Below are 72,089 nucleotides of genomic sequence, written 5' to 3' on the forward strand. Positions count from 1 at the left end.
AATAGATGCTATTTGGTAGAAATCTGAAGAAGATCACAGACTTGCTTCATGGTTAGTATACAGACAAAAGGAAGCTCTATATGAGGTCACAGCCAAATCCCAGTAGCACACAGAAAGCTTTCCATTTCTCTCTACTCTGAACATTTGAACATTTGTCACAGTATAGAAGGGGTGGGTTCTGATGGCATTCATAGGTGGAAGGAATATTTATGTGTGCTTCATTTGGCTATAAATATAATTTCTCTATTTGAATATGAACTAAAACTCAAGCTCCCTTTCCTTTTCTTAACTTGACCACTGAGCAAAATCATAAAACTCTTGATATTTCTTTGGTAATACCATAGAACAAAGAACATGGAACATGCATTATTTTGTAGCAATCAAAAGTAGTTATTGTCGACTCTGTCATAGCTGTTTGTTGACTGCCAGCTCTGGAATCAACTTTTATAATTCCCTTTGTATCTCTTGGGCTGAAGCCCGCAAACTACACTTTCCAGACTCTCTTGTCATCTGTCTTCTTCAGGTTTCCCCAATGGGCAATTGACAGGAGTTTGGAAACACAGAAGGAAAGGAGAAGCCAGTTACATTCTGTGTTTGGCAATATCTTCCTTCAATAGTGGCCCTTCCAGCACCTTCCAACACCTTTATAATCAATACCCTAAATTAAATTCCTCTGCTTGAAATATCTAGAGTGGTTTCTATTTTTTGACTGGATACTGAATATTCAGAGAGGGTAGAAGAGCACTTATTTATGAGGTTAATTCTGTCTTTCAAGAAGGCATTTGATCTATTAATGGACTTGATTTTTTTATAACATTATTGAAATTTCCAATTTTATGACCTCAAAGAAATCACTTAACTTTTCTGAGCTGTTGTTTCCTTAGGATATTTTCTTCTTTCCTTAGAAAAATGCAGAGCTTGAACTTCATAAACTTTATGGAAGTTTTTAACTTTAAATTTTAGGAATCCAAATAAAGTAGAACTATTGGATTCTCACTAATGCTTAAATTTTTCTTGTTTAAAGATCAGGCTCAGGGCTTCCCTGATGGCGCAGTGGTTGAACGTCCGCCTGCCGATGCAGGGGACATGGGTTCGTGCCCCGGTCCGGGAGGGTCCCACATGCCGCGGAGCGGCTTGGCCCGTGAGTCATGGCCGCTGAGCTTGTGTGTCCGGAGCCTGTGTTCCGCAACGGGAGAGGCCCCAACAGTGAGAGGCCCGCATACCGCAAAAAAAAAAAAAAAAAAAAAAAAAGATCAGGCTCAAAAAACAATGGTGGAAGGGTCAGATGGTGATGGACTTAAAGTATAATTATTTGGAGGATGCTTGATATTTTTAACCCCTGTGTCAACAAACAATTTATCATACCACGAGCAGTAGGGAATCCAGAAATGTACTATATTTTAAAGGAACATAAAGTGCTTTACAAATTAAATCATAAGGACTTGTCACACAAAATAAATTGTGAGCTGTGCATGTTTCCCTAAAAATCTAAAGCTAACAGAGTACAGTACTGACACTATATTCTAAGACATTCTTAAGGGGTAGCTAATCTTGCAATAAATAGAAAATGATTCATTTGACATAGTCAGTAACTGAAGTAACTGATAATCAAGACATGCATATATGTCTTTTCATAGAAAATAACTTGCTATGTGAATGTTAACAACTTGGATATTAATAACTCAAAAAATACTATTGCTGCCATTTAAAGACATAAAAAATGTAGCTTAAATCTGTGGCTTGTTTGAATACGTGTGTTACAGAGTCATAGAAGCTGCTGGGATCATGCTCGTGTCATATGTCTAATGAGAAATGTTTCTTAGCTTCATAACTACAAGGCTTCACCCTCATCAGCTATCTTTTGTCTAAACTGTAATCACACAAAATTACTGGGAGTGAGAGCTTTGGTTACTGGCAGTCACAGAGTAATTTATAATGTTGGGAAGGCTTTGCTATTTCCCTAATTGATGCTCTAAGTCAGGACTGCATTTGGATCTATCATTGTCACTTGGATGTCACACAGAGTCAGATGTAAGCTGTGCATTTTAAATACCATTGCTATATATGCTGTTTCTTCTGTTTCAGCAAAACAGCAAACACATGTCTGGCTTCATCACATGTCATAACAATGATTTCAAACCTTCAAATTTGTGTTCAGGATATGCGTGAATCACCTTGGAACTAAGCAAAACATTCGTAAGTAGAAGAAGTGATGTTACCTTAAAATAAATTGATCTTCAGTTTATTTTGGAAGTTAGCCATTAATCCATGCTAATTCTTTCTTAAACCATATGGTATGAATTTTGAAATTAAGACTGTTTATTAAATATGAGATTTATAATAGCTGTTTCCTCAAATATTATGCATTAAAAAACTTTTAGTAAATATAGATAAGATGGGATTATTCTAAAATAACATGCAGACTTCAGTTGTCATATATAATGACATTCTAAAATAAGACAAATTACATTAAAACATGAGCACGTGCATAAAAATAACACATGCTAAGCATGGAATTGCGTTATTTAAGCATCATAAACATCCATGTTTATCTTTCCATTTATTATAGATTCCATAAAATGATTTTATATAAACTATACTAAAGTATTCTGTTATCTCATATACCTTGCAGGCAAAATAAAGAAAAATTTATATCTCAGTGTATTAATTATCTATAATTACCTAACAAATTACCCCAAAATGTAATAGTTTAAAACAACAATTTTTGTGCATCAGTACTCCAGGCAAAGCTTACTTGGATATTTTACTGCAGGGTATTCACAGGCTATAGTCAAAATGTTTCTGGGCTATAATCATCTTATGTTTTGACTGGGGAAAGGTTCTCTTCCAAGTTCACATAGTTCTTGGCGGGACACAGTTCCTCATGGGTTGTTGGACAGAGAGCCTCAGTTCCTTGCATTCTGTTGACCAGAGACCATCCTCAGACTCTTGCCACATGAGGTTCTCCAAAATGATAGCTTTTTACATCAAAGAATTGAAGGAGGGAATAGAAAGATTCAGCTGGCAAGATGGAACGTACCATCTTTTGTAACGTAGTAACAGAAGTAACAATTTAATGTTGCTGTATTCTATTGGTTAGAAACAGTTCCTCAAGGGGAGGGGATTACACAAGGCCACAAATACCAGAAGGTGGACATTGATAGGGGCATCTTAGAGGCTGCCTGCCACAGATACCTTATATGTGAATCAGGATCAACATAACAATATAAAATCTAAAATTTTTTAACAATGCTCTCTTCTCCCTTCTGAAGGTCAGTCTTAAAAAGATGCTTTCCAGATATTAAGTTTCCCTGGATAACATTTTTCTACCCTTTATATCAGAACTTAACCCAGGAGGGCAATGCGAAAATTATCCCTCTTCCATTAGAAATGGAAGTATATTTAAAGGAAAACAATTTTATCACACACACTGAAGATAAAATAAGCCCCAGAAGAAGTAACCAAACATGTTCATGAGCAATGAATATACATTTTCACTGCATATATTTTGAATTATTATTCCTCATTCAATATAGTAGATAAGGAAAAACTGAACCTTAATTCCCAATATCCATGATTTAATTTCTGATAATAAAATTATGTATTTAAAGAGGTACATACTTTTTCAAGTCAATAGAACATTATTAGTACACTTCACTAAAGAAGTGAATTCCATATTCCAACTTCTTTTTAGTTTATATAAACAATTGATAAGAAATGGATCCGGGCTTCCCTGGTGGCGCAGTGGTTGAGAGTCCGCCTGCCGATGCAGGGGACACGGGTTCGTGCCCTGGTCTGGGAAGATCCCACATACTGCGGAGTGGCTAGGCCCGTGAGCCATGGCCACTGAGCCTGCGCTCCGCAACGAGAGAGGCCACAACAGTGAGAGGCCCATGCACCACAAAAAAAAAAAAAGAAATGGGTCCAGTTTAATGAGTTATCAAAAATGAATAAAACATTGAAGACAATGTGCACAAACTACACACAGTCAATATCTACTGAAATATTGTTTCCCAATATGCAAAATATCTGATAAAAACCTGCTTAATGTTAAGAAAAGAAACATAAGGCCTAAAAAAATTAGATAATATGTAACGAATATGCAAAATATATGATAAAACCTGCTTAATCTTAAAAAAAGAAACATAAGGCCTAAAAACATTAGATAATATGTAACGAGTCACTTGTTCATATGTGTTAGCACATATGGGTTAAAGCCACAATATTTTTTAAATTTTTATTGAAATATAGTTGATTTATAATATAGTGTTAGTTTCAAGTGTACAGCAAAGTGATTCTGTTATATACAATGTGTGTATATACACACACACACACACACACACACACATATATGTATACATACTTTTTTTACATTCTCTTCCATTATAGTTTATTACAAGATACTAAGTAGAGTTCCCTGTGCTATACAGGACCTATACAGTAGGTCCTTGTTAGTTATCTATTTTATATATACAGTACTGTGTATATTTTAATCCTAAACTCCTAATTTATCCCTCCCTCCTCCTCCCCTTTTGTAACCACAGGTTCGTTTTCTATGTCTGTGAGTCTATTTCTGTTCGGTAAATAAGTTCATTTTCATATGATATTGCTAATATGTGGAATCTAAAGCCACGATAATTTGAAGGAATTTTATAACGTGTTATAAAATGTGTATTTACTCTAGGGTCACAATCTACATTCAGATGCTGCCATTTCAAGAACAAGAAGAGCAGAAGGAAGCAGATGAAAGAGCATGAAAGGAAAAGCAAGAGTCAGAGAGGGTGGTCCTCCAGTGCTCATGTTCCTCCCACTGTATTTTTAAAGACATAAGTTTTCTCTGCACTCAGCCAAATGAGGTATGGAAGTATACAGATTAACAGACTCATTTGTAAAGTAACTGTTTTCTTCAACATAAACTAAAACATGCTCTGTTAACATATAAAGATATGCTGCTTCCTATTATAAAATTTATTTTTGTAACATGAGAAAGATATAAAATATTTTTGTGTTTCATTACAATATAAATGAAATTTTGTTTTTGCCTAAAAACTAAAGACTTTGCTGTTTAACTTTCAGTCTCTATTTATTCCCTCCGAGGCTTCTCCTTTTGAAGATTTAACATCAGCTTTCCTCCCAATATTTTATCTTTTAACTAGGAACTCTATTACATATTCTTTTTTTTCTTCAATTTTTATTGTTGATAACAGGCTCCAATAAAATGGGGCTTCTTTGTCATCCTGTTCTGCTGCCCCCTTCACTTTACCTTTGAGGAGAAAGATCGCTCCTTATCTGGCAGGTTCAAGGACATAGATTAGGGTTCGGAGCCTAGAGAATGATGGTTATGGTTTGACCTTCCTATTCCCTAGGGTGTGGAGACATAAACAGGGCTGCAGACGATTGCTACCTCATGAAAACACAATCTTCTCTCTGTGTCAGCTCACTTATTTCCTCCCTCTGTCACTGTCTCTCCCACGTATCTGGGGGCAGTCAGGTGGACAGCTGGACTGCACTCTGCTCAGGAAATGCCTAGGCAAGAATGCTTGGGCGAGAGGCTCTGGACACAGAGGAGCCCTTGCTGGTCTCCTGGGTCTCTTATGCTTTTGCTTCACTCTTCTCTGCAGACTTCTACTGCCTTTCTTTCCTACTAGAGCCAGAGGATCCATGTTATTTTAGGTTGCAAGCTTAGAGAGATAGCTAACATCAATCGAATTATTCAGCCTACTTTTGTTCTAAGCCCTAGCTTGTTTCTAACATGGATAAACAGAGTCCTCCATGTGGTCCAACTGACCTTACCACAAAGCTCTACAGTGCTTGTTTGTCTGGCACGTGGTTCTCCATGAGAATAGCTCTCTGACCACCAGGAAAGATACTTTTTAAAGGACAGATTGTAGTCTCCGATTTCTCTCTTTCTCCATCTCTCCCCCTCTGACTTATTATTACTCCATTTTATAAATATATATGGTATAGTTATACAAATATATACATTTTATAGATGATGCATTTTCATAAATAGTACATATTTATATATGGTATTTTTAAAATATATGTATATATAATATATACATATGTAATATATATATAAATATAAATTAGAGACATATAGCCCTTTTAAACAAATCTTACAAACATGCTCAAGAAATCTAAGAGTTTGAATAACAGGAAAGATTCATATTAATTGGCATCGTGATATTTAAACATCCAATGACCTAAAGGTAAAATGTCATGTCTGTTTTAATAAATGAAAAAATAAACAAAAAGAAGATTTCACAACCACAATTGTGTACTGGCCATACAAAAGTAGTCTGGGAGACAATCATTACCCTCAAGAAGAGGACCAAGTACTCTGGGGCTTACTAAACCTCACACAGAAACCGGTGATAAAGAAGGAGCCCTACTCAACAAATCTGACACTACTGCTTTCACCTCAGGGCTGGATGTGAATGCCGCACCATAACACTTTTCCTGATGCTCTGTCAGAAGAAATTAGAAACTCTCTTGACTTTGAAGCTTTCTTTTTGAACCACATTATAATTATTTGGTTTTTTTTTCATTTAGTAATCATCTTAGTAAATTCTTCTAGAGTAAGTATATCTTTGTCATTTCTTTCTCAGAAATAGTGTACAGATATCCACATGTTTGTTGCTTAAAAAATAATTTTCTTGGAAAGAATACCATCATATTCACACTTGCATGAAGGAATAGATTCATTTGTTCAAAGGTATTCATCAAATGTCTTCCATGTTGTGGAAGACCCTGTTCTATGCATTTGGGGTATATGACTGAATTAAATGTACAAGAATTCCTGCTTTCATAGAGCTTACATTTCAGTGGGAAACATAGGCAATAAATTATAATCATAATGAGTAAATAAAATTAGGTTAAAATGTAATGTGTAATGGAAGAAAAGACAAACCAGGGCAAGTTAAGGGCCACTGGGAGCAGTGGGGAAAGGAGAGACCGCTCAGGTAATGTCACTCGAGGTGATAATAACAAGAGGCAATGAGGAATTTTGCCATGTGTTGACAGCTGCCCAAATTTGGTGTATATTAAAATTCACAGATTTCGGTTAACTTAGAGCCCATGAAACTCATGGCTGAAACAATAGCTTCGAACTATTTAATTTAAATGTTTCTGAATTATAAAACTGAAGCAGGCTTTCAGAATATAAAGATTTTTTTTTCTATAAGAAAACTGTAGCAAGTGACTATTCTAAACTGTCCCTAAAATAGGAACCCAAGAACAGACTGCTATGCTATTTCTCTAAGAAAGCTGACTACTATTATAGCCACCAAATTCACATGCCAGCTGAGAAAATTTATGTTCATAGAAAAAAGCATTTCTTAGTGAATTTGGTGCTTAGCAAGCACCCATTGCTCAACCATTTTTGTTTTCTTTAAAAATGTCTTAATTAAAAGAAAAGACACAATGCAATTATGCAGAGGAAACTTTAGAATTAAATTTAAGGTTATTGCTCAAGACATCTTTTGAAGATGTCATTTAGTAGAGGCTAAACCAATTGCTTTTTACTGAAAGCCCTCTGATACAACTGAATGACTTTCCCTCTGCAGTGCAACCATCAACTGCTTAAATCAATATTGACGAAATCATTCTGTACAATACTACCTGGGTTACAGAGAATAATTTCCCAATTGTAGAACCATGTGTATTAGACACCATATAGAAAATGCACACCAAGTGCCAAACATATGTCAAGAAAATCTATCCCTGATAGGAGGACTAAACAGAGCAAAGAAATGAACTTCAACTCCACACTGAATTCTGAAGAGACACATAAGAACAAGTAAATAACAAAAAATTAAAGAGAACTTGACAGAAAAAAAAACTTTGTATCTCTACTAAGTAATGGAAAAGCAATAAATTTGAGCTACTGATGAGGTTGTGATTGGTGCATGATTTTGTGTGTAAATATGCCAAAAGATTGCTCAGCTTCCAAAAGGCCATATGTACCATCATGAAAGTATGTAAAAGATGTCCATCATATTGAAAATGCAATTTCATAGTCAGAAAAGAGTTCTGGATAAAACCCAAAATATCTAGGATAACTATCAATAAACTTCTGTCAACAAATAGTACAGTCTTGGATTGTACCTATTTTTGATTAGAGAATTCTTAATTCTTACTAGATTCCCTCTACAACCTCTTTGTCCTGTAAAATCTGAGTATATAATATAACTTTTATGTATGCATCTACAGAAAAAAGTACATATGCCAGTCAATCTTCTAGGTGATAAGCATAAAACATTATTAGGATATTGATAGACTCTGCCTTTCAAGGAGCTCAAAGTCAAGTAGAGAAATGCATATCTATTGTTATAATGGGATGCATTTTAAACACTGATTCTAAGATAAAATATGCATGGTATTACTTCTATCTGAAGTGTGCTCTGAATAGCACTGGATAACCAGAAGATCAGGAGAAGGAAAAAGAAACAAGCTTGAATGCTAAAATTTAATATTGTTGGATTTGCTTAAGACTTTAAATAAGCAAACAGCTCTTATTGATAAATAAATACAATTAATGAGATTAGATACATTTATTAAATGTGGTATTTTTTAATAATTTAACAGATGATACACTATTATTTACTGGTGTAAGAGATGTCCAAGCATTTGAGTGCTTTCTAATAACGATTATGCCTTCTGATCATAACACTAATTATAATATATACTGTTGATTTTAAAAAATGGAAAAAATTGAGGTGATCATTATTATATTTGCAGTGAATGAAAGAAAATAATTATGTGACAAAATAAGATCCTGCTGTTCTTTAATTTGTTAAATATAAGCAGAGGAAAAAATTTAGGATACAAAAATCTACATTTAGTTCATCCCACAATAATATTGGGCAAGTCTCCTGTGATCCAGGGGAACAGAATATTAGAGTATCTTGGCATTAATTTCTTCATAACTTTGATTCTATTTTCATGTGTGTAAGGTTAGGTAGGTAAGAGTGATTTTCTGTTTACATATAATAAGATCTCAGGAAAGAATAAGTAAGAATAAATATGAGAGAGCATAGGGAGTTTATGAATTTTCATTGAAATTGGCATAAGCCAAATTACCTTTGGAAAGTTACAACATGATAGCCCTAAAGCCATTCATTGATGCAGTAAAAGGGAATGAGAATTACAGACTAAGTTGGTAGTACATTACATTTAATTATTATTTTCTTTATAACTCAATTTTCTCCACATTTTATGTATATTTCAATAGGAAAATTTACTTTTAACATAAGTAATGTAAAAATTCCAAATACATGTTATGTTGATGAACAAATTCAAAAGGATTATATACAAATATGTGTATATGGATTCTCAAAATCTTAAAGCCAACATAAGCTACAAAATATATATATACATAATATTCAAGATGTATGTTCTTTTTTTTTAAATAACAGAGTAAAAGAGACTAACTAAAAGAAAATTATCTCACTACTACAATCAATCATGTTCATCGACCTGAGAATGATATCATCACTGAACTTCCAGAGCCATTACAAAGATTTAATTTATGTTCTGCAAAATGCTACCATTTGGAAAGTTCAGTCTAAGTGTTATTTACTGTACTGGAGCATTCAAAATCAACCAAGTCCTGAAATTCTCTAATAACTGACTGACATTTCATTTAACCTTTTTAGCTAAAATAGCATATAGTTTATTTTCTTGAATGCCAGGTGAGGCTAATCTTTACTTGATTCCACAACCCAGAGATAATAATGTGACATATCAGCTCTTTTATTAATGAAAATATTAGTTACTTCTAGGGGAATCTGAGGCCATAGCATTGTTTCAAATAGATTGTTCAATATTTGATTAAGTATTACTAAAAATGCATAACATGTTCATTTACTTAGCAAAAAAAGAGGAGTTCTTATAAAGTATTCTTAAGAAAATTTTTTAAATAGTCAGCTTAATCATTAGGATATCACTGTGATTATCTATAAAAGAAAGAATTCAATTACTAACACTATATTCAGAACACATAACTAAAATTGATATTCATGTATTAATCATGAGATTTGAGATTAAATGCATTCTTTTTCAGATGATCTTTACTTTGCCAAAGGAATAAAGGATTCAAGATTTCTGGTCCAGCTTTTTTAAGTAACAAAGAGATTCCTCAGTTTCCCAAGATCAAGTATTATATTGTATCAAGAAAAGATTCTGAAACTTCCCCTTTCGGCTTTGATATGCAACAGACCAAATTTCCCACCAAGTTAAAAAAAAAGGGGGGGATTTTGTGTGTGTGTGCGTGTGTGTGTGTGAGTGTGTGTGTTTGTAGGTATCAGCTACCAGTGCCAGGACTTGAGTGGCCAAGATTGTGATGACAAGGGAAACTTAATGAGATGATCATGACATCCTACACCATATTTTTCCTCAAGGCATTTGTCCCCCTTTTTATTTTTAATTGGAGGATAGTTGCTTTACAATGTTGTGTTAATTTTTGCTGTACAGCAAAGTGAATCAGCCACATGTATACATATATCCCCTTTTCATTGGATTTCCTTCCCATTTAGGTCACCACAGAGCACTGAGAAGAGTTCCCTGTGCCATACAGTCGGATCTCATTAGTCATCTATTTTATATATAACAGTGTATATATGTCAATCCCAGTCTCCCAATCCATCCCACTCCCCCTTCCCCCACTTGGTATCCATATGTTTGTTCTCTACGTCTGTGTCTCTATTTCTGCTTTGTGAATAAGTTCATCTATACCATTTTTCTAGATTCCACATACATACATTAATATACAGTATTTGTTTTTCTCTTTCTGACTTACTTCACTCTGTATGACAGTCTCTAGGTCCATCCACATCTCTGCCAATGGCACAATTTCGTTCCTTCCTAGGGCTGAGTAATATTCCATTGTATATATGTACCACATCTTTACCCATTCATCTGTCGATGGACTCTTAGGTTGTTTCCATGTCCTGCCTACTGTAAATAGTGCTGCAGTGAACACCGTGGCACATGACACTTTTTGAATAATGGTTTCCTCAGGGTATATGCCCAGTAGTGGGATTGTTGGATCATATGGTATTACTATTTTTAGTTTTTTAAGGAACCTCCATACTGTTCTCCATAGTGGCTGCATCAATTTACATTCCCACCAACAGTGTAAGAGGGTTCCCTTTTCTGAACACCCTCTCCAGCATTTAATGTTTGTAGATTTTTTGATGATGGCCATTCTGACTGCTGTATGGTGATACCAATGGAACAAGATAGAAAGACCAGAGATAAACCCATGCACCCATGGTCACCTAATCTTTGACAAAGGAGGCAAGAATATATAACGGAGAAAAACAGTCTCCTCAATAAGTGGTGCTGGGAAAACTGGACAGCTACATATAAAATAATGAAATTAGAACACTCCCTAATACCATCTACAGAAATAAACTCAAAATGGTTAAAGACCTAAATGTAAGGCCAGACACTATAAAGCTCTTAGAGGAAAACATAGGCAGGACACTCTTTGACATAAGTAGCAGCATGATCTTTTCTGACCCGACTCCTAGAGTAATGAAAATGAAAACAAAAATAAACAAATGGGACCTAATGAAACTTAAAAGCTTTTGCACAGCAAAGGAAACCATGAACGGGATGAAAAGACAACCCTCAGAATGGGAGAAAATATTTGCAAACGAAGCCACTGCCCAAGGATTAATCTCCAAACTATACGAACAGCTCATGCAGCTCAATATCAAAAAAAAAAAAACTGAATCAAAAAATGGGCAGAAGACCTAAATAGAAATTTCTCCAAAGAAGACATACAGATGGCCAACAAACACATGAAAAGATGCTCAACATCACTAATTATTAGAGAAATGTCTCCTTTTTAAAGCAGCATGGGACAAGAATAAGAAAGACCCCAAGAAGAATTCCCAAGGGAAAGTAGTAGCCAAGCAGAGGTTTTAGAAGTTTATAGGGCTTGAAAAACAATAATTGGATTTTAAGGTTATGAAAGCTGCCTGGACCGGAGGGGACAAGATCTTGGAGTAACAGGAACCCAAAGAAGTGAATGGACCTATTATAGTTCTCCACTTGAATTACCTGCCAATTTCCAAGAAGTACAAACTAAGCAGAGGGCAGCAACTGAGAAAGTGGCTGAGAAGCTAAGTGAACCTTGGCAGTCTCATGGTGTTAAGCAGACAAGTTCAGGTTCCACCAATGAAAAGGGCCCACGTATGCCCCTGGATCTCAATGGAATTCTATTTGTAGGGTAAAATCAAAGTTATACCAAGCCTCATGAAGAATGAAATCTGATCTTGAATCTATCCAATCCCTAATTGGATTAAGATGATATTCCCCTAATCTGCCTGCTAGTTAAAGAAAATAATATATACTTATTTGTATTATCTTAAAATATCTCCTATGTTGGAAGAAAATATCATTCAGGTATTCTACATTTTTTATTATAGAATGTCCAGGAATTGATCAAAAATTATTAAGCATAGAAAGAAATAGGACATAGGACACGGGTTAGCATACAAACATATTTCCTTCTTCTATCTGCTGAGTGGGCCTAGAAGCAACCACAACCCACTAGCAATCAGCAGGCCCAACATCCAGATTTTGCTTTTTCATAGCAATTAAAGAAACCAGGACTCCTTAGAGACATGACCAATTCCGGACTTTGTTATGAAATATACAAGAGGAGCTTGGAGCTTCCTATAATGTCAGAGTAAGGAAGTGCATAAAAGAAAGGAAAGAGGGGCTGGGGCATCTCAAAGGAACACAGGAGCGAACTGAAAGAGGGCCCAATGGCCAAATCTGGAACAATTTAGGCAATAAATAAATAGTAAAATAATGATTAACTTAATAAATAAACAAGGGAATAGACAAATCCCCTATGTAGAAGAATTCCAAATAATCTATGTAGATACTTTGTCCTTAAAGAGGTGGACTACAGTAATTCCCCAACCTTAAGGATGGACTGAACAAAGTGACTGCGTCCCAAAGAATACAGTACAGAAAGGGAGAAAAACATAACTTTACACTGGTGAAATTTGTCAATGACGTCTTCAGTAAGGTGATCAAGATTAACATCAACAGTGATAAGTCATGTTGGTGGCATATACACTTGATATGATGTAATGAGAATGGTACCTTACTGATGTGTTCTCTTCCCCCCAAAAAACTATAACTCCAGTGTAACCATGAGAAAACAACAGACAAATTCCAATACAGTAAAATTCTCAACATACCTGACCAGTATTCTTCAAAAGATCATCAAAAACAAGAACAGTTTGGCAAAAGGAGAAGCCTAAGGTGATCTGACAACTAAATATAAACTAAATGTATCCTGGAACAGAGAAAAAGAGGACACTAGTTAAAAACTAAAAAAATCTGAACAAAATATGTACTTTTATTAATAATAATGCATGAATATTGATCATTCTGTGTGACAAATGAACCATATTAATGTAAAATGTTAATAATAGGGGAAACTGGGTGTGGCGACAAATGGGAACTCTGTACTATCTTCACAACTTTTCTGTAAATCTAAAACTACTCTAACACAAAAAGAAAAGTTTATTTTAAAAAAGACATAGGAATAGTTAGGGAGTTTGGGATTGACATGTACACACTGCTATATTTAAAACAGATAACAAAGATCTACTGTATAGCACAGGGAACTCTGCTCAATATTATGTAACAACCTAAATGGGAAAAGAATTTGAAAAAGAATAGATACATGTATATGTATAACTGAATCACTTTGATGTACACCCGAAACTAACACAACATCGTTAATCAACTATACTCCAATATAAAATAAAAAGTTTAAAAGAAGACATAGGAACAAAATAAAAACTAAAGTTTTAAAAAAGATCTGCAAGTGTTCCAGAAGCTGGAGCTATCAGCCACAGACTTCAAAATAACTTGACTAATATTAGGAAAAATATGATAACATGCTGAATGTTATTATAATATTAGTGATGTCTACTTTAGATATAGAGTAACACTCCATCTAACATCCTCCAAGAGGAAGAGATCAGATTCATTCAGTAAAGGGTCTCTCTCCAAATAAATGTCTTTACCAATATCTCCCTTTTTTGCCCTTTTTGGTTTCTTGATATAATACAGAACTTCACAATTGTGAAATATGTTTTCCCTCTTCATTTGGAAATTCCCCCAAATTTGCGTGAAGTTTATATTTCCAATAAACTTTGGTATTTTAATATATATCATATCTCCACCTAATTCAAAATCAAGGAACCTGGTTATAACATCAAATCAGTAATAAAATTACTATCAGGCCCTTGTTCAAAGCCCTTCAAAACATGCCAAGTCACCATCACAGGCCATAACAGAAGAGATTATATTAGCCTAACTACTCCAATAAGAACAATCATAAAAGTAGAGGAATGAATGTAAATGTGAATGTAAATCAATTTTACTACTTTGGAAAAGCATTTGTCATTATCCACTGAAGTTAAATGTATATGCATTACATCCAGCAATTCTACTCATAGGAATATACACAACAGAAGTAAGCACATGTGTGCAAAGAAGATATTTACACAAATATTTGTAATAGCTGTATTCACAGTATACTAAAATTGTAAATAATTCAAATGCCCATCAAAAGAAGAGTGGATAAATAAATTATTATAGAGTTGTACAAGGGAATACTACATAGCAATGAGGAAAGAATGGAGTGGAGCACCACACGATAGGAATGAGTTTCACAGACGTCATGTTGAGCAAAAGAAGCTAGTCCCATAAGCATATTTCAATGAATGATGAACAATGTCACAGTCTAGAAAGAAAGCTAATATCAAAAAATATTATTATATTGAAAATAACAATAAAATCTAAATGTATGTAATTAATACATAAATTATTTAAAAATGAAAACAAATACTTTCCACATTTAAAATTCTACAGTCCTCCCTTTCGTCAAGTAAAAGAACATTGAGGGGCTTCCCTGGTGGCGCAGTGGTTGAGAGTACGCCTGCCGATGCAGGGGACACGGGTTCGTGCCCTGGTCTAGGAAGATCCCACATGCCGCGAAGCGGCTGGGCCCGTGAGCCATGGCCTCTGAGCCTGCGCGTCTGGAGCCTGTAATCCGCAACGGGAGAGGCCACAACAGGGGGAGGCCCGTGTACCACAAAAAAAAAAAAAAAAAAGAACATTGAAAATGTAACAAAACCTACTCTTCCTCTTTGGTGCTCCTGCTTATAATAGGCTATAGGACTTCAAACACACATAAAAACAAAAATAAAAAAAGATCATACTCAAAGTATGATAGTCAACAGTACCAGTGCCAGCTGTAGTATCCTTCATTCTGGTATATTTGCTATCTTTTTTGACAGTATATTAGATATCATCCTTTGTATACTCCATGGTTTTGCTTTCTCACAAACACAGAATGGCATTTATTTTTCTGTGCTGCAAAAGCCATGCTGAAGATGTAAATTACTCAACACTGTAACCAGAAGAGTCCATTAGTTCTCCAGTCCTCCTGCCAATGTTGCATTAGCCCCCATACAGATGTTATCATTGTGTACCACATATTGAGATTGATAATATAAATCCCTTCCTACCTCCTGTCTTTTGTAAGCATATAGGCCCATTTGAAGCATAGAAAGTTTTTTTTTTTTTCCAAATAAATTTATTTATATATTTTTGACTGCATTCAGTCTTCGTTGCTGCGCATGGGCTTTCTCTCATCGCAGTGAGTGGGGGTTGCTCATCGTTCTGGTGCACGGGCTTCTCACTGTGGTGGCTTCTCTTGCTGTGGAGCATGGGCTCTGCGCGTGTGGGCTCAACAGTTGTGGCACATGGGCTCAGTAGTTGTGGCTTGCGGGCTCTAGAGCACAGGCTCAGTAGTTGTGGTGCATGGGCTTAGTTGCTCCACAGCATGTGGGATTTTCCCGGGCCAGGGCTCAAACCCGTGTCCCCTGCACTGGCAGGTGGATTCTTAACCACTGCGCCACCAGGGAAGCCCAGAAGCATAGCAAGTTTTCATTGATTTAGATAATATTTCATTGATCCAAAGAGAAAAAAAACAATGATTCTGATTCTCCTTTATTTTGCCAGAAAAGAGGCAGCACCAATTACAGTAAAGGAAAAAAGACTGACGTTTCTCACTGTTACCAGGTGCAGGAGTCCTGCCACCTCCCACAGCAGACAGTGGGCCTGGTGACCTGGCATCCAGGAATTCAACATTCTCAAGTCAATAAGGTAGTCTCACCCTTTTTGAAGAAAAAGATCCCAAAGCCTGTCTTCAGGGTGCTTGAAAGTTAATAGCATTGATCAAGAAAAGAATAAGCAACTTATGCTGCAAACATTTGTGCCTGAGCCTATTATGTTCAAATTCTGTGCATTTGTAACACCGGTGAAGGAACTACCCCTTGGGGTCTTACTTAGGTATATGAGTGAACAATAGTCTGGAAAGTAAACGAACCCCAAGAGAAGGAGAATTGCTGTACATCCTTTTTAAAATACATGGAGGGATGATACCAAGTACAGCATTTTATTTTTCTCTCACGTATTTGATTCCTGCCTACTTGGCCTCTTGCTAAACTCAAACATCAAAACCTTTCATTCAAGTATCTTGAGTGAAAACCAAAAGATCGGAGGTAAAAAGTGTCAGCCAGATCAATATGAACACCTTCTGGCTGCAGCAGAAAACCCCCCTGCATGCAGTCCCCAGTGTCCTCGACACAGCACTGATGCCCATGGCAGACTTCAGACAGTATCTGGCAGGTACTGGTTGTGGAAGATCTGATGAGGAGGCAGGCACCTGCAGACACCCTGCTTTCAGGGAACAGCAGTGGCGCCGCAACAGGCATCAGCAGAAGGCCAGAGTAAAGAAGAGAAGAAATAGCAACTGCTACATGGTATCTAAGTACAAGTCTAAGGGCAGAACACTAGCTTCCCTGGGAATTTAAAAAACCGTTTGGAGGAATCTGAAGAGCGCTCGAATTCCAATGAAGCAAACATGGGTGAATTTAGGCAAATATTTCTATTACTGATTTTGAAAAGCAGTTCTATCATTCACTTGTATAATCTTGGAAAATGCAGCTCTCTGGGCTTCAGTTTATTCACTTCTAAAATATGAATGATAATAATAGCTACCTATTGCAGGATTGCTGAGGAGATCAAATGAGGCCTGGTAAAATATGGCCTAGTAAATCACAAACACTGTATAAATGTTAGCTGTTATTATTATTATGTTAACTAATTCTACCCCCCAGAATGCTGTGTCCTGGGGAGTACATTATACTACCAATATATATATATATATATATATATATATATATATATATATATATATATATATATATATATTTTACATCATGGCAGGTAGGGGAACCCATAATAGAGAAAGCTGAAACAATAGAAAGTGAACAAAAAAGTTGACAAGGCTAGCAATTGCTGTTCACTTTTAAATTCCAAGCAAATAATAAAAATGGACACGTAAGTGCACTGACTGACTGCTTATTTAAGACATACTTTAAAGCTAGTTCAGGTAGGCAGGTTTTGGAATGTGATAAATGAATTAAACTGTGTCGGTTTCAAACTGTCACCGCTAGAATCTAATTCAAATTTAAACAGCAATTCAAACAGTATAAAAGATTGCCCTCATCGGTCCTCCATAATCTTAACCTTTGGAGCTTTCCACAGAATAGATAGTAAATTGAATTAATTATTAGCCTTTCACCTTGGGGACCTAGGTGGAATCTGGCTGCTCAGAAGACAGCTAATGAGATTGGTAGCGTCATTTCAGCCCCCAGAGTACTCTAATCCTCAACACATATCCACCTGTCGTATTTTCCCACTGCTTCTTTTTAGTGAATAAAATTCTAAGAAGTCAGAGTTGGCTGACATTTAAAATCCTCTTTGTAAAACGACACAGTGTGTATACCAGTAAGGTCAGAACAATGTCATGTGTAGGAGAGCACAGGAAAAAAAAAAGAAAGAAGTTAAAAGTAGTGTCCACAACAGGATTGATTCTAATTTGTTCCTATTATTCCTGGAGTATATTTCTATTTCTAACACCAAAGTAAGCATCCCATTATATATTCATTTATTCACTCATTTTAAAATTTATTTATATATTCAACAAGCATTTATAAATGAGTACCATACACCAATCTGTGTGGGTCTTGGGTACTTATCATTGTGGAACTTATTGCCTAGTGGAACATAAAAACAAGTTAATAGGCAATTTAATTACCGTGTGATAAGAGATGTTAAAGGAGGAGTATGGAGTTGCATAAACTGGACTGGGAAGTAGGTTTCTCGGAGAAAATCACATCTAAGTTGAGCCACGAGGAATGAGCAGGTATTCATCAGCCTTGGAAAGGGAATGAGGGCCTAGGGAAGGATATCCCAGGAAGAAGAAATGGGATGTGCACAGTCCTGGAATATTAAGTACTTCAGCAGAGCTGCAACGTAAGTGTTAGAGGGGGGTGTTAATGTTAAGAGAGGACATTGAAGAGAAAAATAGACTCCATACATTGTAAGACATTTAAAGAAATGTGGATTATATCCTGACAGCAAGGGCAACTTATAAAGTATGTTCTGTAAGAGAGAGTGACCTTATAAGATTCGCATCTTAGAAAGACAATCCTGGTTGAATTTATAAAGAAAGCATGAGTGCTAAACAGGATTTGGGCCTGACCAACATGTAAGGTGGCTCTTGCAAGAAACCAAGTTATGGATCATAGTGAACTAACCAGGGCAATAACCATGGGAATAGAAAAAAAAGTGCACATCATTCAAAGATATTTGATCTTTGATGAATAAATGAGTGTGGAGAAAAAGATGTGGCAATCAAGTTAAAGGCTCAGCTTTCCTGTTTGATCCAACAAGTAGAGGGTGTTTTTGGTGTTTAAAAAAATGAAATCCTAGATATATATATTTTAGCACCCTACTGGATGCTGATTTTCCATGGGTCTCTCACATTTCTGCATGTCTTCTGTTCCAGACCACCTTTGCATGGATGTTTTTATAGCAAAGAGACTCAGAAAACATAGTGCCTGCCTCCTGGGCAGAGGGAAGATTTGTTAATAACGGTAAGTGTCTTCCTCCAGGGAAAAGGTTGGGCAAGTTTGCTAGTAGCCACATTTCGAAGAGTAAGGCTTCCTTAGTTTAGGTTTCCTCACCTATGACACAGCCCACTGTGTGTGCAGAATCTAACTGGGCCCTCTTCTGCATTGTCTGTTGGGAGGCAGAAATACTGAATAATATCCTCTGAACTGAGAAAGAACTTTGAGACCAAAAATGAAGTGGGCAACTCCATAAAGTGCAATTATGAAGCTTATTGTGCATAACTATATACAGGCAGGAAGGATCCAGCAGACGAAAGATCCAGAGGCATTTGCAGTTGCACCCAGTGCCTCCAAGAGGGGTACAGGGGAATTTAAAGGGGTCCAAACTAAATATAGAACCTGACAACCAGGAGGGATAAATTGGGAGTTTGGGATTAACAGTTACACACTACTATACATAAAATAGATAAACAACGAGGACCTACTTCTATAGCACAGGAAACTACATTCAATATCTTGTAATAACCTATAATGGAAAAGAATCACTTTACTGGACACCTGAAATGCTGTAAATCAACTATACTTCAATTAGAAAATAAATTAAAAAAAGAATCTGACTACCAAGGGAGAAGCACTTCCACACCAACTGGAACCATCCATCATTAACCATCTGCATCAGCAAAAGGCACTCTTCCAGGTTTCTTATCGGGTGAAGGCAACAGTAAAAGCAGATAGGAAAGTCATCTGTCTTGGGTGCATTCCTTGTAAGTTAGGCTAAATCTCAGTCATGGGGAAAAGGCAGGGGGTAGGACTGTGGCCCTAAGGTGGAGCTGACAAAATGGAGTCGGTGTGGTTCAGCCACACAATTTTGCCACGAGATTCGCCAGGCAAAGGTAACTTGCAGTTCCTGCTGTCTGCTGTTCAGTGAGTAGAAATGTCCTCTGTCTCGGACCCAGTAGTCTCTTGTCTTCTACTGACCTCCATGAAACCCCAGCAGCCTAACTTGTTATCGTGGAGTAAGCGTCACAATTTCACAGTTCTTGAACACCACTCCCTCCTACAACCTCTTCAATATCTCCAACATAAAAATTATTTCAGGTTGTGGGTTTGGACTTTTTGTGGCAGTTTATGTTATTATGTTGAGGGTAGAAATTGAAAAATATTGTGTTAAATGATTTTTTAAAATTTATTTTCAGAGTTTTATATCCCTATAAATACCAAGTCCTATGTTTTTGTATCTCTGCTTGGATTTATGCACCTCATTTTTAACAGGTCAGTAACTAACATATTACATTTGTATCTGAATACGAAAATTCTAAAATTAGGTTTGCAGAACTTCACTTTTCATATTTTGAACCTGAATTTTTTTTAAAAACTGTACGTAAAAGAAATTCAAATTTTAACATTAGAGAATGAAAACTGGCAAATTTATAGGAATTTTTGTTGATTCAATTAAAATTTCCTGTTTTACTGCTGGATTGCAATCAATAATTTAACAAATAAGGAAATTCTGACTTTTAGATTTTAAAAGCAATAGTACATTTTGTAATTGAAATAAAACATGCTTTGAACAAACAATTTTCAGCACATTCTAGAGGCTAGAGTTATGACAATGAATAAGGAATCATCCCTGTTTCTCAAAAAATGAATAATGTAAATAGAAACATTTGTAGAGAAATATTCTAAATGGAAAAAATATTCTTCTTAAACACATAGTTGAAAATTTAAGCCCACATTCTGCTGTTTACTATTTATTATTTAATTTAAACATATTGCTGTGGTTAAAATGTGGTCCCTTTGATTGTGTCAGTAACTCATTAGCTTTGGGATAAGCTACAAGGTCATCATCACTGTCTTGGGTATGTTCTTTACATAATGAAGGTAAACTTTAGTGGGGAAGGATTTTTGATTAACATTGAAATAAAAGCCTTTCTCTTTGTGATTGGATTTTGAGATACTAATTTTGTGGCTCTGGTTAAATAAATTTGAGAAATTTGTACATCCTATCATCTTCTCTTCCAAGTCCTCTTACTTTTTGTCCTGAGTGTGACAGTTCAAAAGAATGGTTTACTCATGGTCAATTAATTATAATTAACAATAACCCACCAAACATGCCTCCTAATTCTCACCTTTCTGATATTAATACCTTGGCTCTCCAAAGATTTGCCATGAAGGAAGCCTGGTGCTCTGCCATACTTCTACTTATTTCTAATAAGCAATCAAAAGAATAAGGAGAGCTGAAAATACAGCCCTACAGTCAGCTATAAAGACCAGTAAAACCTATGCCTACTTACTAAATTCTGCAGCTGTTCTTCTAACACGAGGGTATGCTTAGCCTTTGGCATCCACCATAGTGCCAAGTACATCTAAAACCGTTAAGTTCAGCATGCAGCATCTTCCAAAAAAATAAATTTTCCTTGAAGATTTGGAAAACAAATGCATTGAATTGTGGCACTCTTGAAAGTGTTAAAGTGAAATCAACAGTTTACTGTTTTTCCTTCACTAGCCCATTCTCATGGTTTTGTATAGTAATAAATTTTGTATTAGACAATACAGTGGTATTAGTATTCTCACAACTGAAATAGCATGTTTTTGTCAAGAAAATAATTTATGCTAATATCATGGGTCTTCAGAGAGGATTAGCACAAATCCACCAGCAAGGGCGAGCTGGAATGTGGCATTCCATAATGAGTGCAAAACACCCGCACAACCATAATTTTTCTTAAAAATTAGGTTGACACCTCATGAATTAAAATTCCTTTGGTAATTTGTACCTGATAAAATGTTTTGTGTGTTGTTTTGTATCATTTCTCTACATATACTTTACCTATCCAATAATGTGTTCTGGAAAAGTGCTTCATGAATTTTGTTTGGGAAGTATGATGTCAGCTGACTTGGTCCATTATAAAGATTTTTTTTAAAAAATCTAGATTATTGACCTTGTCTCTTATTTTACTGTCACCATATCTCTTCATTTCATAGTTCTGTATATGAACCCAAAATTTGTGCTCCTATTGTAGACTGACTGACTGATTCTAGGTCAGCTTTCTAGTGCAAATCAAAGTAAGCTGGCACTTTTTTCTACAGATTTATGATGGTATCTTGAAAATGTCAGTGATTGTTAGTATAACAAAGCTAGTATTAAATTCTGGTTCTTCCATTTACTAATGCATGTGAAGTCATCTGAGTATTATTTTCCTCAGCTTTTAAAAATTTTCTTGTTCAAAGGGTCATTCTTAATATTAAGAGAGGTAAAGTAGATAAAAAGAGTGAGTTTTTTTTTATTATTTCAGAGAAACTCCTCTATTAATATTATTTTGATTTTAGAGTCTTGTTTGAAACACTTTCAACTTGTCAATGACCTCTTTAAAATGTTGAACCCAGAAATGAAAAGTATATTTCAATTATATTCTGTGATCTGTATAGATATTCATAGGTTATATCACATTTAAAATCAATTAAAGAAAAAAAGATTATGAAGTATATACTGTAATCCTTAAAAGAAACCTCTTAATCAAATTAAATAACCTAGCCTATAATAAAGCAACCTGCTAATACTATCAGATTTTAGAGTTCCTAGTTGTGTTGTAAGATTTCTAATTGCAGTTATATAACTTTGTGTTTATGATATGTTTTAAGGAAGGCAAGCTTGTTTACATAAATATAGAAATACCTTCCTGAGTCTGTAGTGGAAGTCAGAGATAGATTGTAGAAAAGAGAGAAGAGGCAATGCCAGAGGGAAGGAGAACCGCAAGTGAAGAACTGAACACTTGTCTTTGCATCCGTCACTTCAGAGCCAGTGCCAACAATAAGGAGAACCTGAAACAAACTACCTCATACTTCCCATAATTCCCTGGAGGAGTCGATACTCAACACACATTTGTTTGTACTGCAGGGCCTGAGTAAAACTTATATGAGCCTCTTTAATGTTTGGGGGCATTAGTGACTTATACGAAAGTGGACGCATTTCATAATTCACGTAAATCTTTTTTTCAGGAGAAAATAACTAAGTGTAAGAATTTCACTTAAAAAGTACCAAGGCATAAAAATAAAACGGGAAAACCTCAACAGATTGACTAGAAATTGGATCCAAGCATATTTGGAAACATCTGAATGAGTGACTAATAAAATAACTTAAAACATCTTCTGCACTTCCCTGGTGGCGCAGTGGTTGAGAATGTGCCTGCCAATGCAGGGGACACGGGTTCAAGCCCTGGTCTGGGAAGATCCCACATGCTGTGGAGCAACTGGGTCCGTGAGCCACAACTACTGAGCCAGCACGTCTGGAGCCTGTGCTCCACAACAAGAGAGGCCACAAGAGTGAGAGGCCTGCGCACCGCGATGAAGAGTGGCCCCCACTCGCCGCAACTAGAGAAAGCCCGCGCACAGAAACGAAGACCCAACACAGCCATAAATAAATAAATAAATAAATAAATAAATAAATAAATGCCATTTCGAAAGCACCACTCTTATTGAATATTTGAATTTAAAAAAACAAAAATAAAAAAACAAAACAAAACATCTTCTGAGGGACAGAGGTTATAAAGAGTTATCATGATGTCATCACTGGGTAGATTATTTAAGAAATAATAATGTGTACACTCTGTTCAGGACTCCCTAAAGTAAGACATAGCTTTTACTTAAGTTTTAAAGCGAGACTTGTCCTTAAAATGAAGATTCAACGTTCTGGATCTGCATATGCAAACCATTTCAATGAAAGAGAACTGATTTGTCTACTGTTAAAGTAATCTCTCAAACCCCAAGAATGATCTCCACATGCCATATACCTAACTTCATGAGTGAAACTGGAGTCTTGGAACAAAAGTGGAGGCATTAGATAAGCAATTAACTTCTGTGTGGTTTTCGAGTGCACAAATGAGGGCATGCTTCTGAAAAACTGGCTGCTGGTCTCAGTGTAGGGTGGCTATTTTGGCATGAAGAGGCCCATTAACTGAATAATTAAAAGAGCACTTGGCCCTGGTATCCTGAACAAATTCCAGCATGGTTAATTATATGCACTTATGCATTTTAATTCTCCGTGCAATTTCAACTGGACTCAAAGTTTTCCTGAATCCTCTGTCCTAAAATAGTATTCTGTTGAATACGGAGTGTTTTTCTTTTACTCTTGCTTGTGCCTAAATTGTTTGGCATTATTCCCATGAAGTTCAGTTTGTGGTTTCCAATGAGAACATAAACACAGAACCTAATCTGAGGAAAAAATATGGCAGCAAAATGTGTTCAATTTCAATGAGTCCCAAGGGGTTCTAGGAAAATAAAAAATTAATATTGTAAAATACATTTGACAATATAGATTAACTATGGACTTGGTTGTGCACATGAAGACTTGAAAATATACTGGATGTCTATATCGTTTAACCAATAAATTGCTAGACAAACAAGAGGTGGTAATGCAGAATTACTGTCAGCAATTTTTCATAGCTGACAGTATGAATTTGATATTTTTTCCTGATTGTTTTTCTTTCAAAGTGGGAATGCTCGTACCCTACAATTTTAGGTGGTTTTTCTCAATTCTCATGATGTAAAATAGTAAATCAAATAACACGTGTGTCTGTGTATAAAACTTTAAGTGGGTGCATGTTTCAAAACTAGCATTTTCATATCACCATTCTTGCATTTTTATAGTTTGTACAGCTGGTCATCTGCTAAAAAAATAAGCATTTGTAATTTTCAAGTCTCTTTTATAAAATGAAAACACAAAAACTACCTAGCTACTCTATCAGTGAGCTAGTTTATAGACAAGATATTTTAAAATGAAGATTTATATTAAAGAATCAGACAGGGTTTATATTTTTCATACCTTGATATTGAATCTTGAATAAAATTTAGATGGAAATTCTATGTTTAGGAATATTATTTAAGATACAGATATACACATGTATATATACTGATTAAGTATATTTTAAAATAATTAAATTTTAATGTTAATATTATACTCTATAACATCATATAATATCATAGTATGAAATGAATCATCAAATGTGCACAGATATCCTATAACAATTAGACATAATAAATTAAGGGAGATATTGGAATAAATATATTAGTTCATAATACTAATAATATATTTACAAATGAATTAAGTTTTTGACTAATCACTATTTTACCATGAAGGCCAACTAAAAATATATGAAATTCACTTGGGGAGCTAGGGATGAGGAAAATCTTAAAGAGCAGACAAACTGTACCTTGATTTGCATGAAGCTTCTGCTAACACCTATATACACAACTTTATGATGATGTTCAGGGTATATGGAAAAGGGTGTTGTGTATTTAATTATGGCTAATTACTCTCCCAAGAACATGCAGGAAGCCAGCTAGTCACTATTAATTTTCATCTTGAATATGAATTTATGATTTTGACAAGATCCTAGAACATTTTGATGACCTTTGCCATTTCTCAGTGAGTACATTGTGGGTGGAATTAACACTGTTAAGCAGTGTGCACTGTAGGTATTTAATACCTATTGACTAATTGAGCACTGCTATTATTAAATAATATCCAAGGGTGCATTGCTAACCCAGAAATTAATATTTAGGGAATCCAAACGGAAATTTTAAAACATGCTTTTTTCAGATCCTAGTCATTTGATGGCACTGTCTGAAAGACCCAAGGAATTACAACTCTGAACTGAGAGTCTAACCTTTTTTCTTAAAATAATCTTTGAATTAATCATAAAAATGTATTTAGTTAAGTTTAAACAAAATGTTCATGTAGTATTCTTTAGTATTCCTTTTTATATAGGATGCTACATTCTGTTTGACTTATATTTGTATAATCACAGCCAATTTATTTAATATGTTTTTTGCAATTACTACTTTATTTCCACTATTTCTTGAGTGACAAAGTGAAGATCAGTAACATAATTCCTATATTAGCATCATTTAAAAATATATTTTTTATTTTTAAATAAAAATAAAAATTCAAATATCTATAATGGTAAAGTTAATTATTAGAAATCACCCTGAATGCATTATATCAAAGTTACTAAGGCAATTTTTAAAATATAGCATAGATCTGGAAACATTGATTCTGTTTTTAAAATCGCAAACCACAAGCATTATAAGCATAGATGCATTGGGGAATACCTAAGACAAATTTTAAACTGTGTATCTGCATATGTGTGTTAATATTTTCTACTTTGTTATAGTTAAAGGAATGATGATGGTATTTCTGTGTTTTCAGTTTCTTTATTGTAACTTTCCCTTCTTATATCTATTATAGCCAAGGCTCAATTTTTTTGAAAATAGGGAGAATTCCTGGGAATAAAAGTCTACAGCTATGGACTACCAATCGATTGCAAATCAAGACTAAGTTTAATAAACTTGTTACATACTTGTAATGACTTAGGTTCTTAGGCTAAATAAACAAAGTGAAGAAATCAATGTTTATATAAATTATTTTTAAACACTTTAATAAATATCAGGAAAACTGGTAATTACTACTAAATAGGAACTTGGCTAGATAGATAGTATTTACAGGACTTCCCTGGTGATCCAGTGGTTAAGACTTCGCCTTCAAATGCAAGGGATGTGGGTTAGATCCCTGGTCGGGGAGCTAAGGTCCCACATGCCTGGGAGCCAAAAAACCAAAAACATAAAATAGAAGCAATATTGTAACAAATTCAATAAAGACTTTAAAAAAATGATCCACATCAAAAAAAAGTCTTTAAAAAAACAGTATTTACTATCCATATAGCCATGGAAATAATTAATAAAGATTACAATTTTTTTGCGCTACATTATCTCTGTTCCTGAGTTTGGTCAGTTTCTCACATAAAATCAGTACGTTTCCAGAGAATGCTTGCTTTGTGTTATTCTAAGCAGTTCAGAAAAAACTCTGAAAATATTCAGGGCAGTAATGCAGCCTTGGCCTTAGGCATCTTACAGTTGCAGTAGAAAGCTCTGAGGTTGTATCTATAGGAGGCCAAGGCAGCCAATAAAAGCAACAATACAATAAAAGCTGGTTCATGTATTAGGGGGTGAGGATAAACATAAACGGTTTTTCTGTGACTATCCCTAGCAACGTTAGTTTTTTAAAAAAACAATGTCAGCCTGATACCCTGTGTAGATGTGTCTCGCATTTTCATTCCCTTTCTTTGTTAACCCTTTGAAGATGGCATGTAAGGCCTCTGTATTGCATTCACCTTTCATCATTTCCAAACCTTCAGTAAATTACTGTCAAAAGTTAAAGCTTGGTCTCAGGAATTAGTGAAGAATTTTTGTGCACACCAGGGATGAGACAGGAAAAGGAAAGGCCAGGTCAAGAAGGTCAGGGCCAGTCCCCCTGGAAAGAACAGTCACTAATGCCCAGAACTCCAAAGTCAGAAAAAAGCTAAGGCAGATATCAACATGCAAGAAAGATCTGGGACATAGGAATATCCCCCAGAGATTCCAGAATTAGCTTTTTTTGATAGATTTTTATTTTCAAATTTCAAAAACTGGTATTTCATTTTACAGTGACTCTCATATGGTTACTCTGTTTGTTTTCCCTACAAGGTACTAAAAAGCTTGAATTTCCCATGACGGATTATATGATAGATATTTTTACTGTTATCAATAAATATATTTCTAGCGATTAATTACTGACTAGAGTATTTTATATTTGTTTGATATAATTAAATTTAAAAAGTTATTTCATAGCGAAGAGGTGGTGATCTTTTAAACCACCTTTCATTGATTTCATTTTATCAGAATTATGAGTATGTGGCCACAAAGCAATGTCTATTTACAGGACGCTTGGAGTTACCTGCACATATAAAGCCTAGAAAAAACATCTGTGAAAGGCAAGACTCATTTGGTTCCTAATAAAAGTTACCCTTGGAAAGGTCATTTAGTCTACACAGTCTTTCACTGCCACTGCACACTTCAGAGGGAAGAAAACAAGAACATCAAAGTCTTACTATTTTTATAAATAACTTTGTCAGGCAACAGTTTAAGACCTTTTTGAGAATGCCACATCAGCAATGTAGTTACAAAGGGTAAAAGGAGCTGAAAGTGAGCGCCCCGACTGTGCATTCGACCTCCACGCTGACTGTGGACCTGGAGTTGTTTGAAGAGAAAAACTGTAAACTAAGAGCAGAGAAGAGGCTGAAAGGCACGCACACCTCATGGATGGCTTTCATCTGTTCTTCCCAATTGCAACCACTGAAGCAAGTGGGAGGTCCAGTGCTTCCAGAAGAGTTTAGCTTGTGTCTGGCAACTCTGAAGAGAAAAACGTACATACACACCTAAACAGTGCACATAAAGTAACCTGGTTCAGAAGTGATTTTAAAACTTGGCAAAAGTTTAGTATGTATTTTTATTTTATTTTTGTTTGAAGAAATCAATATGTATTTACACAGGACCCTCAACAAACAGAACAAACAAATTCCTATGAAAGAAACATGGTGGCATAAGTACATCCCTCGCTCATAGAAAAAAATATTTTTCCTTTAATGCAGCTTCTTTTTGGTAATGCAGCGTTCAGAGAGATACACGAGCATTAGTGAGGAAGAAAATAAATACCTTCTATAATCACTTACATCAACTGACTCCAACCTGGAAATCAGCGTGGTGACAGATGTCACAGCCTGAACACGCCCACACCCAGAACCCACATCTGCTGGCTTACACGTGAAGATGATTTCTCTAAACACAGGAGATGTTTTGTTAAATGGTAATTTGTTTGCACTGTCATATGTAAGAATTAATATATTAAAAAATAACATAAAAAAGGTACCATAAGAAGGTTCAGAATATCAGATGATTGATCTATTTAATCACAATAGACGAAAAAATTCATTTAAGCATTCATGGCAAAGAATGAACCAAATGCAGGGCTTCCCTGGTGGCACAGTGCTTGAGAGTCCGCCTGCCGAGGCAGGGTACACGGGTTCGTGCCCCGGTCTGGGAAGATCCCACATGCCGTGGAGCGGCTGGGCCCGTGAGCCATAGCCGCTGAGCCTGCACGTCCGGAGCCTGTGCTCCGCAACGGGAGAGGCCACAACAGTGAGAGGCCCGCATACCACAAAAAAAAAAAAAAAGAATGAACCAAATTCAGAATATCCCATTAAGGAATTATATTCAAATACCTAGAACTATTACAGCAAAACAGTTATACAGCTTTTCAAATTTCTCTCCCTGCTTTCCAATAACTGATATTCTGCTGCCCCATTGTTTTTTAGTCTACAACAACTTTCGAATAAAGAACCCAAAGAAGGGGGTCTAATCATTTATAGTTTCTCAATTCAGTCCAAAAATATTTATTAAATGTCTGCTATGTGGCAGATACTACATCAGAAACTACAGGAAAGGAATAAATAACAAATGATTCCAGATCTCTACCTGGCAACCTTGCTTCTAGGGGAAGGCAGGGGGAGAGAAAGAGACTCAAAAGGGATACGTATGTTCAATATAGGGCTTTGGAAACAAAAATAAGGGTGTGAGGTATCACAGCAGCATAGGAAAGAGAGTTCATGCAGCCTGATAAGTATTCACTTGTTCTCTTCTCTCATTCTCTGTCCTTAAACACACACACACACACACACGAGCATGCACACACACGTCTATAACCTTAATGAAATAGAAAATTTGAGCTTGCCAAGATTTTTGCAAAATTAAAGAAAGGTTTTTTTTTTTTGGTTTTTTTTTTTTCGGTACACGGGCCTCTCACTGTCGTGGCCTCTCCCATTGGGGAGCACAGGCTCCGGATGCGCAGGCCCAGCGGCCATGGCTCACGGGCCCAGACGGTCTGCGGCATGTGGGATCTTCCCGGACCAGGGCACGAACCCATGTCCCCTGCATCGGCAGGCGGACTCTCAACCACTGCGCCACCAGGAAAGCCCCTAGAAAGTATGTTTTTAAGCACTGATTTTGGAGGTGCGTTAGAGTCTGAATGCTCAATCGCTTCGGCAGTCCTCTAGTTAGTGGTGGGCAACATGATCACGTTTTGAGTGCTGGTGCCGATCCTGAGCCCGCTTTTGCCTGCACATCCACTCCTGGCCAGCTCCTGCTCTTCCCGTAGCGTGGGCCGCGACCTTCTGCTAGATTTCCCAGTTTGTGAGGTCAGTGGGGACTGACGGGTGGAAGGAGGGAGAAGCCGGGGTACCTCTCCCTCTCCCACTGAGCCCACGCAGGTTCATCGGCCGGCACGGGCTGCCGCTCTCTGGGCACCTCGGGCTCCTCAGGTTCTGCAGCTCAGCATCTTCTCTGCCGACGAGGGACGGCGGCTTCCTGCTGGGGCTTACGTCTGGGTTGCCTTAGTATCTCTTTTTCTGTTTAGCTTCTCAACGACTCTGTAACCATGTAAGCCATTCTCTGAATACAATTCACTGTGTTTTAAATACAGAGAGTGGTTTCTGATTACTGATTAGAGCCCGGCAGACATGCTTCCCAGTTGAAGTGAAGGGTCTTAGAAATTGTGTCCAGCCATTTTCATCTACACTGAATCATCCTGGTCAGTTGTGCTCTCATAACAGTAGTGATAAATATTTACCACTTATTCTGCTGTTACTAATTTCCATGTATTTTACATGTACTATTTTATTTACTCCTTCCTATAACTCTAGAAGGTCAGCACAGTCATTTCTCTAGTTCATAGATAAAGAAGCCGAGGTCTAGAAAGTTAATGTGACTCGTCCAAGGCTACCTTGTTAACAGGTAGCAGAACCAGGGCTATACCTGGCCTTTTAACTCCACCAGTACGCGCTTGTTGTAGATACTCCCTCACAACCAGGCATCTTTTCAACCTAAGGCCACTTTCCGTCACTCTTAGCTGTAGACTGCATTTGTTATTTGCTACTTTAAATATTAAGCATTCTGAGAAATCACACAACTAAACTTGTTGGAATTAAATCTATAAAATGGGCAAACACAATTCATATAAGGGTCTAGAGAGAACTCCTATGAATACAGTGTTCAAGCTTTAATTTCTGAACAATATGAAGATTAATTTACAAAAGCTTTTCATTGTTTACTTTCTGATTCTATGCTGTGTTCTGACGAGTAAAGTTTGTTTGATACCTGAGCTCCTTGTTCCAATTTATTTCTACACACAGAAACTCTGCTAAATTGAGATCTCTTTGAAGGCAAAAATCACACCTTATCAATCTCTGCACTCCCAGTCCACACTTCCAGATCTGAGTCATTGGAGGAACTCAATAAATGTGATTTGTAACAGCAATTGGAGTATATGCATAAGTGGTTATGTACAAGGAGATCAATGTGTCTAAGGCTCTAAAATAAATATATGAGTAAGTACCTATAAAATAAATATCCTCAGATTATGCAGAATAAATCTGCTATAACTTTAAGATAATTCCATATTACATATACAATCCTGTAGTATGCAACTGAAATGTGATTTATTAATTCATTCTTTGAATAGAAGAAATAAACTCAGATGTGGTAATACTATGGTCACATTATAATTGGACGTTGCTCACTACACTTGTCAATAGTTGATTTTGACTTCTGGTCTTGTATGGAAGGCTGAGTATGCAAGTGTTTCTCTAGAATCTGCTGAAAGCAGATTGAAAATGCCATTGAAATGGCAGTAAAAAGATTAAAAAACTAGCGGAAATCCACAAGGGAAAAGAGAACAAGATAGGATACTACAGCAGACAAGAGCTGCCAACTACATTTTTTAAGCTGAAAAGTTGATGGGTAATTAGACTACTTACATGAGAAAAAATGACACCTAAGCTTGCACTGGGGGAGGGCAACAAAAGCAAGCTAATTAGCTTGCTTGCAGTCATTCAAAGGCTCAGGGTTTGGAGAAATCAGGTATGTCACATGGTAAGAAGTTTTTCTGAAACTGATTACAGGAAGGATTGTTGGAAAGTTTATATGACAAGTGGTTACATTCTCAGATGTCCTCCCCCAGTACAGATGGCCCCAGAGTTCGCATGATTCCACTTTACGATAGGGGCAAAAGCAATATGCATTCGGTAGAAACCTTAATTTGAGTTTTGAATTTGAATCTTGTCCGGGGCTAGTGTTCTGCAGCAGATACTGGGCAGTGGCAGCGAGCCACAGCTCCGGTCAGCCATGCGATCATGAGGGTAAACAAATTATATGTACTCTTACAACCATCCATACCCATAAGGCCGTTCTGTTTCTCACTTTCAGTACAGTATTCAGTAACTTATATAAGACAGTCAACACTTTATTATAAAATAGGCTTTGTGTTAGATGATTTTGCCCAACTTCAGGCTGATGTGTTCTGAGCATGTTTAAGGTAGGAGAGGCGAAGCTACAGTGTTCAGTATGTTAGATGTATTAAATGCATTTTCAACTTATGGTTTTTTTTTTGTTTTTTGTTTTTTGTTTTTGCAGTACACGGGCCTCTCACTGTCGCGGCCTCTCCCGTTGCGGAGCACAGGCTTCGGACACGCAGGCTCAGTGGCCATGGCTCACGGGCTTAGTTGCTCCACGGCATGTGAGATGCACCACCAGGGAAGCCCAACTTATGGTATTTTTAACTTATGATGGGTTTATCGGGATGAAACCCCAGTACAGATCAAGGAAGATCTGTTCAAGCCAAGCAATTATCCCTTTATACTTTGGTAAAAGACTGGAAGTTTAGTCCCTGGAAATAATGAACCACACAGTTTATAATCTTGGAGATGCTCAGTATCACTGAGGGTGGTGGTGATTATTTTCATCCGGAAAATATTAAAATTTATATGCTGAATTATGGCCTCCAGCTCCCCTCAAATGCTAAGAGTCAGGCCTATAATCTTAGTAGGAGTTTGAGGGACTCCATTCCTCTTCCAATTGTTCTTCCCAAGAGAAAAAATCCTGAAAAACTAGAGTTTTCCTAAATCTAAAGTTTCCAGATTCCCCTCCGATCACCTTTGCAGGGAGATCTACCAGTCAACGAACACCACCTATTCATACAGAATTTCCAATAACTATAATACTTCTTCAACAGTAAATATGAATAAACTGTAAGAAATATCCTAACTTTGAGGAAAGCTACTTACAGGAATCATTAATGTCAAAAAAAAAAAAACTAAAGGAAAAAAAAAGATAATACAAAGCACAAGGAAAAAAAACTCTAAAATTTTTAAATTTACTATCTTTAAATGTAAAAAGAAGAGTGTACCAGTAAAACAAAACCAAGATGCTATAAAAGGAAAATTCAGAAAACAAACAAAACACTCAAATTAAATCTAAAATAGTAGAAATTTAAAAACAAAACTTTTTATACAGAAAATGAATGAAAACTTTCCTCCTCAAAGCCACAAAATACAGGCATGAAAATATAAGAAAAAGGGCTAACATTACATGCTTCATTCGATCCAAAAAAAAATAATATGAAAAAGTAGAAATATCAAGGAAATAATATAAGAGTTCCAGAACTTAAAAAGATGAAGTTCCTAGTTTTAAAAAGCCAACCAAATCCTAATATAATGAATGAAGAAAGATTTATTCCAAGGATCATAATTGTGAAATTTAAGAATACTAAGGATGCAGAGAAAATTCTAAAAGCATCAGAGAGCAAAAGCAAGTCATCTATAATTGATCAAGAGTCAGAAAGTTATCAGAATTCTTAAAACATTATTAAAAGCTAAAGTATTGCTTTCTGAGTGAAAAACGTATGTTGGCTGAAACTGGGTGGAAAGAGGGTAGAATTCTTTACCATGCCAAATAAGCAATCACTGTACATTTTAATAATTTTCTATTTATTTTTGTGACTCCCAAGTACCATTCTTAAGCAGTTATTATAGAACAGTTCATAGTAGAGAATTTGCCCTTGCTCAAAGAGATGGTCTGGCCTTTGAATTTGGAATTTTATGCCTAGTAGAAATGTCTGTTTTTACCTGGTGATCTTGGATCATACCAAACAATTTAACAATGTGATTCAGGGTGGAACCTGACCATACTTTAGGGTGGGGACTGGCCATACCAGAAAGACAAATAATTTAGGGTGATGGTTTGGGGTCACATGATATCAGTTTGGGAATTGCAATCAACCACATGTGCAATCGATCCATCAATCATACCTATGTAAAGAAACCCTAACAAAAAACTGAACACCAAGGCTCAAGTGAGTTTCCCTGGTTGGTAATACTTCATACATATTTTCCCACATCATGCCAGGTAAGTAATCCTTCCTGACTCCACAGGGAGAGAACAAGGAAGTTCTGCATTTGGTACTTCCCCAGTCTTCCCAGTGTGCTTCTTCCCTTGGCTGATCTTTACCTGTTTTATTTCCCTGTCATAAATTGTATCTATGAGTAAAACAGATTTCAGTGACTTTTGTAAGTCCTTCTAGCAAATTATCAAAATTGAGGGTGATTCTGTAAAACTTCCAAACTTGTAATTGCCGTCAGAAGTGAAGGTGGTGGACTTGTGGACTGTGCTTCCTCTAAACTTTCTAGTTGGTTCTCCAAATATTGCAAATATGCTCTACCAAATGAGGAAATAAACTTGTAAACAGTATGTATTGGGATCTTAAGAATAAGACATATAACAAAGGTGAGAGGGCTTCCCTGGTGGCGCAGTGGTTGAGAGTCCGCCTGCCAATGCGGGGGACACGGGTTCGTGCCCCGGTCTGGGAGGATCCCGCATGCCGCGGAGCGGCTGGGCCCGTGAGCCATGGCCGCTGAGCCTGCGCGTCCGGAGCCTGTGCTCCGCAATGGGAGAGGCCGCGGCAGTGAGAGGCCCGCGTACCGCAAAAAAAAAAAAAAAAAAAAAAAAAAAAAAAAAAAAAAAAAAAAAAAAAAGGTGAGCATAGGTGATGCCAGCCATGCACTGGGCCTTAGTAGCAGGCAGATTGGAATCAAAGGGCAGAGAGCTCTGTAAGTTCATTAAAGAAAGAAAGGGGCAGGGAAGAGACTGGGGATTTCTAGATGGGGGACTCTTTTGTAAAGCTCTAGCAGCTTAGTGCTATGTAGGAATATGGGCCACTGTTACTCAATTTTTTCATTTTTCAAGCTGGAAATACAGATTTCTACATTAGAACTTTGATTTTTATATGAAGTGCCCAATTTTGAAATGTTGACAACAAATTCAAACATTCTGTTATATAAAAATAACAAATCTGTGGGTTGAACTCCACCAACATGCTATCAGTTTGTGGCTTTGCTCTACAGCATTTATTTCCCTGCTCTGGCAGTGTTTTATGATAAAGAAAGGCTGATGATTTTCCATATTTTTGCTAAGGTTTCTATTCAACAGCATCCCTCAAGCTCATTGAATTTTTTTTTAATTTTTAATTTTCACAAATGACTTGGAATTCTGGATCTGTGAAGTTCACTCAATGCTAAATGTTCATTTATTAGCTCAATCTATAGACATGAGAAGGCACATGCTTTCTAGTACATTCTCCAATGAGAAGTCAGCTACTGAGGTTGAGTTCAAGAGCCTTCACCTACATTATGACATGTAAGACTTGGGCTGTTGGCATTGTTGGAAAATGACCAAAGCCCCTTTGATCTTGCTACTCTCCACAGTGAGGATACTCTCCCAGGAACCAATGCTCTCAAACCTGCAAAATGGTGCTCTAGCTTTAAAGTACAGCCAGAGTCCTTGAGAATTCCAAACTCCCTTCAATTAATATTCGAATGCAACCATTCTCACTATTTCTATTACTTCCCAGCCTCCTCTAATCCAGCACACATCTGTCACCCAGAAAACTGCAACAGGAACTCCAAACTGGTCACTCACTTCTTCTCTTGACCTCCTTGATCTGTTCTCACCACAGCACAAGAACTGTGCCTTTAAGAATATAAGCCAAGGGACTTGCCTCGTGGTGCAGTGGTTGAGAGTCCACCTGCCAATGCAGGAGACATGGGTTTGATACCTGGTCCAGGAAGATCCCACATGCCGCGGAGCAACTAAGCCCATACACCACAACTACTGAGCCTGTGCTCTAGAGCCTGCGAGCCACAACTACTGAGCCCATGCGCCACGACTACTGAAGCCCGCACGCTTAGAGCCTGTGCTCCGCAACAAGAGAAGCCACCGCAATGAGAAGCCCGCGCACCGCAACAAAGGGTAGCCCCTGCTCGCCGCCACTAGAGAAAGCCCATGCACAGCAACGAAGACCCAAGGCAGCCAAAAATAAATAAATAAATAAATAAATTTATTGAAAAAAAAGAATATTAGGCAAGTGATGACAGTTATCTGCTCCAAGTCATCCAGTGGCTTCATCTCAGAGTAAAAACCAATATAATTATGCCATCTACAATCTCTGCCCCCTTCCCACCCTTCCCAAGCTCTCTCCTCACTCACTCTGCTTTCAGTCAAATTGGCCTCTGTGGTGGGCTGAAAAATGCCCCCCAAATAATATCTGCCTCAAATCAGTGGAACCTGTGAATTTTACCTTAGAGGGCAAAAGTGGTGATTAAGTTAAGAGTCATGAGGGAATCTACTTCCCCTGGATTATCTAGGTGGCCCTAAATGCAATCATATATATCCCTATAAAAGAGAGGCAGAGGAATTTTGAGAGAAAAACACTGAAGAAAAGGCAATGTGAAGACAGAGACAGAGACAGAGATGTGGCCACAGCACAAGGACACCTGCAGTCACCAGAAGAGGCAGGAAATGGAATCTCCCCAAGAGTTTCCAAAGAGTGTGGCCGAACACCTTCATATCAAAATTCTGACTACCAGAACTATGAGAGAATGAATTTCTGTTGTTTTAAGCCACCACATTTGTGGTAATTTGCTACAGCAGCTACAGGAGACTAATAAGGCCTCTTTGCTTTCTTTGAAGGATTTTCAATACACTCCAAGCTAAGGGAAGTTATATCTCCAGTTCTTTCTGATTGAAATATTTTTCTTCTAGATACCCAAAACGTTTCTCCAGTTCTTTTCTGAAGTACCACCTACTGGGTAAGACCTTCACTTATTTAGAACTGCAATCTCCTAGCTCTCCCTGTCCTCCTCTGCCTTACTTCTTCCCACAACACTTGTGGAATACACTTTGCTTTACTTATGTGAGAGTTCATCATCTGCTCTCCCTCTATAACAAGGATAAGGTACTGTGAGCTCAGTGAGGGGAAGGGACTCAGTGAGGGGAGGGGGTGTGGTTTGTGTACCCCTGAATTCTCAGTGCCTGTATCAGCGCCTACAGCACCAAAGACGCCCAAGATATATTAAGGAATGCACATGTCCCTGAGGGAAGGAAGGGGCCATGCAGAGAACTGGAATCCTGACCACTATGCAATCGCTTTTGCTTTGGAATTAGGTCACTGTGTTAAGCCTTATCCTCATGTTGATACTTGACTTCATGTTGCTACCTTTTTTTTTCTTTTAACATGATTTTATACTCTTTACAGTATACCTCATTTTTTGTGATCTCATTCAAATAAAATGTTAATGATTTTGGTCCGAGTTGCCATATATTTAATTAAATATTATTAATATCTTATTAAATGTGTTATTAAATAGTACATATTTCATTAAATTCTCGTTTTGCATTTGCTCTACTTCGTATATTTTATTTTAATTTTATTTTATTGATCAGTGTATCCTTCTTCCTTAGTCCTTTACCTACAACTTTCTTTCTATTAACTAATTATATGGTATCTCTTCATTTACATTTTATCCAATTTATTAGTGGTACAGTGGTTAAGAGCATAGACTCTGAAATTATTGTATCCAGGTCTAAATCCCCCTTTGGTACTCACTAGATACGAGGTTTTGGGAAAGGTACCAAATATTCCTTTTCTGGAAAATGGTAACAATAATAATCCCACATATATGCTTCTCATATAAATTAAAGACTGAGTCTATTTTAAACTTATCTAATAGTGTCTGGCTTACAGTAATCCTAAAAAAACGATTTTTAAGTTCCAAGTTTTTTTCATTACATGATTTTTATGTCTGACTTTTCCTTATTTATTTTATTATGGCAAGCAGACAGCACAGGCATAAATTAAACATTAGAATCATCAAGTTGTTAAAAGGCTGATTTATTTAGGGCCTTTTCAGTATAAATTACTCATCCAAGGCATATCTCCATAGCCACCTTCATTCATGAACTATGATCTATTACCTCAGATCTGTGTACTAATACCAGCACATGGATTGGGAGATATCATTAACATTAGGTTTTCAAAATAAGAACATCTGTATTACGTATTCTGTAATAAACAAGGGAGGAAGGAAGCATTTTAAATCATGAAGTAAACTGCCCTAAAGGCTAAAATTGGTGCTAACTTAATAAGCCCACTATGGTTATGAAATATTTGTGCTCTGTCTGACAGCCTACAGTAAAAACCTGTGGTACGTTTTCAATTGGACAAAAGGAAAAACAGAATATACTGGAATGAGGCCACATTTGTCTAAATCAGCAGAGACATTTCCTACTGCAGTACCCTTCACTGTGTTTTGAGGACTACAGCAGAACTGAGAAATAGTTTTTTCTTCCTTAAATACATAAAATGTCTTGAAAGAATCTCTCTTTATTTCTTCCCCCTAGGATCAAGTATTCAAGACCTCATTATAAGAACTTCGTATGTTTGACATTATTATACATTTATCTCCACGACCACGAGCTAATCTTACATTTTATAGAAACAGTAGAATTCTCCTAGAAATGTCATATTCCTTCCCTAGATGATCATCACTCAAAACAACAGCTTTTTAAAAACCCATTGTGCTGACATCTACAGACAGGAATATTCTTAAGATGCCTGGAATCAATCAACATAATGGAAAACCTAATGTTTAACATCTGTATAAATGCTTAGATATGGGACAAAGAGTCTGGGTAAACTAAATGTTTTTCTTTCTTTTGAAAGAGACATTGGACAGATTTTTAATCTCTTCATTTATTATATATTACATTACAACAGACAAGAGCCAATCTGATTGTCCAAGTCATTCTACAGATCTTCTTCCCATCATATTTTTTCAAGTTACCAAATTTTAAAACATATTAATTTAAACCACAAGTGATTAAATTAAAAGTAATGAAATTTTCTTTTTAAATTGGAAGTAGAAATATGGAGTTAACTTCATCTTACTTTCCTCTGTCTTTCCATTTGGCCAAATTAACTTGTTTGAACTTACTGTCAAATTGTTATCACATAATAATTAACATCAATAGAATATATATCCTTCTGCAGTGACCGTTAGGGGCTGAACTGAGCTAGAGGGAGCAAGCCGACAGGTGTCAGAGCAGCCTCTTAAGACAACAAACCAAAAGGAAAGTAACCATCAAGCCTCGAATCACCACAATAGCGTAAGCATGAGGCTGAAGAGCAGAAAATGCTTTCCCACCATTCTTCCCCTTGGAATGGCTCCTGGAGAGGGTCAGGTGCATCAGCACGGACTTGGGGTCTCACTGCTGAGGGAGCCCTGAACAAAAGGCTCCTGTCATTTTATGGACCCGGGGGTCCAGAGAGGAGTGAGGGTAGGGCTAGGAGTGAAAAAGTATTAAATACTGAGTCAGAGTGGGGAAAAATATCTTTAAAGTTTTCTCCTCTCCCCTCAATAAAGAGGTCTTGGTAGAGACACTGGGAAGACCATGGCTGAGGGCCCTGTGAATGGAAGCACCTCTGCCTCTGCTAGGAATATGTATAAGAGTGCAGGGGCCACCAGGGGAGGCTGAGTCCTGGACTGCCACTCCCTGCAGAGACTGCAAGGCACTGGCTGTGCTCCACGTCTGATGTGGGGAGAGCAGCTGTCCCCTTGAGTCCTGCCTGCCAGGTAAAGCCTTTGTAATTGTCTATAGTGGGGCCTGAAAGATCACACATAGGTTTCTGGCCAGGAGACAGACTCTGCATAGACATAAACTGATACAAGCCAGACCGTTAAGTATAAAAGATTTTTCAGAGAAGATGGAAGAGTTCAGTTTTGGACATATTTTACCTCAGTTCCTGAGTCAGTCAGCTTAAGCTAAAATATGCTATAATAACAAACAATCCCCAAATCTCAGTAGTTTGCAAAGATTAAAATTTATTTTTTTCTTGTACTATGTACCCATTGGAGGTTGCCTGAATCTCTGAGTCTCTGCCTCATGGTTTTTAGTTTGTTGGTTTGTTTGTTTCTGTGTTTGTTCTGCAACATTGTTGAACTTGTGAGAGAAGAAACAGAGAGATGAGCACCTCTCCCTGCTGGTGCTTAAATGTATGCCTGGTTAAATCACTCTGGCCAGGAAGTGGCTAAAGCCAAGCAGCTCCCTTGCCTGGAGGTGAGGAGAGGTAGACTTCGGCCATCAGAAACACATGGCTTGATAGTAGGGGGCAAATTTCCCAAAAGAAATGTAGAATTCTCTTTTAATGGAAAAAAGTGAATGAAGACCTTGTGAGTCTAGAGGCAAGTTATTTGGCAAAAACCAGCAAAGGATCTTTATCCATAAAATAAAGGCTCTATACTAGGTGATTTCAAATGTCTCTTTTAGGTCAATGCTTTTTGCAAATCCTAAGTCATTTCATGTTGTGACCCTCTAGATCCTCTTTATGGATAACACTCATGGGGCTCAAGGACCCTGGTGAAATTGGGAACATTAGACAAAGACAAGGTTTGAATATTATGATATAGTTAAAACAGTCACTCTGATTTTCTTTTTTTTTTCCAATATAGAAGCTAAGCCCCAATTCTCTCAATCATGCTATGGATAAACTAGTATTGATTTTTACGGTTACACTATTAACCTATTCACCATGCCTTCTAGTTGTTTTTAATTATTTTTCTATGTGGAAGTTTTGCTATATTGAATTTGTTAAAAATGTGTATCAAAGATACTATTAAATTTGTGAAATAAATACATAATGTTGCTTCATAATAAAATTATCTTTAATTCATGTTTTATATTTTAATTTTACTTGTTATAATTTATGACTTGAAATGGACAGTTAATATTTACATTCCTTCAATGCACATTTTAATATGTTGCTACCATAATATTTTCTTATTTAGACAGAGCATACTCTGTAACTTTTTCAAGGCATCATGCTTATTTTTCAAGGGCTGACACTAACTAACTTTCATTCCATTCTGCTTTGGTAATAGATAACAGAGAAAAACAATTATCACTTTCAAAATAAGGGTACCAATTCTTGACCTATGTATTATAACCAGGACTAGAAGTGTTTGTACTTAATGAACCTTAAAATAATAGAATGTTTAAATTTTCAAATAATGTGGTCCATTACCACAACATTTAAAACTTAAACTGGCAATTAAAATGGCTAACAGCAGACATGTCTGCACTATTGGGACATAATGAACATGTCAATATGAAATAAAAAGATCATGGATTTATGTTGATTTTGGAACTTTTAATTAAAAATTTAACCAATGCTTGTCAATCAAATTAAATTGTGAGTAAATTTGACCTGTGAACCTTAATTCTCTGATGAAGTATTTGCTATCAACTATCTCGTTTCCTTTACTTATATCAAGATGACTATTTAGTTATTTGGTTTTTCGTTTTTGCTTTTTCTTAAGCCAAATCAGTTGATTAGTGCTCTTTGAGGAGTACTAATTGAGTTGAGTCATCCTCATGATTTGATATCTCCCTCCTGCCTGTCCGAGCAGGCAGACACTGTCCTCATGGACAGCATACTTGACTAACTACATTTACTTTGTCCGTATCCAGGTACTACCCAGCTCTTAAACATACCCATTACCCATTTTTCTCACCAACAGATATTCAGCATTATTTCTGGCTTAGGCTACCAATTTAGAGAGGTCAGGGTGTTATCTCATGATGAGCAGTGACAGATGAGTTAAGGAATTAGCGTCATTCAGTAAATTAAGATATTGTGACAGAGAATGGGCAGGTAAATGAAATTGTTTTTCGTGTTCCTGAGAGCATGGATCCTACAGAGCTTCAGTTCTTTGAAAATGGAAGATATACATGTGGATTTATAAAATTTCAATCACAGGTATAGTCTCCCTGAAATAGTTGACTATATATCCATCTTATACATTAAAGAAATATTCAGATATCAAATATGCACAAGGGAGAAAAGTTTTATAATCTTAGGATATTAGGACAATCTACTAATATAAAAAATGACATTTGGAGGTTTGCTTTCCATTTTCAACTACTGTAAACAAATGAAGCATTTCCATTTGAAAACACTGATTTTGTTGAATCAATACCTAAGCTTTACAGAGAAATATCCCAACTACATGACTGAATTTCTAACTTTAATCACTATTAATATAACAAATACCTATAAATGTATGAAGACAATTATACTACTGAAGTCAAGTAGTATACTTATTTCTTTTAAGCCTGTATTGTCCAATATGCAGCTACTGAGTGCTTAAAATGTGGCTATTCTAAATTGAGATGTGCTGTAAGCATAAAATATATACCAGATTTACAAACATGGAAAAAATGTAAACTATCTCAATAATATTTATATTGATCATGTGTTGAAAGGATAATGTTTTGAATATTTTGGGTTAAATATGTTATTAGAATTAATTTCACCTCTTTCTCTTTACTCTTTTCTATGTGACTGCTAGGAAAATTTTACATTGCATATAGGACTTACATTATGTTTCTACTGGGGCCACTGTTCTAAGCAATACAGCATAGCATTAGCATATTGAAAATTACTTCTTTCCAGTAAAATCTCATGCACGGTTCATATAATTCATGGCCTCTGTATTAAAAATACTCTCATATAGCTAGAGCCATTAGAATGTGTTATCATAAAGGAAGAGAGAAATTAATTTTCCTCTATCATACAATTTCATAACTGACACTGAAGGCTTTTTTGTGTGCAACTATACCATGCATTAGGAATGTCTGGTGCAAAGCATAAATCTGCACAGTAGTACATTTTGTTATGATTTGTTTTGACACTCTCAATTACATTTTAGAAACTTTACCTACAATATCCCCAGCAATCTTTTCATCCAGCTGAATCAACTTTGTTAAACTCAACCAAGGTATTGAACATGATTTATTTATTTAGCTGTAAGCTCTAGTTACTTTGGCACACTCAAAAATTGAACTTGCACCAAAGATCCATTTGCTGTCTTATTACTAAATAGTAGAGAGCCACTAAAATCCCACTTTCAGAAACACTGGGATCCTGTGGCCCCTTCCTGTTGTTAATAAGAGTATGTGAAACTACTAATTTTTGTTCAGTAAGTATTGGTGTGAAAACTGATTTTTTTATAAGCACTGGTGAAATGAAGAAAATAACCTCTTGCCATTTTCATTATCAATCCCAGCTTTTTTGTCTAATACTTCAGCTTGGTGAAACCCTTGAACAAAATCAACTTTTTTTCTAAGTTCACCTGCCAAAATTTTTTCAAAAGCTAAACTTTGTCCATGCATCACTTTTATCACAATAAGGAACAACCAAATGTCAAACAATCTGTTTCTATTCTAAGAAGACTTCTATCTAAATGGTGTTTGCAGTACTCAAATACAGAATAACATATTTGGAATATCAAGTAAGGTATCTAGGCAACCTAAAAATCCATTGCATAAAATTTTCAATCATAAATTATTATTATTTCTTTTAAATTTTTATTTATTTATTTTTGGCTACGTTTGGGTCTTCGTTGCCATGTCTGGGTTTTCTCTAGGTGCGGTGGCTTCTCTTGTTGCGGAGCACAGGCTCTAGGCACGCGGGATTCAGTAGTGGTTGTGTGCGGGCTCTAGAGCGCAGGCTCAGTAGTTGTGGCGCATGGGCTTCGTTGCCCCATGGCATGTGGGATCTTCCCGGACCAGGGCTTGAACCCATGTCCCCTGCATTGGCAGGCAGGTTCCTAACAACTGTGCCACCAGGGAAGTCCCTCAATCATAAATTATTTTTTAATCTCAGCCACAATAAAAATGAAAAATCAAAATGAATGGCATCCACGATTAAAAAATATGTTGTGACAGGGAGTGAAGTACTATTGCCCAATTGTGTGAAATGAACTCTTGGACACTTAACTTACCCAGTAAAACTCCAGTTAAATGTTTTACAAGTTCCAAAGGAGACAGAAAAATTGATAGGTGATTTTAGGAAAATATTCTAGATAAGGCAACGTTAAAATTTTTCATTCGTAAACTCTCATTCTCAAAAATCACATTTTTGTACAATATCAATTATGTACCCTGAAGTTTATGTTTAAGAATCAAGATGGACTGTGTAATAAGCAAATCTTTTTATTTGTCACATCCGGAATTAGATTTCTTACAAGATAATCCTGTTCACAAAATTAATTCTATGGAGATTATTTTTTGAGTATACCAATGACTGATCCAAATCAATATTTTTTTAAAGTCATGAAGTTTAACATAACGCTCAATCAATTTAAAGGACAGAAAATTTACAATTGATAAGATTTATGTTCGTTCATCCTTTATTATTATTAGAATTATTACTTAGATGATAATTTAAATAATATTATTAAAATATGTTTTCAATGGAGGTAGTGCATATCATGGTATAAGTGTGTATAAAAGCAGCCTGGAAAAGATGTTTGTTTTTACTTTTCTTAATACAAAATGGGACATTCTTCATTCCCCTTTGTTAATTCAAATTAGCCACTCTCAGGCTTCCCTGGTGGTGCAGTGGTTAAGAATCTGCCAATGCAGGGGACACGGACATGAGCCCTGGTCCAGGAAGATCCCACATGCCACATGCCACGGAGCAATGAAGCCCATGTGCCACGGCTACTGAGCCCACGCGCCACAACTACTGAAGCCCGTGTGCCACAACTACTGAGCCCATGCGCCTAGAGCCCATGCTCCGCAAAAAGAGTAGCCACTGCAATGAGAAGCCCATGCACTGCAACAAAGAGTAGTCCCCACTCACCACAACTAGAGAAAGCCTGCGTGCAGCAATGAAGACCCAACGCAGCCAAAACTAAATAAATTTTTTTTTAAAGATTAGAAAAAAAAGAGAAAACAAATGAACCACTCTCACACCACACAGCCAATAAATGATCTCCAAAGCTGCCAGGAGGAGCCAGTGGTCCTCCTGGTTGTATTCCCTATTAAACAATTCTACAGCTTTGTTGCGGAAAGTAGTTCACCTCCACGCAGTTAGGAAGTTAGCGTCTACTGAGTATTTACTGCACACTGAGTAATACACTCATACCCTCCAGGAAAAACTGGGAACCCTACTGAGCAGAGCAGAAAGCACCTGGGGGCCAGAGAGGAAGCAAACAGAAACAAATTAGCTCAGTAAGGCAAGGTTTCCTGGAGGATGTTGCAGCTTGAGCCCCACTGTTCTGGTCTTTCCTTTATTGTTTTGCCCTTTCGTTTATTTTTTCTATGAGAGAAGCATGCCTGATTTTATTTTTTAAAACTTCTCTAATTTTATTTCCTATTCTTTTAGTATTTTGACTCAAATTTCAATGTACGGTACCCTTGTATATTATATAATATTAATGTGTACTTTTAAAGAAAACTAGAGCCAGACAGTAGTTAAAGTGGTAAAAATAGATTCTATTTTAAAACTACAGCAAAAGGGAAAAAGCAACCTCATTTATAGAACTGGGCTCAAGTCCAGATACAGAAAGGACAGTTAGAGATTTATAGCCAAGGAGCAGTGAGGGGTCCAGTGGATGGAAAGTTACTAAAAGGAGACATCAAGGATAGGGGGATTCCTCCTAAACCCATTTAACAGAATTTTTGCTAAAACTGGGCTATGCAGCCACAGGAAGTACAGAGACCAAAGTGGAGTCCTTGTAACAGGGAAGAGCCAATTCTGACTCCATGCTGGATCTGTTTCTTTTACTTTAACCTTTGCTTTTCATTGCTTTTGTTATTATAATCACTGTCTATAGCTGTAAGCATACATAATGGCCTGCCACAGGGAACCCTGCCCCTCTGCCTGACTGTTAAAGTGCCTTTGTTCAGCTCACAGAAAGACATTCTGACCCTGCCCACCTGTGAATGGCTGCAGAAAAGAAGAAATTCACACATCCCTCCCCAATACAGGCCATGCCAGATGTTTTACAAGATAAATGACCTCTTTACTTCCTCACCTCCTCCCCCTCTCTGTTCTGTAAAAGAAACTGGCACCCAGACCCTGATAATATGGTCTTTGGGGGACCCTAGTCCACCATCTTCCCAGCCTGCCGGCTTTCTGAATAAGGTCGCTAATCTTTGCCTCAACACCTCATCTCCTGATTTATTGGCCTGTTGTGCAGCGAGCAGAGTGAGCTTGGACTTGGTAACATCCTCATCCAGAAGAGGGCCCAGGGCTTCCCTGGTGGCTCAGTGGTTGAGAGTCCACCTGCCGATGCAGGGGAAAGGGTTCGTGCCCCGGTCCACGAAGATCCCACATGCCGCAGAGCGGCTGGGCCCGTGAGCCATGGCCACTGAGCCTGTGCATCCGGAGCCTGTGCTCCGCAACGGGAGAGGCCACAACAGTGAGAGGCCCACGTACCGCAAAAAAAATAAAATAAAAAAAAATAAAGAAGAGGGCCCAGAAGAGCCTGACTAAAGTTTGATCAACGAGAGCGTCTGCCAGTACTCACGTGGTTCTCCTTAAATAACTACATCTACTGAGTAAAATAATGATTATTTTATTTCTATTATTTTATACAAAAGATTTATATATAGTCTTGTGATTATTTCATTCAGTCTCATTGCTCTTTCTCCTTTAAGCATATGATTAATTCTGTTATCTATTCATTTGATTGGATATGGTTAAGGATTGTTACTAGACATGTTTCAGAGAATCTAAAAAGAATACTTTTCCTAACAACATAAAGGAAACTGAAATAGAGAAATTGGCAGTATTTAACCTAGGACACATTAAAAAAAATACTGCTAACAGAGGAACAGAGAAGTAATGAACCAAAGATGTGGAATAAACTACTCTTATCTAAAAATTTTTTGTGGAAGTGATAGATGTGTAACAAATTAAGTGATAGATGTATAACAATTAAGTCAAGGAATAACTCCATTAAAATGAAAACCAAAGTAAACAGTTAAGTAAACAGTTAAATCAGATTTTTGTTAGTAAGTAGCAGGCTATAAACTGTAGAAATTCCAAATAATAAGAAGCCAAAAAGTAAGAAAACAGGAAAAATATAAAACAAATATACGAATAAAATTATAATTATTTTTAGTAATTATAGAAGCAGATAACCCATAGATTAAAAAAATAAAAAATAAACCATAAAGAAGAAATAATACTGTAAAAATAATAGAAGTTTTCTAACCTAAAGTAAGTCTAAGTCTGAAAACCAAGAGTGTTATCATATATTTGGAAAATAGATAAGATATCTATACTGGATGCATCTTGGTAAAAATTTTTTTATAACTCTGAAATCAAGTATTATAAGCACCCATGTTTGAAAAAACAACACAGATTACCAGCACATGAACAAAAATCTATATATTTTAAAACTTTTCCACTACATCAAATGCCAAAAAAAATTCAGAGCAACTTTCAAAGAGCACTGAGAAATAAAAGATATTATGCCCAATTAACTTGTATTCCTTATGTGAATATCACAGCAAGACTTTTCTCAGGTAAATAGTTATTCAAAAATATACTATCCTTTTAAACTTCTGGAACTTCCTCTTGTCAACATTTTTGCCTTAAATTACCCATGTTTAATTCTCATATTTAGTGATACTATGGCTAAGACTTTTCAGAGCAAATTCTGATCCTATCATATCTCTTGTTAAAATATCTCAGTGACTTCACTGAGTGAAGGATAAGACTTTCACAGGATAAGACTTTTAACTGTGCCTTCAATGTACTGCATATCCTGGTTCCCACCTCTCCAGCCACATTCCCTGCACTGGGGTCACTGGGTTGGTTCTGCTCCTTTTTTTCTAAGTACCCCTCATATTCACCTAGTTAAATCCTACTTTTTTCCCCAGAGAATGATTGTCCATTCTTCGCAGTTCCATGCTGTTTCAATCATTTTTATATGATTTCAAAGCCCTGGGTAGACTCAAGGGAGGGCAAGATCCCAGATAAAAGGACTGATGGCCTCTAGAGTAAAAGGTCAATACACACAATACAATCATGATAATGATGAGGATAATTTACTCTCAGCTTTGCTGATGACCACCAGCAAAGTAATAAAGAGAAAAAAGACACAAAGAGTCAAGAAGGAGGGTCCACTTCTCATTTGGGGGAGGAAATACTCCCTCTCTTACACCCTCTTCTTCACCCTCAGGCCCAGCCCCTCCTTAAGAACCTACACAGATGGCTATATGGCTGTCTGGCTATATATAGAATGTAACTGGCAGGGGTGAGTTCCAACTACCTGGGGCTGAACTTAAATGACTGGCTGCCATAGTACAGGATGGAAAAATGGTGTCCCTAGTAAAGGATCTCACACAATTAGTGTGCATGATGGAAATGACCACCAGGGGAGGTTTTGGACTTCTGTTCACACAGACCTTTTCAACGTGGACTTTAAGGCTTGAAGGTCTGCTCACCCTACTTTAAGGTAACTGCCTGGACTGTCAATGGAAAATACCAATGCAAGGCCAAGGACTTCCTCTGTCAGATGGGAGGTTAGAATGGGCTTTCTGGACAATAGATAATGATTTGGCAAGTCCAGAGGAGGCTGAGTTGAGTCCTGAGTCTGCACAATTGTTTCTCAAGGAGGTTCCTGACAAATCTAAGTCCTCTTTACTGGCTATGATGGTTAATGAAAAAACAATTCAATAAAACATAGCTGTCCTGGATTTAATAGGAACTCCTGAAAGACAAACTCCTCAGAGCTAGTGTTGCCTATTAATTCTATAAACAATATCCCACCCAGCCTACATCAAAATTACTACCAACAGTGAGGCCACCCCCATCCTCAGGACAAACAAACCATCCAGGCCCTCTTTGAGCATGAACCCAAGGTGATCAAGAGGGGTTATATTGGAATCTAAGGCATAAGGGAGTCCCAAATTGGATAATCTCTGGTAAATTGGTGGAATAATGACAATATTTAATAGAGTTAGATTAAATTCACAGCAGGTACCTCCCTCAGAGACAGCCCTACCTTCAGCACCTGTCCAGGTGGCAGGGACCTACCCCAGTATAGGGATCCAGAGGTCTCTGAAGGGGCCCCTTCGAGCAGACAATTGCCCTTTTACCATATTAACTGTAGTTTGGGCTCCAAAAAGGAAACAACACTGGCTGGCTCTGTTGGACTCAGGTGCTCAAATCTCCCTAATCCCAGGAAACATTGACGCTTTAAGACCCCCTCACTCCCTACAGGACATGGCAGTTTTGCATCTTAGGAGCAGGATTAATTAAAGGGGTGATTACCAGTTCACCTACTAAAATTGGCCCATTTTTGTTAAACCATGCCTCTGACCTGATCATTTCCCCACATGCTGCCCCCACTGTCCCTTTTCCCGTGATGGACCTCCTCAGTCAGCAGGTAACCTCCTAAAACAAGCTTAAGTCTTTATTATAATGACAGGTGCTGCCTAGTGGGAACCAGTTAACCTTCCTCTATGGTAGCAGGTGACAAATATACCACAATATCAGCTAACACAAGGCACTGAAGGATTCTGGCCTGTTGTAGCTTAGTTAAAGAAGGGGTACTGATTCTTACCATCTGAATTTTCAATTCCTGGTATGGCCTGTGTTTAAAGCACTGCTCATGACATGTACACACTGCTGTATATAAAATAACCAACAAGGACCTACTGTATAGCACAGGGAACTCTGCCCAATATTCTGTAATAACCTAAATGGGTAAAGAATTTGTAAGAGAATAGATACTTGTATATGTATAACTGAATCACTCTGCTGTACACCTGCAACTAACACAACATTGTTAATCAAATATACTCCAATATAAAATTAAAATTAAAAAAAAAAAGAAAGCACTGCTCATGAGTGGAGGATAAGTATAGATGATAGAGAGTTTAACCAGACTATTCCCTTTATTAGAGCACCTCTACCAAATATTTTTACCTTGATGGATAACATTCAAAAGAACATGGGTAAATGATCTGGAGTTATAGACTTGGTTAACATGTTATATTCAGTAAAAATTCACAGGAGAGTCAACCACAACTTGTCTTCACCTTTGAGGGTCAACAGTACACCCTTTCCTGATTGCCTATGGGAGGCTTAAGCAACTCTGAAACTGCATGTGGGATTTACTGCTAAGACCTAGACACTTGCCCCACACTCCCACCAAAAACATGGCTTTGGCACTATGCTGACGACACTCTTCTCGTTGGACTTGTCCAAGACTCTGCCTCAAAGACCATCACAACTGTGAATAAACACCTCACTGAGAAGGACTGGACACCTGTATAAGGTATAACGTCTCCCCACTCTGTTAAATTTGGGAGATACATCTGGAATTCAGATGGGCAAACTATCTCCAATCAAGTAAAAGACAAGCTCCTAGCTCTTTAGCCTATCACAACATCTGGCAGGAATATTTGGATTCTGCTACCAACTTACCCTTCACCTCTAAAACTTGAAGGCCCTCACCTAGCAAGTCACCCACAAGTCTTCCACTTTTCAGTGGGACCAGATTGACAACATACCCTAGATAAACTGAGGAGGCTATTTCTTTGTTCTCCAACTTGTGTCTTGAGGACTGAATTTACAATCAGAAGTTGTGACCACCCCAAAATTTGCTTCCAAGAGCCAGAAAGACAGGAAAATGCCTACCTATAGGCTTTTGATGAAAGTGGCTGCCAGACTCAGCCCAAAGGTATTTGCACCACTAGAGAGGCAACACCTAATAGTGTACTGGGCACTAAAAGCTGAAGCCCTTACTGGACAGAGCCAATTACCTGGTGGACTGAGATTCCTGTTATGCACGGGATAATGGAAATAGGTCCTTGTAAACTGGGTCCACAACAGAGGCCTCCTGATTAAAATGGAAATGGTATCTACAGGTTCCAGCTAAACCAGGCTCTACTGGATTTTCACAACTTCTTGAGGAAATAGCTACATATCCTGCCACTGAGGTTAACTTGTCAAAAATCCCCTGAAATGCCTCTTCCTCTTGCTCATTGGGGACTAGAGGGAGGATGGCCAGCACTGTCAAACCAAGAAAAGCAATGGTCTTTCTTGAACAAGGGAGTCAGTGTGCTGCAGAAGGGCGCCAGACAATAGGCAACCCATAGCCCGTCACCCTTATTCAAACACACCAGTCCCCATCGCAGGGAATGCGCCAAAGTGCCAACGGAAGTGCACTGTATGTACAATACACCTGGATATAGAGTGTGACCTTGACAAACATCTTCCTAAAACTCGCATGTTTAAAAAAATCTGGGACTACAACCATCCTGGGAATTCTTCCCTAACCTAACCTTCTCACAGTGCTAACTGCAAGCTTTACACAACTCTCAAAGCAAGCAAGCTCTACAGCAATTGCAACACTGTCTGCCTACAGTAAACAATCATAGCTCTTGAGTGTTACAGTAAAGACAATTCTCATGAAAAATATATTTTAATCACACCAGGAAATCTAACTGCTCTGTTAGACATGGAAGTTTCTCCACTCAAACTGACAGCTACTTGCTTACAGCTATTACGGAATTTGCTGGGGCTTACCAAAACCACCATTAAGAAGAATTTAGGGAGCTTCCCTAGTGGCGCAGTGGTTGATAGTCCACCTGCCGAGGCAGGGGACACGGGTTTGTGCCCCGGTCCGGGAAGATCCCACATGCCGCAGAGCGGCTGGGCCCGTGAGCCATGGCTGCTGGGCCTGCGCGTCCGGAGCCTGTGCTCCACAACGGGAGAGGCCACAACAGTGAGAGGCCCGCGTACTGCAAAAAAAAAAAAAAAAAAAAAAAAAAAAGAATTTAGGAAATAAATGAGAGAAATTGCCCTCAGTGTTACTCTTCTGGGGGAATCCTTAAAAATTGTACACATACCGACCTTACAGGAGATAGAAACAATAATGAAAAGCCCAGAGGAGAAGCTAACCTGGGGGAAATGTATTGGTGCAGTAACAGTGCATCCTCCAAGGAGCCACCCAGAGGCTATTTCAGCTGTACAGTTGTCTGCCCAGAAAAGTTTCCCCTCGTACAGAAATGATGGGCAAGTCGACCCTCACTGGAACACAGCAATACTGTGATAAACAGGTACAGATATGGACCAAATGCATAATACAACTGATATGTTTTTGAAAGAAGGTGACCCACTTTGAGGATCCCATATGTGAGTACCCCCCACAGTTCAGGATCTAATGTGGTGTGCAGCTAAATTAACAAAATAAAAACAGAAAGTAACTACTAATGACTTATTTTTCTGAGTATAATTTTCCTTGGTCATAATTTTTCATTAGTGGGAAAGAGAGGCTTTAGCCTAGAACAGGTTTCTCAACCTTGGCACTATTGGTATTTTGGGCCAGATAATTCTTTGTTTATTATCCAGGGGCTTCTCTGTGCCTCGCAGATGGTAACAGCTTCACTGGTCTCTCCCCACTAGATGCAACTAGTGCCCCCCTCCTAGCTGTGACAGTCAAATACATCTCCGGAAGTGCCACATTCTTTCAGATTTGCTATGGAACAGATCCCACCCCTCCACTGGCCTACAGAAACATGCTGTATATTTTTATTCTGGTTTCCCTACCCCCACCCTTAGCCCTTCTATTTCTAATTACTGAAATCTTATCCATATATCAGAGTATTTTGGGGGAGCAGTAAATAACGAGCCTTTCATAAACTGCCAAAATTTCTGCTCTCATAATGTAAATTTAATATTAAATTATGAGTCTATTCTCCTTTTCTATGTTTGAGGATGATAGGTTTAATTTTTTACTATTTTCATATATTTTTGTTTATTGTGTTTAATTTAAAGCAGTAGAAAAGGTCTGCACTTCCGTGACTTCCACACCATATTTTCCCAGAAATCTTTCTATCTTTAAAGGAAAAAAGTAGGAACTATTTCATAAAAAGATTTCTGACCAGTAAAATTCCTGATTTAGTCCACTTTACAGGTTAAGAAAATATTCTTTCAAAGTGCAAATGTAACTGTGAGATTTAAAATACTGTCACTGAGGAAATCCATTTTGTGAGTTAAGAAATTACTGTTTTAGACTACAAGTATAACTTGAAGGATAAAAATACTATCATTTAGTTTTTATGGATATCATTAAAAATCAGCTTTCTTCCTCTGCTTTCACTTTCTGAAGATAAGTGAGGTTTAAACTACATTTTACACGAAATACTATTTTCCTTAACAATTTGAAGGAAATAGTTACTTCGAAATAATGATTCTGGATTTAAAAAAGGGGATTCAGTGGGCTGTCTTGCTATGAATATGTCTAGTATCCTGGGGTCGGAGGAGTGACTGGCTTCCTGGTCCTGGCAAATGTATACATTAGAATAACCATGAAACGTATTAGAGGAGACCTTTGAAGAGAAGATTCACCTACTTAAAACCTTCCCCAGAGCAAAAACAAAGACAGAATTACATGCTATTGTATACATCTCTATTGACTCATCGTTCCTCTTCTTCTTGCCTGCTCTGAGAAATATATTCTAGATTCTATAAATAAACAGAATGTATCGACTACACATTTAGACAACTTCTAATTCTTCAATTTTTGTCTAAAATCCTACTTGAATCATCTAATACTATTTGATAGTGTGAAATAATGTAAACTTAGACTCTATTTTAAAGGTAAAAGCATAGTGTCCACAGAAAGCTGTCTATGCCTCTGTGAATCTCTGATTAACAACAGTTAATCATGCTGAGACAGGTAAGGGGATTTTTTTCTTAAAAACTGTGTCCTGTGCTTCACGTGTGAAAAGGGAGGCTAGAAGAAAACTCAATTTACATGGACAAGTTGTGCAAGAGATAATCAGGCACCTGGATTTTTTTCAGACAGTTGCCAGCAAAAGCAACATCAAGAGCTGTGAAGAACCAGCTCTAATGGAACCTTGGAAAATCCCAAGAAATATATCTCTAGAACAAAATTAATACTAGGGAAGAGTCACTGTAACGTCTCTAAAAAGTTATAATGAGAAATTTTGTCTGTTGCTTTATTTATTCTAATAAGGACTCTTTTTTTTTTCTTGATCTTTTTACATGCACTTTTACACTCTGTCTTAGACTGGGTTTCCTAGGGGGGAGACCAAGAAGGGGGGCTCAGTAGCACGTGATTAATTGGGAGAGTGCTCATCTTGAGAAACCTGTAAGAAAGTGAAGCCCTACGGGGAAAGGAGAAGGGAACGAGCAAAGATGTGTTCTCCACTATAGTCCAGCCTTGGCCTGATTCTCAGGGGTAGGGCTCTGGCGCAAAAACCACATTGCAGAGTTATCTACTTTCAGGCAGTGAGTACAATTTTGTATCCCTGACTCGCAGCCATTGGTGAAGTGTCACCTGAGGGCAATTCTCTGGAGGAGAGCAGCAACATTTACATCAGTGAATCCAAACTGAGACATTTATATATGACTAGAGACAAAAAGACGTGTCTGAAGTCCTCAGCTATTTGAATCTTCACAGTATAGGTAACAAGCCTAAGAGTAAGTCAGCCCTCAGTTGATTCCAGATGTTCCAGCTGACTCTGAATTGACCTGGTCTTCAAGCCACCCCACCTGACAACATGTAGAGCAGAGGCAAGCTATACCTGCAAAGCCATGCCCAAGCTGCACACTTGTGAGCAAAAATAAATGTGATCATTGTTTCAAGCTACTAAAATTTTTGGGTGCTCTGTAATGCAACCACAGCAGCCAGAATACACAGGTTTTAAAGTTAGCTGCAATCTCATTTCACTAACAGCTATGTGATAACTTTGAACAAGCAACTGAAGTCTTTTGTGCTCCAGAAGAGTCAGTACTTACCTCATATGGTTCCAGATACAGTACACAGCAAGTCTTTGACCAGCATTTGAATCTGTATTGAATAATGAAGTTCCTCAGTCTATCTGAAGGTTCTCTGAATTAACAAAGATGTTCTTACTTGTATCTCCTTGGTTTTTCACATAACAATCCATAGACAACTCCCTTCAATTAAATACTACCTTTTAAACAGTGAAAGTAACTTCAATGTAGTTTATGTATAATCTCACTTGGCAGACAGCTAACATTTTTTTTTAAGTAGAATTAACTAGTAGCAGACTTAGTAGTATTTTTCATGGGATTTTATCTATAACTATATTCATAGGAATTTTACACAATTTCTTTACAATAAAAATAATAGTTCGTCATTAACTTTTATTTTTTTATTTTTATTTTTGTGGTACACAGGCCTCTCACTGTTGTGGCCTCTCCCGTTGCGGAGCACAGGCTCCGGACACGCAGGCCCAGTGTCCATGGCTCACGGGCCTAGCCGCTCCGCGGCATGTGGGATCTTCCCGGCCCGGGGCACGAACCTGCGTCCCCTGCATGGGCAGGCAGACTCTCAACCACTGCGCCACCAAGGAAGTCCCCTCGTCATTAACTTTTATCAGGCTCATATTTTGTAAGATTCTCTGCTAAAATTTTACATTCATTATTTCACTTGACCTCAAAAAATATCTGTAATGAATAATGATGAACCTATTTCACAGATAAGGGTATAGAGGCTCCAGTTAAATAGCCTCAGAAAGAGCACAATGTTAATATGTAATAGACTGGCAGTTCTAAATAAGATCTGCTTTCTAAGCTAACAGGGTCATTCTAATGTTTAGGACTCCCCACTGAGCTATAAATTCAGAATCCCAAACCAGGTGTCCACTGGGTCAGGCATTACCTCTTAATTAGCTGAAAATGTCAAATTTTTCTTCCTATTAACCTTTAGTGGAAGGACGAGTAGATATCAAACTTGAAAAAGAATAATTAGTAGGGGACAATCAAAGCCATTTTGTGCCACTCCTAGAGTAAGGTAGAACTAGGGATACAATTTCCACTGAACATAAAGAATTTTCCAGCAATCACTGCTGCACAGTGTTGCAAGAAACTTTTTAAAAGAAGCAACTTCAGAAAATATATTTAATTAAAGTTTTATGAGATACTCTTCTGAAATCCACCGACTATAGTATCTTCCTTCTGTCTCAGGACATGTAAGTTCTCACCAATTTTAGATTAACATGAGGTTTATACCAGAGACTAGTGGCAAAGTGTATCACTGATTCTTTCAATCATTTAATACTATTTTAATTTAGATCCATTAACATTAAATATAATACACATATGTATAAGCTCTCCAGTATACCAATGCACTTCAAACAATTATAAAAATATATGATACCCTTCCTGTCCAATACTCTGATATGTGTATGCATTTATTGTTATTTTGTAATAAACTAGGAAACACTGCCATTTTTCAGTTTGCTTAAATCTCAGTATTTCATCAGCAAAGTAGATCCACACACTCTAAATTAAAAAAAAAAAAAAAAAACCTCTAAGACGTACCAACTCTGTGCACTCGACCCTTTTATCATTAAAAGGACCAGGTTGATATTTTCAGAGGCAGCCAATAAATGCTATTTCCAGTCTGACACCTGTAATAACTCTCCAGGTTTTAGTTCAAAGACAAGTTTATCAGCTTGGTTTGCCATCCTTGAAAATAGGTTGTTAAAGTGAAAAATCTGAAGGACTTTTATAGTCCCACACCCCTCAACCACCTTTATACTAATATTAATCCCGTTTTAATTCAATGCCATCTTAAACTTCTCTTGTACATGTTCAACAAATTGCAATACTTTCTAGACTACAAAGGCAACCACAATTCGGAGCCCAGACCCAAGCAATTGAGGCCATTTTGTGTCAAAATAAAATCTGGAGAAATCCCAGGTGGTGGATACCCCATGAGACCTTATGTCTCAGAAGTGCAGTAGTTATCTACTCCCTTATGGACTTCTGCATGGTACTGCTAGACATAATAAATTTAGATAAAAGGCAGTCAGACATAACATTCCTAGAGAACTACCCACAGAACTCCTACATCTACAGTGCACCAGCTGAGCATACAAGTAAGCTATTAGGCATGATCTCTACAATTTTGAGTTAAGTGCCTACAGATCCTTAGATGTATGGATGGTGGGTTTACATGTGGATGCATTTTACAAGGTGCTGCAGTATTAGAGGCTTAACCTTAAAAAAAATCTTGATGTGTTTTTTAATGCTACCTAACATAAAGAAGGTATCAGAATAATTCAATGGAGAGCCAGAGATGCTGACCATTTTCTAACACTCAGGAGAGTTCTTTAAAATCTTTGGCATAATTCCATTCATTGCGGTTGACTGACAGCTATTTCAATTATGTGCCTTTGGAATCTTTACAAACTTTTACTAGAAAAGGGGACATCTGGAAACTGGGATTCTAATTTCATATCTAACAGTGCTTCAAAAATATATACTATTCATTTAATCTCTGTGGGGTTCACTTTCTTTATATATCAAATTACAAGGATGATCAAGATGACCTTTATTGTGCTTCCCATTTCTATTAACCTTGGATGTGTGTGTGTGCGTGTGTGTGTACACATACACACTACCCCATGATTAGCTTATATTTCAGAAAGAAAATTGAAGAAATTTGATTTTATTAAGGTATTAAATATACTTATATTTGAAGAAATGGCAAGAGTTAAACTAGGATTAAATCCTAGTTGAAAAATAATTGAAAAAAATGACCTGAAAAGTTGCGCAAAGTTAACAAGGAAAAAAGAAAGCTTGCTATCGGTGTTACATTGATACCTTCCTTAAAACAATGGGATAAAAGAAACTGAAACATTTAAAATGTATGTCTTGTAGACTGTCATTGTTCCTTACTTAAGAAGAAACAAGGTCATGAATGATTGTCTAGAACATGCAATTTTCAGGGGAAAAAGTGAATATGGCATTTGGTGCTTCATTCTTATTTTACATTTCTTTATACTAAAAATCAAAAGCAGGAATGAACATTAAATGCTTGTTTTATTTTCAACTGGGCTCTCCAATTATGAATAGTGATGGATCACAAATGTTAATATCTTAGTGATTTTGTCTCCTATCTACATAATACAGATTAAAGTGTTTTTGCTTTGATCATGATGACACAAAAGTTAAATGCATGTACATAAATCACCAACTCCATTAGATTAATATTAACACTAAATGGTTACTAATTTATATAGCAGAACATGCAGGAAAGAAAAAAAAGAAAACAAATTAGATGCTTTTCTTTTAAAATCTTTACATAGTATTCTCAAATATAATTTCTTAAAAAATAATGAAAAAAGCTGTATGTGCACATATCATATGCTACAGGATAAATGCATTTTATAGAATGTTCTATATAATCATGTTCTGGGCGACAATGGAAGCTTTTATGCACTATTTCTACCATTCAGCATGGATGCTGAAATGTTCACCACCAGACGCTCGAATTACAAGGTCCTTGACTGACTGATGATCTGCTGAGCTGCATACCCACAACTTTCCTTCTACTCAAGTATTCTTTGGAGTCAGTAAGTGAGTTGGAGTAACTACAGCTTGGCCTAATTAGTGACAACTCTAGATTTTCAGATTTTGGACATAAAGAGTTGAATGAGGACAATACTAGAAATCTTATCAGTATTTTCTTTCCTCCAGACCCAGAGCTTTCTTAAATAAAGCAAATAAATAGCCAAACCAACTTATAAATAAATAGAAAAATAAGCTTAACACATACTTGATAAAATATTTACTATTTATGAATGAGAACCTTAAACTCAGTCTTTAGAGGTCATGGAGAAAGAACAGACTTTCTCAGATTCCTGGCTCTGGTCACCAAATAAAGTGTCCATCTATGTGCCTAAATTAGCATTCTTAGAAACATCTTTATTGCAAGTGCTCTTAAATACTACTCTGTATGCATTGAAGAATCTGTATTATTTACATTCACCATTTAATCCTGTTCTCAAGGTAATAAGCAAACTATAAACTTTCACCGCTAGGGAGACTGCTTGATATATCTGCTGAAAAGGTGAACTTGAATATTCCAAGTGACTAACACATAGTCATGCCAGTTTGGCAGGAAGAAAATCTCTTCTTTTAGGCAATTTTATGAGCAGAATGAATAAAACAAGATTTTTATTCTTGAACACTTATGTTACATCAAATAACAAGCATGTTTTGAATTATGAGACTATAATATTATATACAAGGGTTCTGCTGGCCATAAGTCACTGGTTTTATTATAACAACCTTTTGTGGAACTAGAGTTCCATAATTTAAAATAACTTGTTAAGTATTCACTATCATTCACCATTCAAGACCATTTCAATTGTGACCATTGTCTGGATGGGCAGATGGGGGAGGAGAGATGGAATTTAGAATTAAAACCCTATTAAATTCTTAGGATCACAAATAAGTGTTTCCAGAGGAGCGCAGGCATTTTTTAAAGTGGCATATATGAATATGAATTTCCTATAATGCCTTCCTTGTTTGTGCATTGTATCCTGTACAAATAGGGGCCATCTTGGATAGAATCATATATCCATGAGACTTGGTTTTCTCCCTGTAAAATGGGGAGGTTAACATTATGATACCTAAGATCTATTCTAGCCCTAATACCTGGTCTAGAATCCAGACACACAATCTAGAAAGCAGATGGGCTTTCTACACTTGTAAGAAAATATGACCTCTATGTATATGTATGTGAAACTACCTGATATGTCAAAAAAAAAAAAAAAAAAGAAAGATACTTAGATTCCCCTTCCCAAAGCTATCTCTTAAAGGAGGGGAATAAGGATGAATTACCAAACACATGATCTTTCCCAAAATCCTGAACCTAATTCCCAAAAGTAATTTCTTCATCTGTAGAGCCCTTTCTGAAGAGAGTTACTTAACTGGATGGATATTGCTTGCTCCCCTCTTCTCATGGAAGTTATAGATTTCTAGCTTGTTAGCCAAAATTTTGGTATCTGTATGAAGAATATTGTGCTTTTTTTTTTTTTTTTTTTTTTTTTTGTTGCTGTACGTGGGCCTCTCACTGTTGTGGCGTCTCCCGTTGCGGAGCACAGGCTCCGGACGCGCAGGCTCAGCGGCCATGGCTTACGGGCCCAGCCGCTCCGCGGCATGTGGGATCTTCCCAGACCGGGGCACGAACGCACGTCCCCTGCATCGGCAGGCGGACTCTCAACCACTGCGCCACCAGGGAAGCCCGAATATTGTGCTTTTTACTGGCAAACATAGTACATGAAAAACTTTCCCACTGTTGGCTAAATTGAAAACATGAAACATCAAAAAACCAAACAGAAAATCTATATACTTGTCTCAATTTTAAAATTTTCAATTTGTTTCAGATACAAACCAAACACCCTTCAAATAAAGGAATCTTCAGGTGAAATAAGTCCTACGAGTACAAAAGGCATACCTAGAAATTCTAACACTTATTTATATTTGACAGGTTTTATCACTGAAAACTTCTGGGAGTATTTTAATTAAAGTAAGCATATATATATATCATACACTACAGACAGAAATTCTTTAGAGTGTTCACAATATTAAATTCATGAATATTAATACATTTAAAAATTAATAAGTTAGTCAATCCATATGTATTGAGCATCCCTTTATTTTATTTTTGGTAATTTTTTTCTTTCAGTTTTTCTTTTTTTAGGTTGAAAAAATAAGCCTAGGAATTTTTGCACTATGTATTATATGAATGAAGAATTTTCAGCTTCTTTAATAGATAATTTCTCTAAATATGAAGAACATTTTCACATTTGCTTAGACATTTTCAATTTGGGAAAATGGTATATTTTTATTATCTCCTGCATTTAGTCAGAAGTGATTCCTTCATTTCTAAAAGTATCACTTTCACTAAGGTGCAAGCCTGAACAGAATTTATTATAGTAGAATATTAGGAGAACGTTTTAATAGAAGCTGAAGGGCTTCAATTCAGGATGTTCTACTCTGTGAGGTGGTCAGTTTCCCTTTCAAATTCAAGACTAGTTCCAACTGAAAATAATTTTTTTAAATATTTTATATAATGTGTTTTATCTGAACACTGTTCTCCTATCAGATGGGCATTTCATTAAGTAACTTAAGTGGTTTGTTGTTCGAGGTTGATTTCTTGGAAACAATACTTTTTTTTACCAGAAATACATATCAAATTTTATCATGATTTTAAGACAAATAAGATTCAATAAACATATATTCAAGAAATATATACCAAACTCTCAGTGGACTAGATACATCTGTTATGTAAAAGAAAATGCAGCTATCTCTTTATTGAAGAATTTCCGTTTCTTACAGGCATATTGACTAATCCATTTCTATTTCCTTTTGGATCCTTTTAGCCCTCTATGCATGTCCCAAAACTGTTAAGTGCGTGTTGGCAGACATCCAACAGCTCATTCTGGCCTCTCTGAAATGGCTTTGGAAGCCTACATCTAGACTCTAGGCAGAAATTAATTTTATCTTTTGAAGGAAGGGTGACGCTATAACTATAGAACACCACTTTGGATATCTTGATAGGATAAGAATCATTTTCAATTAAAACAAATGTGACTATTTTCAATGTACTCACCCCACCTGGGCAATTTCTAAATAGTTTTTCACCTTCTTCTGCTATCAAGGACATTTACAAATGATATCAGAAGATGACCATATCATTTTTTAAGGAACATTATACTGTCAGTTATCTTTTAATTTATCCCTGGAAGAAAGGAGCCCTTGGGAAAATTTATGAATTAAGTGGTTTTCCTTTTTCCTGGTACCCCTGAATTCCTTCTCCACCAATTCCAAAACACTGAAACTTTCCATAAGACTCTGGTCTCCTCTGGCAACTTTTATCATTGAAAATATTTGATGCATTACTTTAGCTAATAATATGTTAAGGTTCTACTTCTCTAGGAAAACTTGTACATTAGAGAGCATAACACTAATCACATAACTTTGGCGTCACAATGAGTTAGCAAGAGATATTTTTCCTTGCAAAAAATTACCAGTAACAATATATTTTGAGGTACACTGCCTAATTGGAAAAACAACAACTAAATTTGTGAATTAAACTTGTTTGTTTTTAAGCTTAAAAACAGTATCACTTTGTTTTCAGTTAATCTTTTAAGTATTTCTGATGACACAAACATACACTGCATCAGAAATAGATAACATATCTATGTGTGTATATATGAACATATATACACATAGACACAAAATTCAGGAATATATATATACATAATATATATATATACAAAATATACATTATATATATACAAAATTCAGAAAAAAATATATTTTTCTGAATATTTGGTCTTATTTTCTTTAAATATACAAGGCTGGTTTGTGAAGACTGATCCATCTAGTGATCCATCTGTTGGCATTAACACCTTGGTCCAAATCATACTTTTTTCCTAGTTTCCCAGTATCCTATCTGACCTTAGAGACAACTCATTTTAAAAAATGATGAGCATTATGCTCTGATTCTTCTTAGAAGTATAGATGCAAGAAGCATATTACAAAGGATGAAAAATGTAACTACATGTTGCAATCTATTTCTTATGTAGGTCATTCTCTTTGATCCTCACTTGAAAGCATTACCATTTCCAGGAGATGTTACAAAAAACTAAAAAGCAATTACCACCACATCTCAGTTAGAGGAGCTTATAGTATTAAGGGTTCATCACATTTTTTGCTCTTCCTTTTTTCCCATCTGAAAAACAGTGTTATGTGGTTTCAGGCCAAGACGCTGAGATTTTACTTTTCCATTAGGATTTTTCTTCCCTAGCCTTAAAAAAATTCAACTTGTGAGTAGTGCTTTTTAAAAGAGTACAAATAAATAAAAGAAAGATGCTCATCCTTTTACGGAACAAGAAACTGTGGTTAGACAGTGTTAACTTTTAATACCACCACTGAATATTAAAAAGACATTACTGCTTCAGTGAAATACTTTACATTATTCACAACAGTTTTTCAATAAAAAAGTTTCATAAAATTTGAAATTCAGTAGGCTTAGATTACATTAACACCTCAAACTTTCCTTTTTATAATCTTAATGGTCAAAATAATTTTTACTATATTTTATGAATTTATTCTTTTGGTGAAGTAGGACATTATTATTAACATTTTATCAATAAAGAAGCAGGGGCAGTAGTGATAAAAATGTCCTAAGTCACCAAGTTGGAGTTAGTGGAAGACTTGAAACTAAAAGTTCGTGTCTTGGAACATAAACCTCTAAACTGACTATTTAATGCCAAGAAAAATTTAATCATTCACTCAGAATATCCAAAATCAGGAGCATAATTCTGTTAGACTACTAATTAGGATGGATTTATATTTAATAATGCATTTTATAATTTCTAAGGCCTTGTTTTTTCTTGAGACATGAGATTTCAGTTAGAAATCTGATAAGTATCTTAAAGTCCTATTTCTTAATTCCTTAAAAATAAGTCACAAAAAAGAAGAAAAAGAAAAGAGATTTGAGAGATTATACATCTCCCCCGAAAACACCTTCTACTTCTAATATCCAACTATTTGATTCTATTTTCTGACAGTCATGAACTGGCCACAGGTGTTTTATGTATAGAAAGAATAATAACCAATTCATGTTTTTAGCTTGCTTATGTTAATTTTTTTAATGTCTGCAACTTGAAATATTATATTGGGAAGAATTCCAGCTACACTATTCACTTATGTGTCCAATTTTGGAAAAGTTCATTAACTTCTATGATTTTCTGTTACCTCATCTAATAATATATAAAAATCATACAAGAGTTTTTAATAATTGAGATATTATAAATGAAAATACATAGCTCATTATAAGTGCTCAATAATATTTTCTTCTCTTTCATGGGTTCAGGTTGTCAATTTCCTTAGTAACCGTTAACCATGGTGCGCCAGTCTGTACTATTACATTAAAAGGATTTTAATTTCAAGTGATGTTGACTTCACTCATCAAACACTTAGCATGATATTAGTGCCTGCAACCTTTTCTAGCACATGGACTGTACTCAATTATCTGTAGACTTCAGCCTATGATGTATGAACCTAAAGATGTCAGTATATATCTTAGTTGCCTTTTTCTTTTTTTAACTGCAGCAATCATTCCCAAGGTCTGCATTAAATAAAGTGGTATATCAGGGCTTCCCTGGTGGTGCAGTGGTTGGGAGTCCGCCTGCCGATGCAGGGGACACGGGTTCGTGCCCCGGTCCGGGAGGATCCCACATGCCGCAGAGCGGCTGGGCCCGTGAGCCATGGCCGCTGAGCCTGAGCATCCGGAGCCTGTGCTCCGCAACGGGAGAGGCCACAACAGTGAGAGGCCTGCGTACCGCAAAAAAAAAAAATAAATAAAGTGGTATATCTGAATACTATATTAATGCTATGAAAGTAGAATCAAAATAGTCAACTGATCTAATCGTAATAGCCTTTACTATGTTTTTGTCTGCAGAACTGCCAGGCACTGGGCTTAGAAGATTAAAAAATTGGGCTTTCCTGGTGGCGCAGTGGTTGAGAGTACGCCTGCCGATGCAGGGGACACAGGTTCGTGCCCCGGTCCGGGAAGATCCCACATGCCGCGGAGCGGCTGGGCCCGTGAGCCATGGCCGCTGAGCCTGCACATCCGGAGCCTGTGCTCCGCAACGGGAGAGGCCACAACAGTGAGAGGCCCGCGTACCGCAAAAAAAAAAAAAAATCATAGTGAGAAATATAGGAGGCTTCCTCCATGATCAAACTGTCAAGTCTATATTTCCATAAATCAGTAGTAATGCATAATTTTTATATAACAACACAAATAAGATACATATCATTATATAATTTGAAGAGCTCTTACTTATTAAATGCCTGTTGTGACTTAGGCACCGTGTTAAGAACTTTATTTTCACTATGTTTCATAAACCTCCAAAGTACTCATACCTAAGTAATACTGTCGCCATTTACAAACGATAAAACTGATGTTCACAAAATATAATTTTTGCCCCAAATATTTACATGAGTAGTTACTGGCAAATCCTGGATTTGAAGAGAATCTATAACACCAGATTAGAGCAGCCATCATAACAAACCAGCACCAACAGTCCTCATCATAGACAGAGACAGAACCATCACCAGTCAGCGTGTATCATCTCACCAGAGAGTAAGTCAGAGAAGGAAACCAAAAATTTTTATGAAACTTTCTTGGAAGCCAAAGAGAGATGCTCTTCATTCACCACCCACTCTATTGTAGCCATCAATATTCTCTAAACCAGTAAAGAGTATATTTGAATATCTTAAGGAAGCAGACACTTACTGGAGTCATATAACCAGTGACTTGGCCTTGATGGAAAAATTAGTGAAATCTCCAAGAGAATCAACATATATCCCTAAATGAACCCAAGGCTGCTACTGCCCAAATCATTGGTGAGGAGAGGAAACAGTGTTGAGAAATGTTAGCCTCTTCAGAACTCCATGATTTAATATTGGAAACAAGATCCGAGTCCATTATACATGGATATATAAAACTTGGTGTGATAAATATGTTAAAAATGTGAAAAGAATCCCATTTTTATATCCTTAGAGGAGATTAATTTAAATTGATTTAATATTTTATAACAGCTCAGGTCAGAATGACTTATGGTTAGTAAGAAAGACTATCTTTAGCTCAAATGCAGGGTCCACTGAAATTAAATTTTATATGTGAATAAAACTTAGGGAAAAGTCATTTTTCTAGCCTTTTGATCAAATCAAAGAATCTCTTTATCTATAAAATATGAAGCAGGAAAATATGAATTTTAGAATGCCTTCTGGTTTCATACAAACTTGAGTCTGGCTATTTATTTTTATTCAAATGGAGATTCATAATCTTACTACTTAAGAGTAGTGGTCACAGTGACACTGTGACCAAGTTAAAAGGGCACTCAAAGGTAGATAATATTTTCCTTTCTAAACATCTTTTTCTTCATGATTGCATCGGAAACTTCACATTTCACAGATCAACTGGTATCCTTGTTTCTACTGTATATAAATGTGTTTCATCTCTTCACATTTCACTTTCCAGAGAGTGAAAATTCCTAGCCTCTAACCAAAAACCATAAGAGCATTTTATTTATAAGAAGCAGACAGAAGATCCCCACCAATATGCATGAATACTATGAACCCAAATGGCTGAGAATCTTTTTTAAATCCCAAAGAGTTAATAGTTATTTTTAAGCCTCGTAATAATTGAGGGGCAGGTTTAAATGTACTTACTGTTATATCATTATAAGAACATAAAATTTAGAATAAGTACCCTAAAGTACAAAAGGACAGACATATGAAACATTTCATAGATTCCTGCAAGTTCATATCCTTTTTGATGTACATATTTCCATTATATCCTATTTTTTAATCCCATTAACTCAAATCTTGGGGTAAAAACATTTACAGATTCCTGAATTATTCTCTCATCCAGAATGTCACCACTGCTTTTCAATCAACTATCTCTATTATCTCTCTTTCTGGTATGCAAGAGAGGACAGATCTCTATAAAATTCTTCCTTTGGATTCAACAGCACCATTTCTTTATGCTCTTTCCCTTTAGATTTCTTCCTTTCTTCTCTTTTCTTTTTTCTTTTATTTTCCCAGTCTCTCTGATTGGATCTTCTTCTATATGCAGAGTTTTCAGTGTTAATGTTTCCTAGGATTCTGGAACTGGAACTCTTTCCTATCCTTCCAGGCTCTCTGGGAGCTTGCTATTCCCAAAGACCTCAGGTGGCTTATCACCAAACCTCCATACTGGCACACTGGCATCTCCACTCAGAGGTCCAACAGGAACCTAAAGCTAAATATATTTAAAACTGTACACCTGTTCCTACACATGTATTTCCTAGCTCAGTTATCTCATGACTCAGCTAACCAAGTTATAAATCTCAGAGTTGTCTTTGGCTCCAACACCCCAATAATCCAATCAGACACTGTTGATTCTGGATCCAAAATATCTTTGAGTGTGTCTTTATTTATCGCTCCCACACAAGACAAGCCTTTTCTATGTGTAATCTAGTCTCTTCCTCACTGGTCCTCTTACCACTTCTCACTCACTATTTTATTTTTCTGACTTGATGATAAAACTATATTTTTGAAATTCAAATCTAAGCATATGATTCATTAGAATCTTAGAAATAAGCAGTTACATTATTATTGAGGTGTTTTTCAGGGTAAGACCTCATACATTGCTACTATAACAAATTACCACAAACTTATTGGTATAAAAAAAACCCACAAATTCATTATCTTATAGTTCTCAAAGTCAGAAGTCTGAAATCATCAGATACACAGGCTAACATCAAATTATCAGCAGGCCTGGTTCCTTCTGGAGGCTTTGAGAGGAAAATCCAATTGCCTTTTTCAGCTTCTAGTGGACTATATTCCTGGGCTTGTGCTTCTTCTCCACCTTCAAAACACATCTTCCAGGGGACTTCCCTGGTGGCGCAGTGGTTAAGAATCCACCTGCCAATACAGGGGACATGGGTTCAAGCCCTGGTCCAGGAAGATCCCACATGCTGCGGAGCAACTAAGCCTGTGCACCACAGCTACTGAGCCTGTGCTCTAGAGCCCGCCAGCCACAACTACTGAGCCCACGCGCCACAACTACTGAGCCCACGTGCTGCAACTACTAAAGCCCGTGCGCCTAGAGCCCATGCTCTGCAACGAGAAGCCACCACAATGAGAAGCCCGCTCACTGCGATGAACAGTAGCCCCCGCTTGCCACAACTAGAGAAAGCCCGCACACAGCAATGAAGACCCAATGCAGCCAAAAAAATTAATTAATTAAATTATTAAAAAAACACATCTTCCAATCTCTGCTTTCATCATCACATCACCTTCTCCTCTTTTGTAGTCAAATCTCCCTCTGCCTCCCTTTTATCAGGACACTGGTGATCACATGTAGGCTCACTGGGATAATCCAGACTAATTTCCCCCATCTCAAGATCTTTAACTTAATCTCATTTGCAGAGTCCCTTTTGCTCTTTAAGGTATCATTCACAGGTTCCAGGTTCTAGGATCTGGATATCTTGAGAGTTCATGATTCCACCTACCACAATGTTTCAGCCCCCAACATAACTTTCCACATACAGTAATCAATTATATAACCTTCAATCGTAGATGGCCTTGCCAAATTCCTACTCAACCTCAAAACCAGTTTAGTTTTCGGGTTGAGTAGGAATTTGGTAAAGCACTGCCTCTTCTATGAGGCTTTTCATGTCGTTCTTTGCATTAGAGACTTAGGCACTGCCTTCAAGATCATCCCTTTGAATTACATAGGTACCTTGGTGATATGGTTTTGCTGCCTTGTATCTCCTGCTATATTTTGAGATTCTTGTATCTTTTTCATCTTTGCAACCCTAATGATTAACACAATAAGTAACCCAAGGCATAATGATTTGGTAACACAAAATAAAGCTTTGTCTTGTGCACTAAATAAAAATATTAACTGATTTTTAGAATTCCTTGGGTAATCCCTTGGCACACAATGTTTACTCTAATTGATCATGTGTGATGAACTGATAAATTAGCAGGTATTTATCACGTACTTACTATGTGTAGGTATTGTGAAATTTCTGACTTCAAATATCTCATTTTATTCGAAGTCTAATAAGTGGTGAAAAGGTAAAATGTAACTATTTCAGATAAATTAATAGAAAATATTTCCTAGTTTTTGAAAATATTTTCTTCTCTATATTATACATATATTCTACTTTATTCAAAGGGGAAATATGAGAAGATAAGCAGCAGAAAATTATTACAAATAATCAGATTAAAATTTTATTTTATATATCTTTATGTGGATCACAGTTAACTTCTACTTCCTTCATGTAAAAACTATACATATGCTCCATATTTTCATCTAAAACATTCAAATTCTCAGACTTAATGCTCCAGCATTAAAATAAGTCTACAGTCAAGTTTCTGCAGTAAAAATACGTAGATTACATTTTGGTAAATATAGTTTGTAAAGAAAAAAATATAAATTTGATGTCAGTTATTATTACAAAGCAGAGTTTATAATACTTTAATCTCAATGCTGCCAATAACTAGTTGTATAAATTTGGGCAAATAACTTAATCTTCCAAAATATCCATTTTCTCATCTCAGAAATGGGCATATAGTGGTATTTGCTTTATAAGTTAGCTTATTGTTAGAAGTAAATGAGACTGCCTGTAAGGCATTTAGATCAATGTCCAGCTTCAATAAACTGTAGCTATAAAATTTCTTCTAAATTGTGCCACAGAACTGTGGCTAAATCATAGCTTTTCCAATTGCCTAACAATTTAATTTTATTTTAGAGCAGAATTAGGATAGACTTGACATCAGTGAGATTCCCAACCTAATATATTGAAAACATGGGGCACAATAGGAAGACATGGGGGTTATTGTATGTCTCCCTGGATATTTGAATAAAGGAGATGAAGGAAGGAAGAATAAGGTTGTCTTACAAAGAGAGAGATGAATTCAAGTTATCTTAGAGCAAGGCAGGATGTAGTCAGTCAACTCTGAAGGCTGCTTCCTAACAGAATGAAAATAAACTTAGTTTAGGTCTTTGCAACTTTTCTGAAGGAGCAAAGCATCTTCATGGTGTCACTAGTTTGTCCCCAATTTAATTAATTATCTCAAGTTCTTAAAACTTAAGGCCATCTACACCTTTTTCAATTATATGGTCAGCAGTTTTTCCCTTGGTCAGAGACTTGCGTTGTAAGAAAGTTTACCTTCTGCTCTATAACCTCGATTTCTGAAATACCCCACTCGGCTCTTCTGATCTTCTCAAGTCTTTGCATATTGCCTTTCTGTTATTTTCCATTTACAAAAAAGGATAGGAGAGTGATTTAAGAGCAAGTGATCTGGCACCCTTGTGGCCAGGATCAGATTCCCACTCTGTCACGTAATAGTTGTATGACTGTTTTCAAGTTACTTAATCTCTTTATGACACAGATTCATGGGTTGAAAAATTAACATTGTTAAAATGTCCACACTATCCAAAGCAATCTACAGATTCAATGACATTCCTATCAAAATTACAATGATACTTTTCACAGAAACAGAAAAAAAAATCCTAAAATTTGTATGGAACCACAAAAGACCCTAAATAGCCAATCTTGAGAAAGAAGAACAAAGCTGGATGCTTCACACTTTCTGATTTCAAGATGTATTACAAAGCTACAGTAATCAAAAGAGTATGATATTGGCATAAAATCTGTCACACAGATCAATGGGACAAAATAGAGAGCCCAGAAATAAACCCACACATGTATGGCTAATTAATTTTTAACACAGAAGCCAAGAATATGCAATGGGTGAAGGATAGTCTCTGCAATAAATGGTGCTGGTGATACTGAATAGCTAAATGCAAACTAATGAAACTGAACCCTTAACTTATACCGTACACTAAAATTAACTAAAAATGGATTAAAAACTTGAACATAAGACCTGAAACTGTAAAACTCCTAGAAGAAACATAGAGGGTAAGCTCCTTGACATTGGTCTTGGTAATAATTTTTAAAATTTGACACCAAAAGCAAAGACAACAACAGCAAAAATAAGCAAGTGAGACTACATCAAACTTAAAAGCTTCTATTCAGCAAAAGAAACCATCAACAAAACAAAAAGGCAACCTATGGAATGGGAGAAAATATTTGTAAATTACACATCCAGTAAGGGATTATTATCCAAAATATACAAGGAACTCATATAACTTAACAACAGAAAAACAAATAACTAATTTTTTAAAAATGGGCTATGGACCTAAATAGATATTTTTCCAAAGAAATCATACAAATGACCAACAGGTACATGAAAAGGTGGTCAATGTCACTAATCATCAGGGGAATGCAAATCAAAACCACAATGAGTTATCACCTCACACCTGTTAGGATGTCTATTATAAAAAAGACAAGAGACAACAAATGCTGACGAGACTGTAAATTGGTACAGCCATCATGGAAAAAAAGTATGGGGTGTTCAAGAAACTACAAATAGAACTACTATATCATCCCGTAATCCTACTTCTGGGTATATATCAAAAAAATTATCTCAAAGAAATTTCTGTACTCTCATGTTCACAGTAGCATTATTCACAATAGACAGGGCATGGAAACAACCTAAGTATCTGTCAACTGTTGTGTATCAGGGAAGAGGGAGACCCAAGGAGACAGAGAGAGACATGGGAATGACTAGTGGGTCAATGAATGAGCAGTCAGAACATGTGCAACATTTATCCATTAAGTTCGCCATCTTTTTTTTTTCTTTTTTGTGGTACGCGGGGCCCTCACTGTTGTGGCCTCTCCCACTGCGGAGCACAGGCTCCGGACGCGCAGGCTCAGCGGCCGTGGCTCACGGGCCCAGCCGCTCCGCGGCATGTGGGATCTTCCCGGACCGGGGCATGAACCCGTGTCCCTTGCATTGGCAGGTGGACTCTCAACCACTATGCCACCAGGGAAGCCCGCCATCTTTTTTTTAAATAAATTTATTTATTTTTGGCTGCACTGGGTCTTTGTTGCTGTGCATGGGCTTTCTCTAGTTGCGGCAAGCAGGGTCTGCTCTTCATTGTGGTGTGCGGGCTTCTCATTGCAGTGGCTACTCTTCTTGCGGAGCACAGCCTCTAGGCGCACGGGCTTCAGTAGGTGTGGCACGCAGGCTTAGGAGTTGTGGTGTGCGGGCGTAGTTGCTCCGCGGCATGTGGGATCCTCCCGGACCAGGGATCAAACCTGTGTCCCCTGCATTGGCAGGCGGATTCTTAACCACTGTGCCACCAGGGAAATCCCAAGTTTTCCGTCTTATAGGGGCAGGGTTCCTGGTACCCCTAAACAATTACAATAATAACATCCAAGATCACTGATCACAGATCACCATAAAATATATAAAAATAATGAAGAAGTTTGAAATATTGCAAGAGCTACCAAAATGTGACACAGAGACAAAAGTGAGCAAATGTTGTTGAAAAAATGACACCGATAGACTTGCTCAACACAGGGTTGTCACAAACTTTCAGTGTGCAAAAAATGCAAAGCACAATAAAGTGAAGAGAGCTGCCTGTATATACTACATGATATTTTTCCACCTTAAAAAGAAGGAAATCTTGTCATTTATAACAACACAGATGAAAATGGAGGGTGTTATGCTGAGCAATATAAACCAAACAGAGAAAGACAAATTCTGCATGGTATCACTTATGTGTGGAATTGTAAAAAAAAAAAAAGAGAGAGAGGAAAACTGGTTGCGAGCAGCTGGTTGGTGGGGAAAATACGAAGAGGTTGTTAGAAGGGTACAAACTTTCATCTATAAGATAAATAAACTCTGAGTATCTAATGTGACTATAGTTGATAACACTGTATTGTATA

Source organism: Hyperoodon ampullatus (genome assembly GCF_949752795.1).
Source record: "Hyperoodon ampullatus genome assembly, chromosome: 1".
Taxonomy (NCBI): Eukaryota; Metazoa; Chordata; class Mammalia; order Artiodactyla; family Ziphiidae; genus Hyperoodon; species Hyperoodon ampullatus.